This window comes from Syzygium oleosum, unplaced genomic scaffold (genome assembly GCF_021117445.2).
Source record: "Syzygium oleosum isolate NSW1041296 unplaced genomic scaffold, Sole_v2.1 Sole_v2.21, whole genome shotgun sequence".
Lineage (NCBI taxonomy): Eukaryota > Viridiplantae > Streptophyta > Magnoliopsida > Myrtales > Myrtaceae > Syzygium > Syzygium oleosum.
Genome location: NW_026607505.1, coordinates 2,824,784 through 2,896,566, shown reverse-complemented (window position 1 = coordinate 2,896,566; position 71,783 = coordinate 2,824,784). Strand labels below are relative to the sequence as shown.

The following is a 71,783-nucleotide window of genomic DNA, read 5'->3' as shown; positions in this document are numbered from 1 at the left end:
GCTTGATTTCAGCCTCCTATTTAATATCATACTCTCGCAGTGAACAAGAAAAGAAAGGCTTCGGACTCTATTGCCCCAAAGAAAGCACCAGCAAAATGCGGCTTTAGAAAAGTAACTATTCGTTCCTCAGAATCTCCAGAAAATCCTCCAACATCTGATCAATCTTCAGAGCTCACACTTCGAGCTATGATGAAACCGCGCCCACCAAAAGGTACTTCTCTTGCTCTATTTATGGAGACTAGCAATGTGCATATTAGCACTAACCTGTATATCTTTTGATTAATCCAGATACCTCCAAGACTAATCCATCCAGTGTTGCTTCTCCTAGCAAGGCTCTTATCATATCAGCCCCAAATCCTTCACCAGTAATTCCTGCTTCTTTGATAGAAGTCACTGCTGAGTTGATTAAAGATCAAACTCCTGTTTCAAATCCCCAAGAAGGTATACCAACGCAGGATATTCCTACCAATGTCATAGAACCTGAAGAAAATCTTCCTCTAACTTTTACTGGTAAATGTTATTGCCCTGTATTTGACTCGAAATTTCTATTCAGTTATCTGATATACATATGTTACTGCTGCAGCTTCTGACATACCTGTTTCTGCACCTCAAGAAATTCCAACGCCTGAAGAAACGACGTCTCAGGACCCTTTGAGTGTGCAAGTGCCACCAACTTCTCAGATCATCACTGGTTTACCTCCTTCAACATCCTCTGCTGTGCCCAACCCATCTGCTCAGATAGAAATTTTCTCTTTAGCAGAACGGGAGGAGTTGGAAAGAATATTGGCAGGTATCCATCCCAGTTCTTCAATGACTGATGATTCCTCAGGGCCTTCAACTTTGTCAATGCTTGCCGAAGTTCCTAGAGAAGTGGCTAGAGCTAAATGGGAATAGCTCTTAAACCTATTAGAGCCTGGTTATGGAAAGTTGATCATTGACTCTAACAAAGAACGCCAAGCGAGGAATCTTTTCCAGGAAATATGCTCTGGCCATCCATCCTTTATTTTGTCGGATTCTTTCCAAGACAAAATTGATCTCTTCGCTGTTGACTTTGTAGACGCTGTGACTAAAATCAGAGTCAATCTTGATCATCTTCCCCATCTTCTCTTTGGAGAAAGCCGAGGACTGGCAATCCAAGATGAATTAGCCAACAAGCGTGAAGATGCTCGTCTCTTCTATAATCATTTTAAAGTTGAAGCAAGCAAACTTCAAAGCTTGGAGGCCAGAAAAGCAGAACTTGAAGCAGAGCTGAGGATGGTGGATGCTCAAATTATAGACCAGAAATTCACAGTCTCAAACTTTTCTCCCACACTTAGACGCAAGATGCAGAAATGTAGGGAATTGGAGAAAGAGTTTGATAATACTATTGGGTTAGTTAAGGTTCATGAGAAGAAAAGGGCAGAGATTATGGATGAAAACTACGGGCTAGAAATTAGATTAAGAGACTTTGTAACTGAAGCCAAAACCCTATTGGCTAATTGGAGATAAAATGTTGAAACCATTTGCTGGAGTCCATTCTTGGTCTTCTTTGCATTTGCTTAATTGTAAAATACCCCGACAGAGCAAATTCCCGATGCTGTATATTCCAATGTGGAATATCCCGATAAAACAAATTCCCGACGATGTATATTCAAATGTAAGATATCCCGATAAAGCAAATTCCCGACGCTGTATATTTTAGCAATCGGTAACTCAAACGTTCTACCCGAATATCACTCTTTATCTCTGTCTGGTTCTTTTGGATATCTGAATCAACTCAAAGATAACTGTTCCACTGTAACTTGAGTAACTGAAAGATCAAATGCTTATCTTTCCTATCATTCATTCTCTCTGAACTTATTGGTTACCAACTTAATAACTGCTTATCCACATACATGATTCAAATTCCATCTCCATCCCGTCTCTCCGAGAAAATTCTGACACATCATCCTCCACGATCTGCTCCCTTTATAACTGTTTAAGCTTGCCACAGATTCCCTGCAAACTCACAATTCAGTTCATGATGTCTTCACATGGTTCTTCATCTCATGCTTCTTTGGTCTCGCTCACGGAATAGTCGTAATACTTATGAAGGTAAACTTTCTACCCGACCTTTGACGACCATTCTTCATTCCCTTTAACGTGACAACTTGCCTCATTCTCTATAGGTGATCGATCCTTATGGAGACGACTACACGAACTGCTGTCCCAAGGACACCATGCTTTATTATTGAACAACAATCATAAGGTAGAAGTTACCAACCTGACAGACTTTTTCAGATCCAAAGTGTTTCTGTCTGCAGATTCTACCTTTCTGGATCTAGTCTGGGAGCTATGTTCTTTATTCCCTGATAACTTTGATGCATTCAAACATAATGTGAGGGAGATTTGGAATTTGGAACCTGTTGTTGTGGAAGCTGATGCTCTTCAACTTCATATTGAAAAGGAGTTTTCCCGATTGCAAGATTCTAAGGCTGAATATGCTCAAACCCAGGAGTCTTGTACTCAGGCCAAAGATGACGTTGATATGGCACGTCGACTCCTTACTTTCTTTTTGAATCATCGTTGTGTAGAACAAAGAATGGTCAGAGATGAAATCTTTCGAGTTAGATCCATGGTTGAAGTTTCTTCAAACAGGTACAGACAGTTGCTTCGAGAAGCTTGGGAAAAGTTTGAAGTTGTCCGCTTCCATTCTCGTCACATGAAGTATCTTGAAGAACAACTTTCTGAACTTCACCCGAATCTTGCCTTACATTCTAATCTTGTAACCCAAAATCTCAAACTTGTTAAGGATCTGCAAATCTTTGTAACCAAGATCAGAATGTATTTTGACTTCTAGTAGATGAATAAATTTCCTTATGTTTCCCAGATTGATGGATGATATTTCTTTAGGAATTTCCCATTTATAGAACGTGATAGTTCTTTTCCATTGACATCCATCAACCTGTATGCATTCCCACTCAGCACTTCGGTAACTAAATAGGGTCCTTCCCAATTTGATGACCATTTACCGAATTCTCTATTTTGGAGATTAAAAGGCAGTATCGCTTTCCATACTAGATCCCCCACCACAAACTGCTTAACTTTAACTCTTTTGTTAAAAGCTCTAGCTACTCTTCTCTTTTGTGCGATCAATTGATCCAAAGAAGCCGCACGAACCTCATCTAGTTCATCCAGATTTATATGCATCCAATCTTTATAATCTTCAGGCAACATTTCACTCTGTAATTGGACTCTTAAAGATTGCACTGTTATTTCCATTGGTAAAACTGCCTCTTGTCCATATGTAAGCATATAAGGGCTGATACCTGTACTTGATCTTCGTGACGTTCGGTATGCCCACAATACTCTTGACAACAAAGTATCCCATTCCTTTGGATTTTCTTCTAGATGTTTCTTGATAAGACCAATAACAACCTTGTTAGTAGCCTCAGCTTGTCCATTTGCCTGAGGATAGTACGGTGTGGAATAAATCATTTTGATTCCTCTTGATCGTGCAAATTCCTTTACCTCACTTCCAGTGAACACTGTACCTTGATCGGCAGTAATTGATTCAGGCAAGCCGAATCGATGAATTATATTTTCTTCCATAAATTTGATCACGGTCTTTTGTGTTATACTCTTGTATGGAATGGCCTCCACCCATTTCGTAAAATAATCTGTGGCTAACAAAATATAACTGTGCTTATGAGAAGAGGGTGGGTAGATCTTACCAATTATATCCATTGCCCATCCTTTAAATGGCCACGGCTTTATAATAGAATGGAGCTCCATAGCAGGTACATGTTGCAACGGTCCATGTTTTTGACATGAAAGACATGCTTTGGCATAATTAATACAATCCTGCATCATTGCTGGCCAAAAATATCCATACCTTTTTAACAGCCATCTCATCTTGATTCCTGCTTGATGAGCTCCACACACGCCTTCATGTGTTTCTGCCATAACCAATTTTGCATTATCTTCATCAAGACAACGCAAAAGCAATCCATCTGAGGATTTTCGGTATAATTCTTCTCCTAATACGACATATTTCTGGGCTTGTCTTCTCAGCTTTCGATCTCTTGAATCTGGATTCTTCAAATACTCGATGATACTTTGCTTCCAATCCTCTTTTTGGACTACCTCGCTAACTGCTATCGGTATCTTTCTTTGTTCAATAGAAGGTACCGACAGTATTATGGTGGTTGTGATGTCAGCTAACTCTTTTGATATTCGGTATCCAGAAGCTATTTGAGCCAACTCGTTAGCCTCAAAATTTGCATCTCTTTTAACATGGGCTATGTCGTACTCCCTGAATTGCTCTAATTGCTTTTTAGCTAGATAGTAATAACCAATCAAATTCTTATTCAGACACTGGTATTCTCCCCTTAATTGCTTTACCACTAATTGTGAATCACCGAATACTTTGATAAATTGTGCTTTCAACTCAATCAGTATTCCCAATCCGATAATCAATGCTTCATATTCGGCTTGATTATTTGAACATTCAAAATTTAACTTACAGACGCACCTTGTAAGTTTCCCATCGGGAGAAATTATTACCAATCCAGCTCCAGCCATGCTCTTAGCACGCGATCCATCAAAATACATGGTCCATGGTAGCACCTGACTGAGACTTTGCTCATTTTCTTCCATTTGTAAACATGGATATTCGGTAAGAAAATCAACAATGGCCTGGCCTTTTACTGCTTTGATCGGCACATATATCAAATCAAACTCGGACATTATAAAGGCCCACTTTGCTATACGCCCTTTTATAACAGGTCGGGATAGCATATATTTTATTATATCAGTTTTACCGATCACATGTACTGTAGTTGGCAGCAAATAATGCCTTAACTTCATACAAGCAAAGTATAAAGATAGACATAATTTTTCAATTGCGGTATATCTTTTTTCAACATCAGTTAACACCCTGCTCAAATAATATACCGCTTGTTCTTTCCCATTCTCATTTTCTTGAGCCAACATACTCCCGATAGTTATATCGGTAGCTGATAAGTACAATTTCAGTGGTTTGCCTGCTTCTGGCGGCATTAATACAGGCGGATTCATTAGATAAGCTTTGATCGAATCAAACGCCTTCTGTTGTTTTTCTTCCCATATAAATTCATCCTGCTTTTTGAGACGCAGAAGCTGTGTCATCGGCTCCATTTTATCAGACAAATTGGCAATGAATCTTCTTAGAAAATTTATTTTCCCGATCACCATCTGTAGTTGTTTCTTTGATGTAGGGTGAGAAAGCTCCATAATAGCCTTTGTTTTGTTCTTGTCAACTTCGATTCCCCTCTGATTGACCAAAAATCCCAAGAAATTTCCTGCTTGTATTCCAAAGGCACACTTGGTTGGATTCATCTTCAATTTGTATTTCCTTGTCCTAATAAACGCTTGCTCGAGATAATCCAGATGATCTTTTTGAGCTGATTTAACCACCACGTCATCAATATAAACTTCTAAGAATTTGCAAATCATATCATGAAAAATCAAACTCATTGCCCGCTGATACGTAGCTCCTGCATTCTTTAGTCCAAAAGGCATAACCACCCACTGAAAAGTCCCGATTGCACCAGGACATCTAAATGCTATCTTCGGGACATCTTCCTTAGCTATAAATATTTGGTTATAACCCGAATGACCATCCATCAGGGATAACATCTCATTTCCCGATGCTGAGTCTACTAACATATCTGCCATAGGCATTTGGTATTCATCCTTTGGAGTGGCATTATTCAGATCCCGAAAGTCAATACAAACTCTCAGCTTCCCATTCTTCTTTTTCACAGGGACAATATTTGAAAGCCACTCTACATACCTGGTTGTTTCAATAAATCTTGCTTTCAGCAGCCTTTCTATTTCCTCTTTGACTTTATCCACCACATCTGGAGCAAACCTTCTTGCTAGCTGCTTATGCGGACGAAATCCTTTTTTGATTGGAAGACGATATTCTACAATGTCTCTTGATAAACCAGGCATTTCATTATAGTCCCATGCAAAACAATCCTTATATTCTTTGATTAGATTAACCAACTTTTCTTTCATGCCCCCTTGTAAAAAAGCACTCACATATATCGGGCGGAAACGACCAGGCTCCCCTATATCAACTTCTAACAATGGATCTTGAGCCTCCATTGTCCTGTCTTCTTTGACCAGTGGATCTTCCCATTCATCTATACAATCTGAGGCTTCAACCTTTTGATGCGCCATTTCCGCCAAATATACAAAATACTTTTCACAAACTTCTTGCAATACTGACTCGCTTTCCATATAGAGTATGTAATTCTTCCAATGCCAAGCTTGACTTAGGGATCCATTCGGCTTTCGCATCCCCAAAGCGGCAATAAGCAAGGGACTGTGGATCTGTCCCTGGTGTTTCAACAGCATAACCTTCATATGCACAGTCTCGATATTTTTGGCAAATATCAGTCCACCCGATTGAAACATATCCCGAATCTGCCTCAACATACTCCACTTTCTCGCCATTCCAAAATGCCAAGACTTGATGCAAAGTTGAAGGTACGCACTGATTAGAGTGTATCCAATCTCTTCCGAGCAGCAGATTATATGAACCATCAGACTCTATCATAAAGAAAGTCGTTTTGGACGACTTGGACCCTATAATCAAATCCAGCACTATTGCCCCCTTGACTTCGGTAACTTCCCCAAGAAAATCAGCCAGCTGAACATTGGAAGGGATAATGTCATCATCATCCTTCCCTAATTTCTTGAAGTACTTGTAAGATACGAGGTTCAAAGTGGCTCCAGCATCTACGAAAATTTTACCGACAGACCTACCATTGACCTTTCCTGAAATAACCAAGGATCTTAGATGCTTTGCTTTTGCAGAAGGTACCTTATCAAACTTAATGGCTTCCTTGTCGGGAAACTGGAATTCTGCCATGGCTATTTCCTTTTCCGAAATGTGTTCGGTATCTTCTTCCACTACCAAATCAGTTCCATATTCCGCTGGAAGTTTAGCATGGATCATATTTATCCGTAATGGATGATCATATTTCTTTGACATTTTGGGGTAGCCAATTCGGTAACTCGTGTCATTTCCTCGTGACCATTTAGGACCCAAGTCCTTTTGCCCCACCTTTCCTTGATGTCTTGGATTGAGAGCTACAGTGAACTGCCCAAAATTAACTGTCTGAGGAGCTTGTGAAACTTCTTCTTTTTTCATCTCAACTTGAGAACTATTTCCCGAATCCCCTGGCTCTGATTTAATTTGATCTTTTTGATCAGGGTTTCTCTTCCAGACCCAATTACCTTTCTTACTAACAGATGTGAAAGGTAAATCCTGCTTTGCTATACTTTTAACTCGGCTATCTTGGAAATTCCTTTGCCTATTTTTCATCCGCTGAAAACGCCTCTTAATGGTTCTGTAAGACGCTTGTCCTGGCGATTTAACTGTCGACCATTTTCCTTCGGGAGGATTGTGTGGCACTTTAACTGTTTTTCGCTTGTGGATCTCTTGGGAATTTGACGGTGGTGGATCATCAAACTCATCTCCCCAGCCAGTCGGCACAATTGGTAATGACGGAGGTGCATAATCATCCGTATCTCCGTAATAGACCACATAGTCAAACTTCCCACTAGGTTGTCCAAGCAATCCGACTTTAGGATCACCTTCTTTATATCGTTGCCACAAATTCTTTTTCTTTGCGGGCTTGGGTAATGTTTCTTTTTCTTCATGAACCTGAGTGGTTGATTCCCGAAGTGGGAAAGCTGGTTGTGACGAACCATAGTGATATTCCTTCCTCTCACATCTTTGACTAACATCTTTTCTTTCGGGAACATGTGCTGTTTGTCTTGATTGAACTTCCTGATCTTCGGTAGCAACAATCTCAGATTTTACCTGTGGTCTACTTATTCTGCGGACAAACGATTCCGATCGATATCTCCCCCTTGTTCCTCTCATGTATTGGAACTTGGGTATTTCCCGATTCTGGTGAATTAACTCTTGGTGACAACGAGCGCAAAGTTGCTTGTTATTGTCACCTGTCATATCTCGTATGTTAAGCATACTAATCATGTTCGGGAAAGGGTCTGTATCCACTTCCATTGGGGCCTTACCTTTGTCTTCAACAAACTTAATTTTGCCTTGGCGAATTGCTTCTTGAATAGTCTTCCTAAATACAATGCAATTCACCGTATCATGGGTTGTAGAGTGATGCCACTTGCAATACCTCTTATCTGTCATTTCCTCCTTTGGCGGAATTATTTGCCCTTCAGATAACTTGATCACTCCATCCTTCAATAACAGATCAAATATCTCATCCAACTTGTAGATGTCGAAGGAATAGTTATTTGTCTCCTTAGCCTTGAACTTGGATGCATCTCTCATCCTGGCTGGCTTTAGTGCTGGGCACACATACGGTTTTTCAAGCACCATAGTTGCTACGGCTATTTCATTCTCCTCTTCGGCTATATCACCTTGTTCGGTATTTTCAGCAAATGCCACTGTATGCCGATTATCCTTGTTCGGCTTCTTATCTTTCTCCTTCAACAAGTGTTCGTACTTGGAAACCCGTGCGTTCAACTGAAAGAGATCATCAAATGCTTGTCCTTCAAATCTTTCTTTAAGGTTGAACCTCAAGCCATTAAAAGCCAAATCCGTGAACTCCTTTTCGGTAAGTGACGTTAAACATCGGTTTCTGGATTTCTTGAAACGTGCAATATACTGATCTACCGTTTCGGTACCATATTGATACATCCTGGCCAAATCGGCTACCGTTACTTCTGGTACTGTTCGGTAAAATTGAGAATGGAACTGCCTTTCCATCTCCGTCCATGTCTGAATAGAATTCGCATGCAGATTCGTATACCAAGTAAACGCTGTTTTTGACAAAGACAGTGGGAACAATCTTAACCTTAAATACTCATTAGTTCCGGCTTCTCCACATTGTGCTAAGAATCGACCCACATGTTCCACAGTTGACTGATCTTCTTCTCCTGTAAATACAGCAAAATCTGGCATCTTGAAACCCCTCGGATATGGTATATTGTCAACCCAATCGGGATGTGGTTTCCTATACACTGGCCTTGGCATTCCTCTTCCTGCTCCCAATTGTTGCATTACCAATTCTGCAACTCTATCTGGGTTCCATGGCCTTAAATTTTGCTGGCCTACCCAAGGATCTTGACCTCTAGGATCGAACTGTTGCGGTCGATTCACCCCTTGCTGCTCTACGTTGAAATTAACAGGCAGTGGTGGTCTATAAAGAGGATTTTCTATCACATGAGGATATGGTTGAGGCGCAGGTGGTCTGATATGGTCAATATTAGGCATATTCACTGGTAGAGGTACATTCGTCCCTGATGGTGCATTAGTGGTCACAGGATTAATCAAATTAACCTCATTTGAGGCATTTTGAGGGAAATTATAAGCACTCACACCATTCACAAGGTTTATAGGGGTAGGATTCTCTGGCCTTGGTATAATTCTAACAGGAGGTTGAGAATTTGATCCCCCACTACCATTATATCCAACATCAAGAGGTCCCGATGTTGGTGGGAATGATGTTGTCGCCGGAGGATTTACATAAAAGGGTGGAATTTGAGAAGATGAAGTGGGACGCGATATTACCTCATTTATAGTATTGATCACCATGGGCTTTATCACATCAGTTACATGTCGCACCATATGATTGGTAAGATCGTTCTGCTGCTCCTCAAACATCCTTCTTATCGTGGCTACCAAGGTGTTATCTGGTGCCAACACACGGGCTTGTTCTTCAGTTAATTGTCGAGGAATGTCGGCATTCTCCTCTACTTGATTTGCTGCAGAATGTTCAGAACGTGCTTCATCAACTGGATTGTTGATGTTGCCGACCGGTATTCCTTCAGATTGCCTAGTTCTCACCATTTCTCCAAATCTTACCACGCAGGTCCCACCGGGCGTGCCAAAAAGATGTTCGCTCGTTTTGCGACGAGGAATATCCTTCACCGAAACTGTGATTTTCGGTTTTTATTAAAGTAGGTTCTGTGGCTTGATTACTAGGAATATCGTGGCGAAAAAACAGAGTGTAGTGCTGGTTTATGTGGAAGCGGGTAGAAATTGAGTGGATTGAAAATGGATCTGGGATCAACAGAGTTCCAAGCTACGTTACAATACTCCTACGAAAGCGGTAAAGGGCTTGAAGGTTAACTAAAGCTACAGGAAGCTGTAAACGCAGGAAGTAAAAGTGCAAATGAAACTAAAGTGCATATAAACTTGAGTGTTTTTGCATTCTTGTGTCTGTGTTCTCCTCTTCTTCTTTCCTCTGAGTACGTATATCTCCTCCTACCCTGTAACTGCTTGTCGGTTACTTCTTTGTTTTCGAACTTTGAATTTTGGCGCTTTCAATAACTGCCTTATCTACCCACGTTTTCCAATTTCATTGTCCACCAAAACTTGATCTCAACTGCTGGGATAACTTCCAATTTGGATAAATGATCTCCCACGATCTGTTCGTGTTTACTATCTCCACTTCTTGCTCATAACTTCCTGTTGTCACGATTCACGTGGCTGGGTTGTGATCTTGCCGATTTTCGGTAACTTCAACATTTCCCGAAATGTAAACTTTTCATGTTTCGGTAAAATTACCGATTCTCTCCGGTCACAGAGTTCGGGACATGGTGCCACTCACGCTTACTATATTCCCGAATTTTATCCAAACGTACTACGACTGAGCTCCATTGTCCATCGGATTTTGACATTAAACCGACGTGACATCCATGCCGATTTTGGTGTAAACACATATATATATTTGGTTGAGTCTGTCGATTTTGATGTCCATAACTTATGACCCACTAATCAACGACATGGTTCAAGGAAAAATCTGGAACGAAGTGTAATGTGACCTAGAGTTTTAAAGTCCGCAATGTGTTAATGATAACCTGACCTTTTGCTTAGATTGATGCGAACTCATTCGGCATCGTCATGTGGAAGCTGCTGACAGGAGAAAAACCGTATGCAGATTTGGATGTTAACCACATGATAGGTGATGTTACTTCATTTCATACTTTTATCTCAATTAAGTGAATATTGGCTGCTGACTAACGAGATTGCAATCAAATCAGGGGGCATCTTGAACAACACACTGCGGCCGCAAGTACCAGCATCTTGTAATCCAGAATGGAAATCGCTGATGGAGAGGTGCTGGTCATCCGAGCCATCAGAAAGACCAAGCTTCGCCGAAATTGCAAGGGAGTTATGTTCTATTGCTTTGAAGAGCTCTTCAAAGATCTATAATCGCAGATAGGAGTTGTACATGATCCCTCAAGCACAAATATGCCAGACAAGTTGCCGATTGCAGTTGAATCCTGAAGATTGGTGCTCTGTGTGTAAAGTAGATTTTGATATTATCGGTTGTACCACTGTTTTTTTCAGGTTTTCCATTTCATAGACGTGCTTGGCAAGGCTTGCAAAGCTCCAAGATAGCCATCATCTTCCTGCTTGGCAGCTATAGCTTTTTCCCTCTGGTGATTAGTTCGGTAGGTTGCTTAAATTTATCGCCAGATACAGATTTCATCGGTACTCTTTAGGAGCTCGTGTTGTACCGACACGAAGTGTCTTTGTTTTCTGTATCTCAATTCAATGACGATTATAACATGTGCACCTATGGATATAATTTGAGCATATGTATTAGGATTCTCGACTCAAATTTCTCAAGGTTAGAGTATGACTCGCTTTTCGTCACTCTCCACTTGCATCCTTAATCGATCGTTTCTATTGCCCCGTTAAAGATTTAGGAAGGGTCAACCACCACAACATACAAGTAGTACATACATATATGTTTAAACTGTCCCAAATGATTCCACCATGTTGTTGACTGCTAACGCTATTTGCTCCTGGTAACACATCATTTCAAAAGAAGGAAGTCGCAGTGAAGTTTCCCCTGTATGACTATGTGGAGATGCCCATTCGACAACAGGGGCAATGAGCGTGAGCCTCCAGCCACGGAACCAAGCACCTTGAGTGGAATCGGTGCGCACAGGGTAGCTGAACCAGGGTCTCGCCGACCTCGAACCTCTCCAGGCAAATGGCGCACTCATCTTGGTCAGTGGCTCTCCACCTCATCATCTTACCCCAACCGAACCTCTTCGAAATGGTAGAACCGCTGCCTCTGCCGAAACTCTGCACAGCATGAACCATCGTCTGCAATTGCAATTCCCTTGCTCTCGAGCTCTCTCCATCATCGTGCCTAAAAAGATCAAGCAAAGATAACAAGTAAACGGTTTTTCGCTCCAATTCTAATTTAAAGAACTAACAAATCCCACACAACCATAGAGTCTGAAGGTTCTTGCTCCAATTCATACCTTGCAGCTAATTCCAATAAAAATAAACAAAAGAAAAAGAACATGCTGTCATAATGCAAGTTCGTCCGTTGACCTTCTCATGATTTCTGGTTTCCTCTGAATTCTCAGCCTCTCATCCAGTCTATGCTTGGCTTCCCTTGCCACTCCTCCCAGTTCCTCGTCATCTTCATATGCTTGGTTGATTATGTTCCTACCTTGCTGATTTTTCACAATGGAAGAAAATGAGAAAAGTTATGGATACATCAGATCAAGTGATGAATCTAAAATAACCTAACTTCGAATATCAGAAACACAATATGTTGAATAGAAGAGACTCAACAAAACATTACACGATAGATTTGCATACACATATGCATCTAAAACCTCTTTTTACTGAAATCTCGCGACCCTCTAATTACTTCGTCACGCAACAGAGAGAGAGGACAGAACTATGTACAAGAGAAGAGGTCGCAGCATGGTAGGTTGTGTAGAGACAGAACGAGAAACGTCTTGTAGTAGTCGTAGCGGCAGTAGTAGTGACGACCAGCGAGTCAGGCTGTCCTCGGCTATGATAGAACCTTCTTCTCCAGGCAAATTCAACACCAAGAAGCATCCTTACAATCGAGTTTATGATGTATACGTACTAGAATTAAGTCGGGAATGAGCTTTGGATATATTCAGTCGACGAATGAACATATGTATAGAGAGATAGAGGGCAGGTGTTGCAGAAACAAGGAAGATCTTGCAAAAATCTGTTGCTCAGTATATAAAAAGTGCAGGTGAAAAGTATAAATCGAATAAACGGTGTAAAAAAATCTTGTCATTTGTGTAGTTGAGATTTAAACTAAGGAAGTTCATTGCATCTTTGCTTGCGTAACTCTTTTGCCTTCGTTTTTCTTAAAAAGTAACGAAGCTTCATTACCACGAAGTTTTAATGGGCTGTCCAGATAAGTCAAAACCTGCTACATACGTACGTACTTGCATCCTCAATTAATAAATTTAGGCGGCATGAATTGCCTTAGTTTTCACCTCTGAATTCAGCATCTTAAAGGCTTCACTAGCAAGAGACTGAAGTTGGCGTTCGGACTATGACTTTTGCCGGGATAATTACCAAAGAAAAAGTCATAAATTTATTGTACAGATATCAATTTAGTACTAAATATTTCAATTTAACCAATTTAGTTTTGAAGAATTTGACGATTTACCTACCTTTTTTTTTTTTTCTGTTTTTTCCTTCTTCCTTAGCTGGTTGCCAGCCTTGGCGATGGCCATGACCGACCACAAGCGAGGGCCGGCAAGGTCAACTTCACCAGCCTTGGGTGAGGCTCGCCCAGCCCCGACGAGGCTTAACCCTTGCCAGATCCGACGAGGGCAAGGTTGGACCTCGCTGGATACAGCGAGGTTGATCCTCGCAAGTGGCTAGGCAAGGCTTGACCCTGCCCGATCCGACGAGGTTGATTATCGCTAGTGGCTGGGCAACGTTGACCCTCATCTATGGCTGGTCGTCGACCATCGCCAAGGCCCGTTGATTGACTGAGAAAGAAGGAAAAAAGAAGAAAATAAAAATTCAAAAAATTATAAAAAAGCAAAAAAAAATTATTTACTTCAACGTCAGACATGCCACGTAGCAATTTCCAGTCAAAATTGGCGAAAAAGATTACATTGGCAAATTGTCAAAGGATTTAGGACTAAATTAGTGAAATTGAAAGATTAATAACTGAATTAACATCCGTACAATATGTTTAAGAATATTTTGGTAATGTTCCCGATTTTTGTCTGTTGAGAAAAAAAGGTAACTTAATACACACAAGAGAGAGAAAACTCTAAATATATACACCGTGGAATTTCTCTCTTGGTACACCGTATTAGCATAATAAAAGATTAATCGATCGACATCGCATTCTTGTTAGTTAATTCAAGGTGCGTTTTTTGCCTCGGTTTTTGCGTCATATTGCGATCAAAAGTTTTTTTGTTGATTCGAATGTAGGGAGGGAAAGAGTTATTCTAAGTGCTTGACACACGTGAGTTCAATGCATGCGAGTCACTGGATCGCGTAATTCTAATGGGGATACCATCAAATTTAACAGCTCAAGCAACTGCAATTATCAAACACAAGCAAGGACTATTGATCGCTTGTCAATAGATATATAATCTATCGCTATCCTAGGGCGCGAAATGTATATAAAATATGTACGTTTTATTTCCATGCAAAATTGTTAAATAATCCCAATATAATTGTGCCTTTATTTGTATGCTCTATTTTTTTTTATTTTAAACGACCAGGGCCTTCTTTTGGACCAAGTAATTGCTACATAAATTGTGTTAGAAGTTCTCCTCTTTTCTTTAACTTATCTTGGGGCTTTTAGCCTAGCGATTAGACTTATTATTCATTGGTTCCATTTCGTATTCAAGCCCTAAACTCTTCCGCTCACCAAAACTTCATTTAATTAAGAGAAATAAGTGCACTGGAAGTCCTAAAACTTGTCACAAAAGTGCAATTGAGTCCTAAACTTTCAAAAAGTGCAATCAAGTCCTATAACTTGTTGTCAAAGTGCAATCGAGTCATAAAACTTTCAAAACGTGCAATCAAAGGAAAGACTTGATTGGATTAATTTGACAAGTTTTAAGATATGATTGCACTTTTTGAAAGTTTTAGGATTTAATTACACTTTCGTGATAAGTTTTAGAACTTTTAATGCACTTATCCCTAATTAAAACTTTTGGGAGAGAGTTCACATCACAACCTTGCAATAAACTCAAGATAGCTTCGAAAATACATACAACCCATATTTTTGTATTAAAAAGAATAGTCTAAATCAAAAGTAACTGCCAACAGTCTCTTATCAAATTACATCAAGTGACCCCCACCATTCACGGTTTGGGAAAATTACCAAAAAAGTCCAAACATATTGTATTTGTGTCAATTCAATATAAAACCTTTAAATTTGGCCAATTTAGTCATAAACATTTTAATAATTTGCCTACGTAGTTCATCTGATTAATTTTGATAGGAAATCGCTAATGTGAACGCCGACCGACTTACGTGGCACAGCCGGCACTAACGTGGACAAATTTTTAAATATTTTTTTATTAATTTTTTCTTCTCCTCTCTTTTCGTTCTTTTCTTTTTATTTTCACGCCGGCCACTAGGTGAGGCAACCTCACCCGGATTTGGGCGAGGCCATGGTGAGGCTAGCCTTGCCCAAATCTAGGCAAAGCTCGCTCGCTCGTGGCCGACGAGGCAAGCCTTGCCCAGACCATCGCGGCCGGGGCTGAGGCCTCCTTGCCTAGATTTGGGCAAGGCGAGCCTCACCAGCCAAGGGCAAGGCACTATGATGGTTGCCCTCAGCTACCATGGCCTCGCCTAGAGACCAACGAGCTCCGATAATCCTCATTAGCCACAATAAAACAAAAAAGAAAAGAAGGAAAAGAGAAGAAAAGAAAAAGGAAAAAAATTAATAAAAATGAATTAAAAAATTTGTCTGCATCAGTGCCAGCTGTACCACGTAAGATGACTAATATCCACATTAGCGATTTCCGGTCAAAATTGGCCAGATTGACTACATTGACAAATTTGTCAAAGGTTTAGAATTAAATTAGCTAAATTGAAAAGCTTAGAATTGAATTAATACAAGTGCAATAGGTTCAAAACTTTTTTGTAACTATCCTTCCGTGGTTTTGTATCCAGTTCATATGTTATGAGACTCGTTGAAACATTTCTTTTTTCCTGTATTTATTTTTTTTATAAATATATACAAATACACGATAAGATAGGAAGTACGGTTTCTAAGGTCACGTCAATATTTTTCTTTATTATCAGTAAAATATTTTTTATTCGATAAGATTTATTGGAAAAGAAGAATGAAATAGATGTACTTAGGGGTGAGCAGAATATGCAGGTTAGGTTCCAAGTTCAAAAAAATGGGGAACCTGTTTCGACGAGTAGGTTCCAGATTCTACGTAGGTGGAAACTATAACTTAAAATAAGTTTTGTGTTTTTTTTTTTATGACTTCACGTGATCCTACGGTATTCCATGGCGTCTAATAATGAGTGTATAATATGGAGCCACTAGTTTGGGTTTCCATTTTATGACTGAGAATTTTACTTTGTTAATATTTCATATTTTTTGTGTGTATGAATATAAGTTATGGTCAGTGAATTGTAGCAGCAAGTGACAGTCATTAAAGACGATGATTCGTTACAAACGTTCAATTAATAATACAGGTGAAACCTAGGTAGGATCCTGAGACTGATCTTGGAACTTATGACAAGGTAGGTTCTATATTATAGAGTATGCAGAATTGGTTCTAAGTTCCAAAAAATGAGAAGGTTTACGGAACTTGAAACCGCTCATCCCTAAATGTACCTATATAATTATGGGAAAATTCTAAATAAGGATCCAGAGTGAGCTTATTTTTTCAAATAAAAATCCGAAGTGGACATTGTTTCAAATAAATACTTAAAGTGGCTAATTCAATCTCAAATAAGCACCTGAACTAGCCGGCCGGCGAGCTTGAGACATTTTCGGCGACGGAATATGAGTAATTCTGTCCAAAAAAATTTGGGTAAAAACTAACAAACCTAAAAAAAAAACCCAAATAACTTCTTTCTTTTTTTCTTCCCATCTTGTTCTTTCCGTGCACCGTGCAAAGTTCTCACCTTAAGTTTGTCCAGTCCAATCACTATTCTCATAGTCCTCTCTCTCTTTTACAAACTGTAGATACGTGAGCATATCTTTCATATCATAGCCAAAGTAGCTGCACATGAAACTTTAAAACCAGCTTCATTGCCAATGTCTCGGAACCTCTTTACAGCAATTGACGGCTTTGTCAGTCCTCCGATTTTGTGCAATCCTTTAATTTGATGTCTGAAATCTGTCACTTTCCTGTCAGATTGGTGTTCTGGGACTCTCCCAGTTAAAACGTCGGACTCTAATGTCATGTGGTATGCGGGGAACACTTCCTTGGATGTCACCTGAACCACTGAATAACAGTAGTAATCCTGTGTCTGCGCAGGTTGGGAGCTCACCTTTCATTTTGACTTCTGTTCATATCCCAACTTAAACGTGTTTGTGTACTGTTGCCAGTAGGGTACTTTTTAGGACCCCGTCTCTGGGTGAAATTTTCTCCAATTGATGGGTTGCATACATAGATGTTATCTAGTTAAGTTTATATATCTTTGATGTCCATAACTGATGACCCACTAATCAATAATATGGTTCAAGAAAAAATCTGGAACAAAATGTAATATGCCCAGAGTTTTAGATCCGCAATGTGTTAAAGATAACCTGACCTTTTGCTTAGGTTGATGTGTACTCATTTGGCATCGTCATGTGGGAGCTGTTGACTAGAAGAAATCCGTATGCAGATTTGGATGCTAATCACATGATAGGCGATGTTACTTCGTGTTATACTTTTATCTCAATTAAGTGAATATCTAATGAGAATGCAATCAAATCAGGGGGTATCGTGAGAATACACTACAGCCGCAAGTACCAGCATCTTGTGGTCCAGAATGGAAATCGCTAATGGAGAGGTGTGTTGAGGAAAACTCCTATTGATTTTAAAGTTGACAAAACCTTCCAATTTATTGTAAATCTGAAACTTATTCTGAACTAATTTATTCCAGGTATGGAAGCTCAGAAGGAAGTTATTCAGACTTTACAAGTTGTCAAATGATGGAGAGGTGTGTTGAGGAAAACTCCTATTGATTTTAAAGTTGACAAAACCTTCCAATTTATTGTAAATCTGAAACTTATTCTGAACTAATTTATTCCAAGTATGGAAGCTCAGAAGGAAGTTATTCAGACTTTACAAGTTGTCAAATCTTTTATTGAAGACCCACATTATCCTAGTTCTGAGATTCAGACGCAGAATTAGTCAGATGCAGACGAAGAATTTATTCAGACGCAGACGCAGAAATTCTTCAGACGCAGATGCAGAATTCAGAAACAAACATAACAGCTAGTGACCCGGTATGGATTTCACAGAAGGAAAGTTTTGATTGTTTCAATCTAAGACAATAATTAATGGACAATCAAACACTTCGACAAGTATGCATTACAACGGACAAAGCTCTACTTATGGAAATCAAGATTCTAATTGTATGGGCGACCAGAATCAGCGGGATTCAGAATCTGTCATCTAACGGCTACTCAATCCTTATTATACAAATCTGTCCAAGTTGAAGATTAGAAGATGATCCTCTGAAAGCTGTCCAACGGCTAGTATGGAAGTAGAGGAGTATTTAAGGAGATCAACGAGCAGCAGAAGAAAACAGAATCAAGAATCAACAAGTCCAAAGTCTGAGTTTACTCTGATCATTCTTTACTTGTCTTGCTGAGCCAAAACTAAGATCTTGAGGGATACTTTGTAAGGGTGATTGTGTGAGATAGAGAGTCCTATCATACACAAGAGTGCTATCACTCTAAAGTTGTAATTCCTCATTAATTACATAGTGAAATTCAGCCGGTAGGCTGTCAGCGTGGGAGAGTGGACGTAGGCTTACTATAAGCCGAACTACTATAAACTTGTGTACAGATTTTCTATTCCTTATTTCTTATTTTACATTCTGCACATCAAGAGCACCTCTATACAATCTGTTTTGAATCTGAATTTTATTCAGACTCATCTGTGTTTTTCATTTCCGCATAAAAATATAAAAATTATTTAAGATCACCTATTCGCCCCCCTCTAGGTGATCATTGCTAGCTACATCAATTGGTATCAGAGCGGGTTGCTTGTTTATTGAAGTGTTTTACTTCTGAGCTAACGATCTATATGGCTAGCTTTGGTGCTCCAGGTCTCATTGAAGGACAAAGCAACAACAGACCACCATATTTCGATGGCAAGAAATATAGTGTCTGGAAGAATAAGATGAAGGCATTCATTAAGTCAATTGATCATATGCAATGGGATGTCATCATCAGAGGAGTCAACCCAAAATCTTCTGATTCAAAAGAAAAGGCAGATGCAAGCAAAGCAGCAGATCCTCCATTATCTCAAACTGAGATATCCAAAAGAGAAACCTTAGATTCCAAAGCAATTTATTCTTTATATTGTGCTTTATCTCCTATTGAATATAAGAAAATTACTGCTTGTGAATCAGCTAAGGAAATCTAGGATACTCTCCACATTACTTATGAAGGAACAGATCGAGCCAAGGAAACTCAAATCAATCTTTTACTTGGTCAATATGAATCCTTCAAACTGAAGCCTGAAGAATCAATTGCTGATATTATGATAGGTTTACTGACATAGTAAACGGTCTTGCATATCAAGGACAACCAGTCCCAGATGCATTAAAAGTCAACAAACTACTGAGAGAAGTGACAAAGGAATGGGATAATATCAAAACATCTCTTCATGAGACACAAAGGATCAAGCCTCTATCAGTGAATGAGTTAATTGGAACTCTTCAATCGTATGAGACTGAGAAACGGAATGAGGAGAATGAATCCAGAGGTAATAAGTCAATTGCATTAAAGACTAACATTGATTCTGGTGCAGATTCTGAAGATGAAGATGTTGACGATGAAGAACTAGCTCTCTTCATAAAAAAAGTATAAGAAGATGAAAATCAAAGGAAGAAACCTCAAAGGGAAGAAACCTTTTGAGAAAAAGAAGATTATCGATGAATCTGAAAGATCAAAGGAAGTAATATGCTTTCTCTGCAGAAAACGTGGACATATTAAGCCAAATTGTCCACTTCTGAAAAAGAAGACCAAATTTGAGAAAGCAAAGAATGCCTTAAAGGCAGAAACCTAGAGTGATACAGAGTGCGAAGACAGTGATGAAGAAATCTCAAATTTCTGTCTAATGGCTAAGTCAGACTCAGACTCAGATTGAAACTCTGTTCCTAAAGTGGAAATTGAGGTAAAGCACTCTGATATGCCTATTGAAGTATCAAATTATATTGATGAATTATGTTTTGAATTTAAAACTGCTCTTAGAAGAATCTCTTCTTTGAAAAAGGAAAACTCATCACTGAGGCAACAGGATGTTTCTCAAAAAGAAAAAATCGATTTCCTTCCAAAAGAATTTCATCAAATCAAGGAAAGTCGAGATTTTCTTTCCAATGAAAATGCTATTTTGAAAAAGAAAGTTTCAGAAATTACTTCCAAGTTTTCAAAAGGTTCAGAAACCTTGAAGCATATCGTTTCCATCCAAATTCCTTACTATAACAAATCTGGTCTCGGATTTATGAAGGAAAGTGACAGCTTGATTGATTTTCCAAAGGTCAATGAGAGATTAAAACAAAGACCTCCTCGACAAGCTTACAAAAACCATTTCAAAAGGAATTTTGTCAAACCTGTTGGTCGAAGTGCTCTCAGATGCTCAAAATGTGGAGATCCACAACATTTTGAGAATGAATGTCCTAAGGTCTGGAGACCCGTTCGAAGAGACTTTATTAAGACAGCCTATACTAATCCTCAAGGACCCAAACAAATTTGGGTACCAAAGAAAACTTGAGATGTTGTGATTTTTTGCAGGTTACCACGAAGAGAAAAAGGAAGTGGTACTTAGACAGTGGATGCTCTAGACATATGACAGGAGATCCAAGCATATTCGCTGAACTACAAAGTCTGAATGGTGGAAAAGTTTCCTTTGGAGGAAATAACGAAGAAAAAATAGTTGGCAAAGGAACCGTTGAAATCGGAGGACTTACAATCAAGGGTGTTTCACTGGTAAAAGGACTCAACTACAACTTGATAAGCATAAGTCAACTGTGTGATACAGGATTCAGAATCAACTTTTAAGAAGATATATGCTCAGGGACAAGCAAAGATTCTTCTCAAACTTTCACTGGGAGAAGACATGGCAATATTTATCTTCTGGATGTCAATCCAAATTCCACTCATTGCTTGATCTCAATCAAAGAGGATGAAGATCTATGGCACAGAAGATTGGGGCATGTCAGTATGAAACAAATCTCAAAAATCTCAAACAAGAAACTGGTTCGAGGTCTACCAAATTTGAAATACAAGAAAACAGAGTTATGCAATGCCTGCACTCTAGGAAAACAAGTAAGAAACTCTTTTAAATCTATACATCATGTTACTACTGATCGTGCTTTGCAGCTCCTTCATATGGATCTGTTTGGACCAACTAGAACACAAAGTATTGGTGGTAAGAAGTATTGTTTAGTTATCGTTGATGACTTCACAAGATTTACATGGGTGTTCTTTCTTGCTCATAAAAATGAAGCATTTTCATATTTTTCAAAATTTTGAAAAAGAGTTCAGAATGAAAAGGGCTATACCATTTCCTGCATTAAAATTGATCATGGGGGAGAATTTGAAAATCAAAGTTTTTCAGATTTTTGTGAGGAAAATGGCTTTCAACACAATTTTTCTACTCCATATACACCAGAACAGAATGGTGTTGTGGAAAGGAAAAATCGTTCTTTGCAAGAAATGGCAAGAACTCTGTTGATTGAAAGCAAGATTCCTTTTCATTTCTGGGCAGATGCAGTTTTCACAGCATGTTATATCATCAACAGAGCTTTTCTCAGACCCATTCTTGAGAAAACCCCCTATGAGCTTTTTAAAGGTAGAAAGCCCAATATTTCATATTTTCGTGTGTTTGGTTGTAAATGCTTTATTCTAAAAAATCCAAATGATCGCATTGGCAAGTTTGATGAGAAAGCAGATGAAGGACTTTTTCTTGGATAGTCTACCACAAGTAAAGCATACAGAGTCTTCAACAAGAAATCTCAGACTGTGGAAGAAGCAATGAATGTAAAGTTTGAAGAAAATATTCAGACTCACAAAGACGAATCTGAACCTCCTTCCATCATCCAAGAGTCATCAGAAGCTCCAGAGATTGTCGAACTCATAGAAGAAAGAAAAGAAGATACAATCCAAACTCAATCTGAACTTTCAGAGTCTAATGATATTCAGAATGATAAATTTGACAAAAACTGGAAACATAAATCCAGTCATCCGAAGAATCTCATCATTGGACATATAGAAGATGGTATCAAGACTCGATCCAAACACAAGGAGAACATCAACAACTTGGCCTTGATATCAGAAATAGAACCAAAAGAAGTTGGTGAAGCATTATCAGATGAAAGCTGGATCGAAGCTATGTAGGAGGAACTTCAGCAGTTCAAAATCAATAAAGTTTGGGAGCTTGTGCCAAGACCCAAAAATCATCCAGTCATTGGAACAAAATGGGTATTCAGAAACAAACTGGATGACAAAGGGAAAGTTACTAGAAACAAAGCAAGACTGGTAGCAAAAGGCTATTCACAAGAAGAAGGCATAGATTATGATGAAACATATGCACCAGTTGCCAGGTTAGAAGCCATTAGGCTACTATTAGCTTATGCTTATTTCCATAACTTTAAACTGTTTTAGATGGACGTGAAGAGTACTTTCCTAAATGGATTTATCAAAGAAGAAGTATATGTGGAACAACCACCAGGTTTTGAAGAACCAAGAAAGATTGATCATGTATATAAACTCAAAAAGGCTCTCTATGGTCTGAAACAAGCACCCCGTGCTTGGTATGAAAGGTTGAGTACCTTCCTTCTGCAAAATGAATTCACAAAAGGTAAGGTTGATACAACTTTATTCATCAAGAGAAAAGGTAAGGATTTTCTGCTCGTTCAAATTTTTGTTGATGATATTATTTTTGGATCCTCTAACGAACTGCTGTGCAAAGAATTTTCAAAGAATATGCAGAATGAGTTCGAGATGAGTATGATGGGCGAGCTAACATTCTTTCTTGGACTACAAGTGAAACAAACCAAAGATGGTACTTTCATTTGCCAAGAGAAGTATGCAAAGTAGATTGTCAAAAAGTTTGGATTGCAGAATTGTAAGAAAACAGACATACCCATGTCTCATACATCCAAACTGGACAAAGATGAAAATCGTAAAAAGGTTGATCAGAAGGTATAGAGAAGCATGATAGGTTCATTATTATATCTTACTGCATCTAGACTTGACATACTTTTTAGTGTCTGTATATGTGCAAGATTTCAATCAGACCCAAGGGAATCACATTTTTCTGCAGTTAAGAGGATAATCAAATACATTTGAACTTATCCAATGTTAGGTCTTTGGTATTCCAAAGATTCAGATTTTACTCTAACTGGTTATTCTGATGCTGATTTGGCTGGATGTAAAGTGGACAGGAAAAGTACTACAGGTACATGTCAACTACTTGGGAATATGTTGGTATCGTGGTACTCAAAGAAGCAAAATACAGTCGCACTTTCTACGGCAGAAGCAAAATATGTAGCTTTGGGAAGTTGCTGTGCACAGATTATGTGGATGAAACAGCAGTTGCGAGACTTTGCCATCGAAGATTCAAGTGTTGCAATCAAATGTGACAACACAAGTGCCATTAATTTGACCAAAAATCCAATTCTTCATTCTCGTGTAAAGCATATTGAAATCAAGCATCATTTCATTCGAGATCATGTTCAAAACGGTGATGTGAATATTCAATTCATTGATTCTAAGAATCAATTAGCTGATATATTCACAAAACCTCTTGATAAGTCATCATTTGAATATATTAGAAATAAACTATGCATTTCTTATCCATTTTCGTGAAGCATCTGTTAGACAGGAATTTTTCAGACTCAAGTGCTCTCAGTCTGAATATCTTTTTCAGACTCACAAAGCAAGGTACGTTCATATTTCAAATTTTGGCGGGTATATTTTTGACAGTTTTGGCAGGATATATTCATATTTGTCAGTTTTGGAAGCAAATCAAGTACATATCCTCATTTATCTGATAAATTATGCTTAAAATATTATCCTGAGATTGTCGTGTTTATTTATACTTTCAAAGGCGTTTTACCTTCCTATATGTTCGGATTTACCTTTTATACTGTCTAAAAATACTTTTACTTTCCAAAAACCGTCCTTCTCGTTTATAAACCTCTTCGTGTCTTTTCAAAACCCTATTAGTAAGATCTTTTCTCTCAAACACCCTTCCGATATTCAGAAACTCTCCTCCTCTTCCTTCTCCAAAGATCAAATCTTTCTGCTCAAAAAGCAATCAAAATGCCTTTCAAGAGAAGATCGTCACGCATTCTCAACCAGGACTCCGAGTCTACTGCACCAGCGGAGTATATGGAGATTTCAGATACAGAGTCGAACCATCCTGAAGACCCTTCTGAAGCGACACCACCTCAGCGATCGTCTCCACCAAAATCATCCGGTAAAACTGATTTTCGGTACAAAAGCATTAAACGTGTGTGGGAAATTTATCAAAAGTTGAAAAGGAATAATGCCTCTGAGTCGATCCTTCTTGCTTGTCTGAAAGACAACGATCTTCGCTCTGAAACACACCTTGTGCAAACCTATTCTGAATACTGCACTAAATCTGAACAAGTTCCAACCAGCTCTACCCCACAAGAGACTTCCTCCATAAAGGGCAAGGAAAAAGTCGGAGAAGCTTCAACTCCTTCTGAAAAGAAATCGATTCATATAAGCCCTAAGTCCACTAGTGCCTCAAAATTTGTTGTTCCTGATGATGATGCTCGTTTCTTTTATCTTTTTGAGATGAAGGTGGGAATAGCATCTGGTTTGCCTGGTACAGGAAGTTTGTTCAGAAGCACTGAACATAATGTGTATTATGATCCGTTACTTGCTCGAGGGGTCATGAATCACAGGACTGTAGATTTTGACTATCTAGAGAAGGCTGGCATTTCAGTTAAGCATCTGTTTGAGAAGTTGGGAATTTGTGAATTTTGCCTTCAGTCTGTCAATGTTTATGCTGAATTAACTGCCTATTTTTATTCAAATCTCTCCATTCTATCATCCAACTGGATTCAATTTACTGTTGGTGATAAGAGGTTTGATCTAAAGGCGGATGAGTTGGCAAGGATAATTGGAGCAAAACACTCTAAGTTTACTCCTTTGGCAGTAAATCTTGAAGATGCTTCAAAGGTGGCTTCTGAAAATCCAAAATTTGCTCAAGGATCTAAATGTCATCTTTCCTATTCTGACTTATCCAGACGATTGGCAATCTTGCATAAGATCATAATCAACTGTTTGAAGCCCAAAGCAGCCTAAAAAACTGACCTATCAAAATCTGAAATCAAGCTCATCTGGGCTATCTTGACAGGTCAATCCTTTTCTCTTCCTCATATCATCATCTTCCATATGTACAGAACATTGCAGAAGGACAAGGGTCAATTGCCATATGGTGCTCTAATCTCTCGCATCTTCATGTTCTTAAAAATATCTATTCCTGATGATCTGCGCAAGAACCCTATTCCCTGTATGTATGTTGGGGAAAGAATGCTCTCCAAGATGAAACAGTTTGATGATGTAAAAGAAAAAGCAAAGGGAAAAGAGGCTCAATAGTCGGAGGCCAAATATGTTGGAAAGAAATTTGAGAAAAAAAAAAGAGCAAAGAAAAAGAACTAGCTCAGCTAGCAAGAAGACTGTTTCTCCTAACCCAATCAAAGTGTACAAGAAACGAAAAATTCTTCTGCATGATGAAAATGATGAAGCAGAAGCTGAACACTTTGAAACAGGAGGCTCAGAACATGTTCCTGAACCGGATCCCAAGGTTTCAGAACCAATTCATGAAGAATATGTTTTTGAAGATGAAGCACCTGTTCAGGGGGAGATTCCACCGGAATCAGCCAAAGGGAACGATCAGCAAGCTAATGTCCAGGAACAGTCCTCTATCAATTAGAACATTCTCTCTATTCTGCTTGAAATTAAAGAAAAACAAGCTGCTCTACAATAAGACATGAAGACTCTTAAAAGAATTGTTGAGGAAAACAACAAATCTCAACAGCTTCAGGCAGCAGCAGACAAAGCAGATCTAGAGAAAGCCATTGCTGCATGCTCGTCCAACATGGATAAGGCTGTAGGTCAATGCAGTTCGAAGATTGAGGAGACTGTCTCAATATTGGAAAATTTTCAACTGATTCGTACCCCTTCAAAAAAATAGCTTGTTTTTAACATTTCTCTCCAACCAATCTAATTTCATCTGGTCTGTAATATTTCTAACAATTGTTGTTAGACTAATTGATTGCTTAATATCAATTACTTATTCTCTCTATTTTTGCTGTTGACAAAAAGGGGGAGAAATTATATGCAGATTTGCTATAGATTTGCTATACTAATGTTAATACGCAGGAACAAATGCAGGTTATATGCAAAGGAAGAGAAAGACACAGACAACAGAGTTTGCTCTTTCAATATCAATCTGAGCATCAATACGCTCAATATGCTTATTCATTTACAAATCAATTTCAAATTAATTCAATCTGCAGGAAAGTTTTGTCACCATCAAAAAGGGGGAGATTGTTGAGGAAAACTCCTATTGATTTTGAAGTTGACAAAACCTTCCAATTTATTGTAAATTTGAAACTTATTCTGAACTAATTTATTCCAGGTATGGAAGCTCAGAAGGAAGTTATTCAGACTTTACAAGTTGTCAAATATTTTATTGAAGACCCACATTATCCTAGTTCTGAGATTCAGACGCAGAATTAGTCAGATGCAGACGAAGAATTTATTCGGACGCGAGACGCAGAAATTCTTCGAGGCGCGAGATGCGAGAGTCGAAACAAACATAACGACTAGTGACCGGTATGGATTTCACGAAGGAAAGTTTTGATTGTTTAAATCTAAGACAATAATTAATGGACAATCAAATACTTCGACAAGTATGCATTACAACGGACAAAGCTCTACTTGTGGAAATCAAGATTCTGATTGTATGGGCGACCAGAATCAGCGGGATTCAGAATCTGTCATCTAACGGCTACTCAATCCTTATTATACAAATCTGTCCAAGTTGAAGATTGGAAGATGATCCTCTGAAAGCTGTCCAACGGCTAGTGTGGAAGTAGAAGAGTATTTAAGGAAATCAACGAGCAGCAGAAGAAAACAGAATCAAGAATCAACAAGTCCAAAGTCTGAGTTTACTCTGATCATTCTTTACTTGTCTTGCTGAGCCAAAACTAAGATATTGAGGGATACCTTGTAAGGGTGATTGTGTAAGATGGAGAGTCCTATCATACACAAGAGTGCTATCACTCTAAAGTTGTAATTCCTCATTAATTACATAGTGAAATCCAGCCGGTAGGCTGTCAGCGTGGGAGAGTGGACGTAGGCTTACTATAAGCCGAACTACTATAAACTTGTGTGCAGATTTTCTATCCTTTATTTCTTATTTTACATTCTGCACATCAAGAGCACCGTCTATACAATCTGTTTTGAATCTGAATTTTATTCAGACTCATCTGTGTTTTTCATTTCCGCATAAAAATATAAAAATTGTTTAAGATCACCTATTCACCCCCCTCTAGGTGATCCTTGCTAGCTACATCAAGGTGCTGGTCATATTAGCCATCAGAAAGACCAAGCTTCGTCGAAAGTGCGAAGGAGTTGTGTTCTATTGCTTTGAAGAGCCCTTCCAAGATCTATAATCACAGATAGATGTTGTACATGATCCCTCAAGCTCAAATATGCCAGACAAGTTGCTGATTGTAGTTGAATCCTGAAGATTGATGTGTTGTGTGTGAATATATGATAAAAGTAGATTTTGATATTATCGGCTGTACCGCTGTTTTTTTCAGGTTTTTTCTTTCTGAGACGTGCTTGGCAAAGCCAAGCTCCAAGGTAGCCATCATCCTCCTGCTTGGCAGCTACAGCTTTTTTCCTCTGGTGATGAGTTCGGCAGGTTGCTTAAATTTATCGCCAGACACATATTTCATCGGTACTCCTTAGGAGCTCGTGTTGTACCGACACGATGGGTCTTCGTTTGCCGTATCTCAATTGAATAACGATTATAACATGTACACCTGTGGATATAATTTGTGCTTATGTATTAAGATTTCTCAACTCAAATTTCTCAAGTTTAGAGTATGATTCGCTTTTCGTCACTCTCCACATGCATCCTTAACCGATCGTTTCTATAGCCCGCTAAAGATTTATGAAGGGTCAACTACCACAATATGCAAGTAGTACATACATATATGTTTAAACTTGCCCAAATGATTCGACCATGTTGTCGACTGCTAACACTATTTGCTGCTGGTAACACAGCATTTCAAAAGAAGGAAGTCGCAGGGAAGTTTCCCCTGTATGACTATGTGGAGATGCCCATTCGACAACAGGGGCAATGAGCGTGAGCCTCCAGCCACGGAACCAAGCACCTTGAGTGGAATCGGTGCGCACAGGGTAGGTGCACCAGGGTCTCGCCGGCCTCGAACCTCTCCAGGCAAATGGCGCACTCGTCTTGATCTGTGGCTCTCCACCTCGTCATCTTGCCCCAACCAAACATCTTCGAAATGGTAGAACCGCTGCCTTTGCTGACACTCTGCACTCCATGAACCATCGTCTGCAATTGCAATTCCCTTGCTCTCGAGCTCTCTCCATCGTCGTGCCTAAAAAGATCAAGCAAAGATAATAATTAAACGGTTTTTCGCTCCAATTCCAATTTGGAGAACAAATCCCACACAACCATAGAGTCTGAAGGTTCTTGCTCCAATTCATACCTTGCAGCTAATTCCAACAAAAATAAACAAAAGAAAAAGAACAAGTTGTCATAACGCAAGTTCGTCCGTTGACCTTCTCATGGTTTCTGGTTTCCTCTGAGTTCCCAACCTCTCATCCAGTCTATGCTTGGCTTCCCTTGCCACTCCTCCCAGTTCCTCGTCATCTCCATATGCTTGGTTGATTATGTTCCTACCTTGCTGATTTTCACAATAGAAGAAAATGAGAAAAGTTATGGATACATCAGATCAAGCGACAAATCTAACCTAACTTTGAATATCAGAAACAAGATATGTTGAAGAGAAGAGACTCAACGAAACATTTCGCGATAGATTCGCATATATATATGCATCTGAAACCTCTTTTCCCTGAAATCTCGAGGCCCTCTAATTACGACCTCACGCAACAGAGACAGAGACAGAGAGGACAGAACTACGTACTAGAAAAGAGGTGGCGGCGGCATGCTGGGTTGTGTAGAGACAGAACGAGGAACGTCTTGTAGTAGTCGTAGCGGCGGTAGTAGTGATGACCGGCGAGTCGGGCTGTTCTCGGCTCTGATAGAACCTTCTCCTCCGGGCACATTCGACTCCAGGAAGCATCTTGGCAATCGAGTTTACGAAGAATATGTACTAGAATTAAGTTGCAAATGAGCTTTGGATTAATTCAGCGGATGAATGAACATATATTTAGAGAGAGAGAGAGGGTAGGTGTTGAAGAAAAAGGAAGATCTTACAAGAATCTTTTGCTTGCAGGTGAACCCGGAATCGAACTAAGGAAGTTCATAGCATCCTGCTTGCCTTTTTTATTTGGCCCTTCATTTTTCTTAAAAAGCAAGGAAGCTTCATTCCTGCTGCTGACCATCCTACCTCGAAGTTTCAATAGCCTGTCCAGATAATGTCAAAACCTGCTACATATATACCTACTCGCATCCTCAAATAATTATGTGACATGACTTGCCTTAGTTTTCACCTCTGTAATCAGCATCTTAAAGGCTTGACACATCTCTTCTAGCAATAGACTAGACTTGGTGTTTGGAATATGACATTTACAGGGATAATTACTAAAAAAGTCATCATTCTTTTATACGCATGCCACTTCAGTACTAAACATTTTAATTTGATCAATTTTGTTGTAAATCTTTTGAAATTTTGATTTTGGCCAAAATTCACTGACGTGGATGTCGGCCGTTCTACATGGCACAGCCATCACTGACGGGAACCTATTTTTGCTTTTTTTTTTTAATTTGTTATAAATCATAGATTTTTTTCTCTTTTTTACTTTTTTTTTCCTTCTTCCTTGGTTGGGCCTTGGCGATGGCCGTCGACCAACCACAGGCGAAAGCGGACGAGGGTCGACCGCCCCGACCTTTGGCAGATCGACCTCACCAGCCTTGAGCAAGTCTTACCTAGCCTCGACTAGGCTCGATCCTCACTAGATCCAGCGAGGGCGAGGCTGGACCTCGCCAGATCCGGCACGGTCAATCCTCGCTAGAGGCTAGGCGAGGCTTGACCTCGCTCAATCCGAGGAGGTTGACCCTTGCTAGTGGCTGGTCACTGGCTATTGCTGAGGCTCGATGATCGGTGGAGAAAGAAGGAAAAATAAGGGAAAAAAATTCAAAAAGAAAAAAATTGTTTAAGTTAGCACCAGTTGTGCCACATAGCGATTTCTGGCTAAAATTGGTTAAATTGGTAAATTATCAAAATATTTAAGACTAAATTGACATCCACACGATAAGTTTATGATTTTTTTGATAATTTTCCTGACTTTTACCTATCAAGAAAAAAGGTAACTTAATACACACTAGATAGAGAACTCTATATATACACACTGAGGAGTTTCTCTCTTGGTACACCGAATTAGCATATTAACAGATTAATCAATTGACATCGTACTCTTGTTGGTTAACTCATGCAGTGTTTTTTTTTTTTTGCCTCGGTTTTTGCGTCATATTGCAATTAAAGTTTTCTAGTTGATTCGAATATGAGGAGGGAGAGAGTTGTTCTAAGTGCTCGACTTATGCGAGTCTGGTGCATGCGCGTCATTGGATCGTGCAATTTCAATGTGAATCTCACCAAATTTAAGTGCTCACTTGCATTGGGCGGGGTCAAGCAATTGCAATAATCGGACGCAAGAAAAGACAATCAATGAATTGTTAATGGATATATAATCTATCGCTATCATCGGCCGCGCAATGTTTATAACACGTGTACGTTTTATTTCCATGCGAAATTGTTATATAATCCCAATATAATTGCGACTTTATGTGCGTGCTATATTTTTTATTTTAAATGACCAGGGCCTTCTTTTGGACCAAGTAACTGCTACATAAATTGTGTTAGAAGTTCTCCTCTTTTCTTTATCTTATCTTGGGGGTTTTAGCCAAACGATCAGACTTATTATTATTCATTGGTTCTATTTCGTATTCAAGCCCTAGAACTCTTCCGCTCACCAAATCTTCATTTAATTAGAACTTTAGTGGAGGGTTCACCTCATAACCCGCAATAGACTCAAGGTGGCTTCGAAAATTCGTGCAACCCACATTTTTTGGGCTAATTCCTAAAAAAAACACAAACGTTACCTTGAGTGATAATTATGGTCCGAACTTTTTTTTGTCTTAATAAAAGCACAAACTTTTACTCGAGTTCCAAATCGGGCCCCGTGATGTAAAATTTTCAAATTGTTTGGATCAAATTTGGGATTTATTTGTGCATTCTTTACTAATCACCAAAAAAAAAAAAGATAGAGAGAGATTTCTTGATGAAAACGAGCTCGGAGGATTTCTAAGAAAATAAAAATAATGTCATAATAAGAGAAAGTATATTATGTATCAGTTGCATGACCGACATGTCATATGTACCTAATCAAATTTCACCCATGTCTTATAAGTTTGTTACGTCTATAGAAAATACTTTGTTGCGAGACTTAGACGAAAGAATATTAGTTGTTGCGCTTGCACATTTGAATCAATCGTGGCTTTGGGCTTTGTTTTCGTTTTGCCTTCTTTTGACAATGTTTTTGGGCCCTTGGGTGGCAGTGTATAGTATACCATACTTTTTCATTTTACGAAAAACTACTTCTAGAAAAATATTTTCCAGATTTTTCGGCATTCAGTTCAGAAAAAATAAATTAGTCAAGGAAAACATTTTCCCCCAATGAAAAAAATATGTTTCGAAGAAAATGATTTCCTCTAATTTTCCCTTCTCTTTCCTCCCTACACTCATTCACGTTCCTTTTCTTTTTAATTCTTTTTTTTTCTTTTTCATTTTTTGAATTTTTGAATTTTTTCTTTTCTTTCTTCCGGTGCCGGTTGCCACTCACGACAACGCCCGGTGACCCGCCATAGGTGAGGGACAAGCTCTCCCGTGGCTAACAAGCTTGAGCCTCGCCTCGCCAGATCTGGGAAGGCCTCTACTCAAGCAAGGCCGAGCCTTGCTAAATTTGGTGAGGTGAGGTGAGGTGAGGTCAGGCGAGGCTCGACATCGCCTGCGACCAGTGAGGCTTGAGCTCGTCCCTCGTTTGTGGCCAGTCGCCAGCTGTTGCCGTGGCTAACGACTGGCAAAGGAAGAAAGAAAAGAAAAGTTATTTAAAAATTCAAAAATAAAAAAATTATTAAAAAATTATATTTTCCTTTAAAAAATTACAAAAAATTGTCCACTTAGCGCCTACCGAGCCACGTAGGATGGTCAAGTTCATGTTAACAATTTCCAACCAAACGACGACGCTAAAAATCAAATGAGATTTTCCTTAACAAATGACGGAAAATATTTTTCATTTCATTTTCAAGTCTTAGCCGAACATTGGAAAATGTAGTCATTTTCCAAAAAAATGACTTTCTGGAAATATTTTCCAAAAATGTCACTTTTTTCGCGAAATGAATAGAACCTAAATCTCCATATCTTTGAAATATCTTTTTATTTCACAAAATGAAGACTAATAGCTCTTTCATGATAGCAGAAGATGTCAATTCCTGATTTTCTTATGCATACCCATCACCACACTCTACCTCAAGGTTTTCCTCTAATGGCAATTTGAGCATTATAGTAATCTAGACTAAGACGTGCGCACATACGTTTCCCAGCTGCAAGCATCATGATTCAATCTATGTTGAACTACTTCACAATCCTCATTGCTTTTGATGTAAGCAACTACTTAACAAATATTTTGTACTTCTTTTCCTCGGCGGAAGCATCTAATCTATCCTAATTGAAGGGGTGCGGAGGTACTGTTTTTGCACCCCGTGACCATGTACTGTTACCACTTCATGGATAATTGGATTTTCGTAATGTATCTCTCAAACACCCCGCCAAAAAACTCTCTCTCCCTCTCTCCCACCTAACCATACCAAGCCACCAGAACCCGGGCACCGCCGTCGCACGCGTGCACCACCCCTCCTTCAGCCGTCAAAGCTGCAGTGGCCCCTCTCTCTTTTTCTCTCTCGACCTCACTCGTTCCGTTCTTTGTACACTCACGTGCCCTGCTCGCTCATCCGACTGAGCTCTCGTCCTCCATCTCCAAGCACAATGCCGGTTCGTCCCTTGTCTCCATCAACGAGGACAAGAGTTGACGGCTATGAGTCGAGGGCTCAAGGCTCAGCTCGGGGGAGGTCAATTGAGCCCTAGATCCAAATTTAGGGCTCGCTTGGCCTCGGATAGGGAAAGATGGAACGAATGGTTTAGATCTTTTCTTGTGGTGTGTTGGATCGCTACATGACGCAAATCCAAAGGTTGTAGGTAATGATTGGTGACAGTTCCGGATACAATAACCCGCACCCTTGTTGTGCATAGTTGCAGGTGCATTGCAATGACTTAGAAATTCAAGTCGAGATAAGTTAATGCAAAAAAAATATTTAAATTAAGGGGGAACAAACCTAGCACTGAGCTCACATGTGAGGGGGAGATTGTTGAGATACACGCGTGAGTTATGTTAGAGAAGTCCCACATCGGATAATCGATGTGGTAGTGAGTAGTTAATATACCCTAGTTGGCCCATAACTTATTAGCTTAAGCTTTTGAGTGAAAGTGAATCCAACTGGATATGTCGACAGGCTCGGCCTTGGGCTCTCTCTTGACGATCTCTCCAGATGACGGTATCGAGCTTCTGCTGCGCGCTCCCAACAACCCTTATTTTGGAATCTCAGCATTCACTCATAATTATTTGACCAATGTCTGTGTAACACGCGTTCTACGACACATGGGATAAATTATGAATAAAAGAGCTTATTGAGAAGGTATTATTTGCATGTGTTGTTCAGTCTATAATCCCATGTATGATTGTTTAGAAGATGTCGAGATTTTGTCTTTTTGGTGTGTGTGTGTGTGGAGATCAACACTTTGTGATGCGCCCGAAGTTAAGAACATCATCGTATTACATACCTGTATATACTGATGCACGATAAACAAAATAGTCAAAAGTTCTAGAAGGTTAATGTATTTTTCGTAAATTCCTTTCAGCTTTCACGGGGATAAAAATGGTTGCATCAAGATTTAGACAGGAACTTCAAGAATTATCTCAACTTCCCCAAAATTCCGCCTTCAAAAAAGTAAAACCACTCCTTTACAGAAAACGGAATCTAGAATTCTTTCGATACTACGTCAGTATGCTATTTCTGTCTCCAAGGCAACATCCCTTTGTACAACCACATCCCTTCCCTCATCTCCTCCATATAATTTAGAGACCCGCCACCAGCCATGCCTTTGTACCACCGCGTCGCCGCCGCCGTGACCCCACCAGCGTAGCGACCAGCAATACGCGGCCACTGTTATGGACTTAGCGAGCCCCACCTCTCTCAGGCAGATGATTAAGTCCTCCCTCCGCCAGCTTCCGTGTTGCTTCCACATGCGCCAATGCCATGGGGAGGACGAGCCTCTACCCTCCTACGGCGACGCCGCGTCTCCTCGGCTCGGGAGGTTGTCCTGTCCGTGGATGAAACCTGTAAATGCCCAGGAAATGCCTGAATTCAAGGATAAGACAAAGAATCCCAGGTCGCGTCTCGGGAGGCACAAGAGGCGGCACTCGTCCGTGGATCTCCATTATGACGCTCTGAGTTACTCCATGAATTTCGATGAAGGTGGCGCCGATGAGGGCAATGTAGATGACGAGTTACCATCGAGGAACTTCATCTCCAGGTTGCCAGCAACACCAGAGAGAAGGACGCATGCCATTACATAAGAGAGAGGCGTTGTGTGCTTTGAAGATGTGGTTAATGCGTTCGGTCTTCTGTTATTGTCCGTCCATAGAATTGTGTCATCTTTCTTTCTGCTTCGTTTTCTCGGTCTGAACATAATGAGCAGATAGGTATGCGTGTGAAAATACATAAATATATACGAAGCAATAAAAGGGTATATTTCACTTCTGCATATTTTAGTTTTATCTTGGCAGTACCAATTTACTTTGCATACGCGGCCTCTACACGTGAAATTCCATATGTCGTTCATAATCCGACACACGTGAAAATGGAGTACTAAAGTATCTGACATATTTATTTACTGATTTATGTGTTCTTTATATATACATGTGGTATCCCATCACCTATTAGTTTTAAGTTTTTGAGTTGGACTTTCTAATATGTTTTGGAGTTTTTCCTATTTGAGGAATTGCCCATGATCTCTCTCCACGGTGATAGTAGTATCCTTAGCCACGCCCGTGTCCGCTCTCTCACCACACTCGCCGCCCCCCATAGGTTTTGATTCAATACTTGTTGTTTCTATTTTCGAAAAACCAACACTACCACCACATTCCCCGCCCTTAGACAACTCAGTTCCTGAAATCCTGGCGTATTCCGCCACTGCACACGCCTCCATGTGCCGCAAAACTAGGGATCAAATTGCTCTCACGCGCTTCATGTGCCCCACACATGTCCATTGTCAATAGTCTTCCTTGCGGGCGTGCTTGCTGATGTCAATTACATGTCAAACCAACGGCCAAGTGACGTCCACTCATCGCCATGTCATCTGCCACGTCAGACTGGAGAACAGGTCATCCTACATGTCAATGCCATGTCGTCGTTGACTCTACCGTGTGTCGATCTATGGCTTTGCCACATCAGCAGATACTAGTCAACATTGTCTGGCCACGTTAGCGGTTAATTTAGCATTGACCCAACTGGGTTTGTTTGATCGAGCCAATTTTGTTGTTTGTTGGATCGGTTCTTGCGTCTCTCGTACTAGTTCCAAAGGTTTTCAAATGTGTTGATTCTAATTTCAATCTTGATAGGTCGCTGTGAGAATAACAGCTTGTTGTGAGCTATAAATTTTTGAAAGAGTTTACTCACAACTAGACATGGCCATGGGCCGGTTTTGGCCCGGAACCGGCCCGGGTCAAACTCGGGACTGGCCCTTTGACCGGGCCCGCGGTTACCGGCGTACGGGCCCGGTTCCGGTTCCAACAATTTTGGAACCGACCCAGAACCCGGTTCCAAAAAAAAAACTGCAGATAAGTGGAGAAACTCTTTTTTTCCCCAAATTTGATTACAATGTACATTTTGATTATATTTTATATTGAATAATTTATTATTTCATAATTTGATAATTCATTATTTTTTTATTTCATAATTTATTTTTTAAATTTTTATCGGCCGGTTCCGAACCGGGCCGGAACCGGAAGCAGCCCGGAACAGCCGGTTCTGGTTCATACATGGCCACGAACCGGAACCGGCCAGTTCCGAACCGTGGCTATGTCTACTCACAATAATTTATAATTATTTGTTATTTGATTTTTTGTGGTCCAAAACAAATTATTATTCTCACAATAGATTAAAACCTGTCACCAATCATTTCTCTTATCCAAATACATTCTCTAATGAGTCAGTTTCTTTATTCTTTCCATATATTCTGCTGCTAATGCATTATTACGGTGAGAGGAATGGAGAAAACTCAAGTTGCCTTGCCCATTCAAACCATCTTGAATGGATCAATAAGAGTATCAAGTTTTTTGAGAAGATGCAGACTTTGGTACTACGTCGTGGCAATATTCATGAGTTTACTAAGGGCCCGTTTGGTAACGTGCCAAACAGTAAAAATTTCTGTTCTTTTGTTCTCGAAAATAGTTTGGGAGCAAATGCGTTTGGTAAACTTTTTGTTCCTGGCACATTTTTGCAAAAATTTGTGCCCGAAAGCGATTTTGGAAGAGAAACAAGAAGTAAAAAAAAGTTGCTTCTTGTTTCTCGGCACAATTTTGAGAATCAGTTTTTTTCTTCTTTTTCTTTTTTTTGTTTTCTTCTTTTTGTGTTGCTCTTCTTAGGCTGTGGCCGATCGCTGGCCGCCGCCGGCCGGCGACCGGCCACAGCCCAGGGCCGGTGAGGGCGTCACGGCCCTCGCCGGCCACCCGGCGGAGGCGAGAGTCCCCCTTGCCGGCGAGGGCGAGGGCGGACCCTCGCCGCCTAGGCGAGGCGGCTCACCGTCGGTCATGGCGAGGTCGGCCTCACCCGGATCGGGCGAGGCCGAGCCTCGCCGTGGGTCGCGACGGCGAGAGGTCGGCCTCGCCCGGATCTGGCGAGGCCGAGCCTCGCCGTCGCGACCCATGGCGAAGCCGACCTCACCGTGGGTCGCGATGGCGAGGCTCGGCCTCGCCGATTTGGGCGAGGCCGACCTCGCCGTCGCGACCCACGGCGAGGTCGGCCTCGCCCGATCTGGGCGAGCCCGAGCCTCGCCGTCGCGATCCACGGCGAGGCGGCGGCGAGGCGGGCGGCCGGGCGGCGGCGAGGGCCGCGACGCCCTGGCCTGTGGCCGGTCGCCGGCGCCAACGACCGGCCATGGCCAAAGAAGGAAGGATAGAAAGAAAAAAAATATTAATCAATTTAAAATATTATTAATGAAAAGAAATTTTGTGTAGTTACCAAATGTATTTCTGTTCTTTTCTATCCTAGGAATAGAAATTTTGGACAGTTACCAAACGCCTTCAAATCCTTAGAAATTGTTTCCGGGCACAGAATAAAAAAGAACCATTTCTGAGTAGAAATAGTTCCCCGGCATAGAAACATTGTCATGCGCACCCTAAGACTACTGCAAAGATTTTGGGCATATTTGCTAAACGTTTGAACGAATGAGATAGCAAGAACCATAAGATTCGAACATGGTTTCGAAACACTTTGATTTCATCAATCAGACTTTAGCTTGATCTCATCAATACAACAAAGGAAGTCTGGATTTTGCTTATCGCCCAATATTCTACTTTAGACATTACACATTAGTATCAGCTATCACGAAAAGTGCACCGTATGCATTGGGACCTGATGCAGAGGCAGAGCATTGTGCTACTCCACAGTATTTTGTAATAATAGGTGCAGAATTTTCTTGCACTGATGAAAGGTAACACGCTCGAAGCAACGGAATTCCCACAATTGGTATTTGTTTTTCAGTGGAAAGCTCAACCAGCGAGAAAAGAAGTAGTTTTGGCCTAAAGAATGTCCCGTGATTCAGGCAATTGCACATGATACAACTACAATAAAAGAAAGAGGGCTGTCAACAAAGACAAGATCACGGGCTCCGCGAAATGCAAAAGCATCCATCTGGGGACAGTTCATAATCAATCTTTTACAGTTTGAAGCAGCAGAAGATTGCAAACAGTAAAGGTATAATATCCCTTGGGCCAGAATATCATCAATAAGAGACCGTCTAACAGTCAACGAGTCAAAATGTTGTTGGAACATCTAGTTCCTTCCCTTTCAGTTATGTTTAATTAGGTACGTCATTGAGTCATGGTGAATGAAAAAGACTGGTGACAAGACAATAATAGTTAATAATCACAAAAAACTACACTTAATGTACCCAAAGAAAGCAAAAAAAAAAAAGGGAAAAGAAAGAGCATAATTAATTTTTCAAACAAGCTAGTAAGGAAAGAACATACTCAAATCGTGTTATTAAGTGAATTAATACGATCATGAGAACAAAAATAGGTCCGACAAATATTCTCAGCTTCCGTTCGTTTGGCGAAAAATAAATGATATGGAAAATATTTTGCCGAAACTGATCTCTTGTATCGCATACAAAAATAGATAAATGACGAAAAATATTTTCATTGGTCACGAAAATAATTATATATAAATTGTTGTTGATAACGAAAAGAGTTTTCATTAACTGATAATTTTAAACAACACAAGCGATCATCTTTACAAATTTTTTATTCAAATCATTTATTTTTTGTGAAATTAACGAAGTCTTAATTTACAGAGGCGGCCGATTAAATAAAAAAACAATACAGAAATAAAATGAAACAAAGCTGGTGTGATGAGTCGCAATCTGGGATTTGCTGTTGACCATGTTCGGACCATTCGTGGGGACAAACGTTGTTTTGTGTATTTCTTGGCAAAGTAAGGTGGCTTTCGATGAAGTTGGTGGGGAAAGTTCAATACAGAGACACATCACACATGCACCAGCACAGCAATGAATAAGATGTGTGCATATGAACGTGTATCGTTATATCACGTCAGTTATCTTGATTCCCGTGACAAGAAAAAGACCCCACAAGTCAAAAAACCTTGGGCCACGTATGTAATAATTCATGCAAAGGTGCTAGGGTTAGGGACATGCTATATTAGGGAATTTCACAGGTTAGGGACCATTAATGTCTAATTGCATAACACTGTAGCAAAGAGAGGTTGGAATTTGAAATCCCGCATTCTCCGTTAATAATTCTGATCTCGTGCTTTTTCATGTTAAGCCCGACTTACAACGAACTCAAGAAGTGCTTTTTCATATAAGATGCATGGTTGATGAGTATTTGATTGAAGATTTGTTGCCTCGCATGTAAAGGATAATTCATTGCTGTGATCTTGCAAGGAAGAGACACGAGAAGATCAATCTTGCCATTTCTAATTCCTAATATTTCCACCAAATGATAATGTTGAAAGGTAGTAAAATTCATGGCTTGTCCCATGTCTCCATTAATTTGGCGATATGGAGCATGGCAACAGACTATATAACGTGCATTTCCAGTCAAGCTGATCAAATGGTTATGGAAGGCATTTTCCACAGCATATCATCATATACAATACAAAATAAGAATAGTGATTCAATCGTATTGCTCCGTACCAATTACTAAGACCAAATGCGTGAACTTAACCGGTTCATGAGACTTGCATGGTGTTCCATAAACTTCTAGGTAGTAAATTTTCATGCTTGTACTTATAGATTAATAACAAAAGAAAATGTAGCGATAAAAGCATGAGTTGAACAAGTCAATCTGTCTCCATCATTATGTAGAGCAGTTTTAATCCCGTTGTTTACACTTAAATATTATACCACCGTGAAATAAATCTTTTGTATTTGATATCAAATGAGATCCAACTTTGTTTTAACTAGACGACACATCATATATGTTTACGAATAACAATTGAGCCATTGCATGATACTTTATACAATGGGAGTGATATCACATTGGAAGGGCAACAAGCAATGAACAAAGTGTGGGTGACAAATGGCTTTCTTCGAGCACACCCAACTTTGACGATTTCATTTACATTTTTAAAATGATGAAATTGGTCTTGAACTGTTTATTTATTGATCAATAGAGAAGATCCTTTTTCCAAATATAAGCTGAATTAGCCTTTGTTTAGAGCATATGTGATGTCTTTCACACGTATATACTTTAGACAAAAAGGCACCAACTTTATTTTTATTTTTTTCTATTCATTCAAAGACCTTATTCCATGGCGGTCACCCTACAAATTTTTTTTTTGGTCACTTTCTCCACTTTTTGACCCGCCTTATCCATTCAACCATAATTAAAGCAAAATATAGGAAAAAGTCTAGAAACCTATGCAAAGCATTAATTCCCTTTAGTTTTAAACCACCCAAATCAAGACAATAAGATAAAATCATATAGAAAAAAAATCCACTTTTCAAAACTTTTTCTTTTTAATTTCTTAGAGGAGAAAGTAGTTGCTAAACTATAGGTTGCATGGTTTTGGATTTTATTAATTAAACAATGACCAGAAATAATATAGTCAACGGAGCTTGACAACATGGTTGTGTGTTTGTTTCTATGCAATTCGGACGAACCTGAGGTAGCTTTTGCCTCGTGAAAAGGGTTTTTGTTGGGCAACCAATGTTTTACTCTTTTGTTTTTTTTCTGGTCATAACCAACGTTTTACTTTGAAGATGTTGTTTTATTCTGAAATTATTTAATGGGTCATGAGATTTCTTCTTTTTTTTTTCTCTCAAATAACAATTGTTTTTCCGTCTCAACTAACCAAACTCTGATCAAGTTTAAAGAAAGCCGATCGTGTCTCTGTTTTTCCTATAGAGATAAGCGACCTGCGTGTTTAGAATTAGTTCCTTAATTGAATCCTGTTGCATATCAACCATCCAACGGCGAACGTGAAATTTTCAGAATCAGCAATTCAATTTTGAACCGATCTCAATCTAGTACTTCTGTTTCGTTTCCTTCAAAAACCTCAAATTTGCATGCACCCCTACACGTGCCCCTGTCTCTCTGTCTCTCTCTCTCTCTCTCTCTCTCTCTCTCTCTCTCTCTCTCTCTTTCTCATGTCCTTCGTTCCTAAGAAATGAATAAATTAAAATTGAGTAATTTAACTATATCTTGCTAGATTACACCTCCATTTTATAAGGAAAAGGAGGAAAAAAAGGCTAAAAAGGTTCCAGAAAACAGAGCGAATTGTGGAGAAGACGACTGCAGATGCACCTGCAAGTTCCCACAGAGAGAGAGAGAGAGAGGAGAAGCAAAGCCCTAAATTGAGCTCTTATCTGCTGTAGTGATCGCTCGAGCACTGTTCTCTGCCGACCCAGCTCGCCTCTCTCCTTCTTTCTCTCCCTGTGGAAGGTGCTTGTCCAATTTCTTGGTTGATTAGTTTGCTCTTTTGTCGGCCTTTTTTTTTTTTTTATTGTGTGTTTTCTTTTGTCCGGGCTTGTCGAAAGATCGTTTCTTTGGAGGTAAATCAGCTCAATCTCAATTGGGTTTGGTGCAGTATCGCGAGAAGTGTCCAGAATCTGAATGTAAATAGGAGGACTCGAATAAGGGTAGTCGTAGTTTGTGTGGAAGAAAGAACCTCGCTTTTGGGCTGTTCCTCGCATTGCCTGATTCGGGTTGTGTTGCGGCGAATATTCGTTTGAAGAATGGCATTCGATCAAAGCTCCGTCCCCATGGATCTAAGACCCCTCAACGTGGCTCGGACCACGGCCGAGGAGCCACGCATTGCGCAGCCCGCAACTGCCGCCCGGACTGGGGAAGGGTATTTCATGAACCCTGCGCACGAGGCCGGTAGCCCTCAGTCGATGCCGGTCTTCTATCCGGCAACGGTTCCGGACGTTGGATACGGAGGTTTGGGATACTCGAATGGTGCGCCTGGTGTTGCCGCTTGGTATCCTCATGCGCCGGTTCCTTATGGACACATGAGTGTAAATCCAGCTATGGGGTTCGGTTATAACCCTAGTTTGGTGAGTACAGTAGGAGGTAATGCCGTTGATCAGAATGGTAATGAGGCAGTTCCAGGGTTTGGTCAAGGCCCTTATGTAGGGAATAGGATCGTCAGCAATGCAGTGGATCAGGTCGGAGGTCAAATTGTGAATCGGAGTGGTTCTGGTGGGAATTTGGTTGGTAGGGAGAGCGGGAATGTGGAAGAGCAGGTTAGTAATGATTCGGGAATTGGTCGGAGGCCCCATTCGAGCAACCAAGGTAGTGGAAGTGGGGTTGGTCAGCCAAGCGAAGAAGGGGGTGAAGATTCAGTGTCAGGAAAGAAAGTTAAGTTCTTGTGTAGTTTTGGGGGTAAAATCTTACCTAGACCAAGTGATGGTATGTTGAGATATGTTGGAGGCCAAACAAGAATCATCAGCGTCAAGAGAGATGTGAGCTTTAATGAGTTAGTGCAGAAGTTGGAGGATACTTATGGGCAGCCAGTTGTTATAAAGTACCAGCTCCCTGATGAGGATCTTGATGCTCTAGTTTCAGTTTCATGTCCTGATGATCTTGATAATATGATGGAAGAGTATGAGAAGTTGGTCGAGAGGTCTTCAGATGGTTCAGCTAAGATACGAGTGTTTCTTTTCTCTGCTTCTGAGCTTGATTCTTCAGGAATTCAGTTTGGGGACTTGCACAGTAGTGGGCAGAGATATGTTGAAGCAGTCAATGGTATAATGGATGGTATGGGGGGTGGCATTACTAGGAAAGAGAGTATAGCAAGTGCAACATCCACGCAAAATTCTGATTTTAGTGGTACTGAAGCTGTTGATAGTGCAGTTCCTATCCAATCAGATTTAAGTGGGCCACCATCGACCAGCACGTTATCTCCTGGAGGAAATTTAGCGGCCTCTAGTGATAATTCAAAATTGTTTTTTGTTGATCAAAACCCTATGACCTATGCTGATGATTCTTCTGCAACTGTTGGCATTCCAGTAGTCAAGTCTGGCCCTCTCGAAGCATCATCTTTACAACCTGAGATTGAGCTAGAAAAATCCGTGCCCCAGAGACCATTGGCTTATGATATGCAGCAAGCCGCAGGAGGAATTCCATCAGCTTCACCTTACACGCAGGGTTATGCGGATCAGCGCAACCACACCGATTATGTTCCCGTGTCTCCTTTGATGGGCTTTTCAAATCCTCATCTGTTGGGAACATCTGGGCCTGTGTATACCCAACAACAGTTCTCTGAGAGTGCTGTCGGTGGTAATTCTCATCAGTTCATATCTCCCGTACATATGACAATGGTTCCTGCTTCTTCGCAAGTGGGTTTGAGGCCAACTGTAGTTCAGCAGTTATTTCATCCTCAACAAACTCAGTTGGGCCATGATGGAACATCTGGGCAGAGGTTGGTTCTGCTTCCTGTTGAGCAAAATCACAATGCATATCAAGTCCAGGCACCTCCTGCAATGGTTGGTGGTGCTTATGGTTGGCATCAAGTTTATCCCCCAGGACAGGTAGTTTACTCTGATGGATCAACAACTCATCAGCAGGCTGATAATGTTCAGAGGTTTGATGAATGCGTTATGTGTCAAAAGGCATTGCCTCATGTACATTCTGATACCTTGGTGCAGGACCAAAGAGACAGTAGTACTGGTCATGTACCGGTTTCAAGCTCAATTTACCATAGTCTCCGCCTGGAAGACAATGTACAATCTCGGCCCATGAACAGGGTTATGGTAACTGGAACCCCAGGGGATGGTCTTATTGATCCGGGAAATGGCACTCAACCTAAAGTTTCTGCTCACAAGGAAAAGCTTCCTGAGGATTTGCAGGCAAGACATGAAAATCAGAGCGCTGCTTTTCCAAGAGTGGACTATCCTGATTTTAGGAAGCAGGGCTTTGTTGGCAATGACCAGTCCCCATTTGGTGCATTCATGGGTGTTTTTCCAGAGTCTTCTCCTGAAATAGGTGTCCAGCAGCATTTTATGCCAGCTCAAGCCCATCTTAAACCGGAGGCCATGGCTAGCAAGCCAGTTACTGCCGATTCTTGTCCTGTAGGAGGCAAACCTGCTCAGTCATCTGAACACCAGGTTCATGAATCTTCAAAAGAATATTCTCGATTTCCGGGCATTGAATCTGGACTAGAAAATCTGGACTATTCCATTTCCATGGGTCCTGTAAAACCCATTGATAAGAGAATGGAAACTCTACTGATAAGCCCCCCTGAGATGCCTGCCATTGTTGAGCACAGTAAGTTGCCAGGTGAAGAACAAAGAACGGCAGAGATATTGAAGCAAAAGGTACAGCAAAATCTGAAAGGGGACATCTTCTCTGATGCTTCCTATATGTTTCCTCAGACTACTCAAGCCCCAATTTCCGAGACGTCTGCTCTTTCGGCACCTGAAGTTCCTTATTTGCGTGATTTTCGACCGGTGGAATTCCAAAACACATCTCAACCACCTAATGTTGGTATTCCAAGATCAAATTCTCAATCTAGGATAGTTATCCAAATGGAACCTGAAGGTGTCTATCATGGCAACTCTGTGTTCTCTGGGGTTGGCTTAGCCTCTGTGACTGAGGGAATCTCTTCTAGTGCTCCATGGAACAACGATGCTTCTATATTCCAGCCAATTAATGTTCCTGGTGATATTGGAACTATAAACTCGAATGGTAGGACTGATAATATCCAGGATCCTTCAAAGTCACTTTTCATAAACCAGGATCCCTGGAATTTTAATCATGATAATCATTTTCCTCCTCCAAAACCTACCAAAATTGCACTGAGAAAAGAAGGCCTTGGAGCTAAGGATCAGTTCTTGGATAACCGTTGTGGAAAGGTCGGGGACTTGAATGCAGAGGTACAGTTGGAGGATGGAGTCCAGCAACCATTCAATAATTTCACAAACTACATCAGTTCAGAACAATATGGATCTTCCAAAGGTTGTTCTTTATAGGATTTTCTATGTTTATAAAGGTAGTTTTCTGTTTGTTTTTTTTTTATAGTTGTTTAATTTTATCTTCTGTAGGTTCAGCAGAGGATCTCATCAAGCAAGAGCTTCAGAATGTTGCTGAGGGTGTAGCTGCTTCTGTTCTTCAGTCAGCTCTTCCTTCTAATCCTGACTTAACAGTTTATGAAGGAAATGAGCCCGCTCATGAAGCATACCAGGAAAAAGATGTGCAGCAAGATGCTGACACTGAGGTGCTTAAGCTCTTTTGTGTTCTTCAAAGTGTTGGTTATCAGGTTGCTTCATCCTTCAATTGTATCAATATAATGATCATGTATCTCTGACATTTATCATGTAGGATGCTAATTCTACAGTGGCAGCAAGGGTGAATTTCGGGTTTCCTGTATCAGATGGCATTGGTCGCTTGCAAGTGAGAGATTTTCTATACTCTGATATATGTTCAGTATTTCTGGGACTCAGATCTTGATTTGCTTGGATTTCCATTCTGCAGATAATTAAGAACAGTGACCTTGAAGAGTTGCGAGAATTAGGTTCTGGCACCTATGGGACTGTTTATCATGGAAAATGGAGGGGTACTGATGTAGCCATCAAACGGATAAATGATAGGTGCTTTTCTGGGAAGCCCTCAGAGCAAGAGAGAATGGTGTGGATCTTCTTGCTTTTTGTTGTTTTTGATATTTAATAGTATCCTTTCTGAATCCCTGGTACTGTTGCCATGCTGAGACAGAGATATGATTTCTGGAATGAGGCAATCAAGCTTGCTGACTTGCATCATCCAAATGTGGTGGCCTTTTATGGTGTTGTGCTTGATGGCCCTGGAGGTTCTGTGGCAACAGTAACGGAGTACATGGTTAATGGTTCTTTGCGAAATGCGTTGCAGAAAAGTGAAAGGTATGACTCTCTCTCTCTCTCTCTCTCTCTCTCTCTGTGGGCGTGTGTGTGCATGAACATGTGTGTGTGTGGGCACGCCTGTGTGTGGACGTGCATATGTGTGTGCACATGTCTAAGTTGGGTGTTTGAAGATGTCCGCAACAATTAGGTCACTTTTTCATCAGTTCTTTTGAATGTTTAGTTTGTATTTGATTTGTTGTAAAAGACAAATCACTAAACTAAGTTCTTATCAGGAACCTTGACAAGCGGAAGCGTCTGCTGATTGCAATGGATGTGGCCTTTGGTATGGAATACCTGCATGGGAAGAACATAGTGCATTTTGATTTGAAAAGTGACAACCTTCTCGTCAATCTTCGAGATCCCCATCGACCAATCTGTAAGGTCAGTGGACGGATGGTTGATTGGAGTTCAAAATGCTGAACTTTTATTACATTGATTCCCTGGTCTCTTCTCTTCTTTCAATGCTTGAGTGATAAGGAAGTTCATATGATGTCTCTAATGCAGCTGTGAGTTATGTTGTGCATGCTTATTGACTCGTTATTATGAACTTATGGATATTTGTCCTTACCATGGTACTATTCTACTCTGCAAGAGGACACAGACTTTGCTCCTGGAGCTGTCGAGTGATTCAGTGGAAAAAAAATGGTTGTCTGCATTAGGTGGATGGCAGGGACATCAAGAATGACTGATTAACTTTCTTTAATCGAGCATGTGCCAATCCCAATTTCTCTGTTTGTAGATATGTTGGGGGTGATGTCTTAGTACTCAAAAGACAGTGGTGTATATGTGTTAGATGGCAGTTTCTGAAAGGACATTATTAGATCTCCTTCATGACAAAGTGATCTTGCTGACCCGGGATAACTTATTGTTCTGCTGTGTCAAACTGTGGAAAGAACACCATAAACCAAAATCGGGGGCCTGTGGTAAAATTAAAGCACTTCCTGTTAATTTGACTCAATTAGTTTGAACTAACTTTGTCTGTTTCAATATAAGAGTTTCCACTCATCTGCCAAAAAACAAGCAAGATTGATTTATTGGCAAATATCTGTCTGGAAGTTGCAAAGCTTGGACTTTGAGGATAATGCACACCTTTAACATATATTCTTGTGTCCGTCTGTTAACTCATTCACTGAGTTATACTCGTGTTTGCACAATCAGTGCAATAGGCCTGAAGCACGATTGCTGCAACACTCAGGCCATCCACAAAGTTTGCTTTTGATCGGCTTATTGGTACAGCTGTAGGCTGTCTAATTGTCGATGCAGTGTAGTTGTGCAGCTGCTGCATGATCTGTGGCTGCATTTAAAGTGTTTCTCTTGCAAGATGTGGGAATGATCATTGAACATTAAATTTCTGGTATTTTCCTCTCTTTGGAAGTTATCTTGTTGGAAGTTCTTCTGCTAAAGGACATTCTCAAATTAATATTTTTGTATTCCACATAGATGCTGGGCCCAACTAGCATCTTAGTGAAGTTCTGACATTTGGGTTTTGCTAACCAAAGAATAGCTCATCATTGATTAGATTAGATTCGTGACATCTGTTGTCCAACAGATAAGAGGTGATGGAATCTGTTTTGTTCGTGTTGTTTGACTTCAATATGCCTCAGGTTGATCATGATACTTGCTATTTCCTTGCCACAGATCTAATAATCTTTCCTGTTCTTTATAGGATAGCAAAATCTGGTTTTCCCCAGAACTTCTGAACGGTCCTCCAATTTGATCTTTTACTTGTCTCTCAGGTTGGTGATCTGGGTCTGTCCAAGGTAAAATGTCAAACGCTGATATCAGGTGGAGTGCGAGGAACGCTTCCTTGGATGGCACCTGAGCTTTTAAATGGCAGCAGTAGTCTCGTGTCCGAGAAGGTTGGCGTCTCACTTTCATTTTCACTCCCCTGATTATCCCAAGTATACATTTGTTTGAATCTATATGGTTGTTTTTATCGGTATGTATTTACTTTTAACTGCAATCTGTTTAATGACAACCTACTGCTTAGGTTGACGTGTTCTCATTTGGCATTGTGATGTGGGAAATACTGACTGGAGAAGAACCATACGCGGATTTGCATTATGGGGCCATCATAGGTCAAAGTTCATACTACTTTTTACTTCAATTGGTTGAATATTTGCTGCTGATTTCTGAGATTCTGATTAATTCAGGTGGTATCGTGAGCAATACGCTGCGACCGCCAGTACCGGAATCCTGTGATCTGGAATGGAGATCCCTGATGGAGAGATGCTGGTCAGCAGAGCCATCAGAGAGACCAAGCTTCACCGAAATTGCAAACGAACTGCGATCCATGTGCTCGAGGATCTCTCAAAAGATGCAAAATCACACATAGGTATTCTATATAGTCAGTGAAACACAGAGTATACCAGACAAGCTGAAGTTCATAGTTGGCTCTTCCTCGTCTTTGTATGTTGAATCATAGAAATGGCTGATGTGCTTCTGTGTGAATGCTATAAGAAAAGTAGATTTGATTATTATGTGTTAACGTTGTCGGTCTCGTGTTTTTTCATTTTTTTTTCCGAGATACATGCTTGATGAGGCCAAGCTCCATTCTTTGATTCTCGATAGGCTTTTTTGCCGGCTTTGTGTCTTGTTCCAATATAATGATATGGTCTACTGGCATTAAAGGGTGGTTCAATCGCCATACCACGTTCACTTTCACTCGGGTCAAGTTGGGCAGCCAATGTCCGGCTTCGGCGGCTTTACTATGAACCCACTTGTGCCTAGAGCTTTCAATGTTGTTTTCCTTAAAGTCAAGAAAATTTGCCCCTTTATGGGGTGGGTTACGGGTATCTTGCAGGTCAGGTCATAAGACTAGTTAATAGTCAACAAAATGAAGCCAAGACTCGTATGATGTCTGAACTTTTGTGCAGATTTTTGCTGGTGAAATTGGAAACTTTCAGGACCAAACTAATTTAACGCCTAGTTGGGATCTTAATATGGATCTCTTTTTCTATCTACAAGTTTTGCCGCGGAAATTAATCGCGTTTACTCGGGGAAACAATGGAGATGCCATCGTGAAAACCATGCTTTCCACGAAGGTGCTTGAATCAGTGTGAGAGAGAGATAATGAGAGAAGCCAATTGATCAAGAAACTCTGCACGTCTTGGTGCTGGTCAACTCTTTCTTTCTGTTCTGATTTGCTGTTTGATTCCATTGTATAATGGTCAAACTAGACGACTCTTAAAAATATCGAATCCCCCACGAAATTTCCGGCGGACTTGTTTTTCGTTCGCAATCCACTTTGATGTTTTGTTTCTGTTTTCTTGTTGTTGAATTGTACAAGCAACCACGGTGTCAGTTGTTTCTTGGCTGGTTCTCTTCCCTCTCCTAATCAACACGGTCACGCTCCTGATCTGGCGCGCTTCTTTCTTCGATATTTCCTCCTCTCTCATACCGTATATATCGACTTTTTCCCTCATCAAAGGACCTTCATAGACTCTCTCTCTCTCTCTCTCTCTCTCTCTCTCTCTCTCTCTCATGGCTGCTAAAGAATACCCTTCACCAATTCAAGAACATGGACATGAAGGAGAAGACGGCTTCGACTACTATGCAGACGACGTTTCTCCGAGCGGGTGCGGCTGTTTCTGCCTCAAGTGGTGGCGGGGCGGCAGCAGGGCGCACCCTTACGTGCGGCGCGGCGGCGACGGCGATGAGTCTTGGGCGATGAGCAAGCTCAAGAAAGCGAGGGAGTTCACAGAAGTCGTGGCGGGGCCGAAGTGGAAGAACTTCATCAGAAAGGTTGGTGGGTATTGGAGATCGGATAAGAAGAGGAATAACAACACCAGCAAGTTTGGATATGATGCGGAGAGCTACGCACTCAATTTCGATGGAGGTGGTGATAGAGGAGAGGAAGATGGCTTGTTGATGAAGGGTTTCCCTGCTAGGTTTGTGGGCAGTTTCAGGAATGATCAGGAGAGACAAGCCGGAATTGGACCGTCATGAGAATGATAGAGATTTTCTTTGAATTTTTTTGCCAATTATTTTTTTTAATGATATTTTATTTTTGATTTGTTCCTGTGTACACCTCTCATTGGTTTCATTATTTTAGAGGATAAATTATGCTTTTGCATCCTTATGCTTTCGCCCTTTTCAATAACCAGATATCTCTACTTTTATTTGTCTAATCGAGTTCTTTTACTTTCTCAAACTTTATAATCAACCCTCCGGCACCAAATCCAACAGACGGTGTTTTTGGCTTGTGAAGTTGAATAGAGTTTTTCTTTCATGGACGTCCATGTGAGAATCCAAATGGCTAAATTTTTATCCACGTTATACTGTGGCGCTGCTCATATTAGCTAATTATTTCAACCATGGCATCCCTATAGGCTCTATGTTAGCTAAAATTTATTCACATCGTACTTTGGCATTGTATTTGACGTCATCTGAATTTGATCGGATTTGGTGTCAGATTGACTTGGTAAGGAAGTAGGATGAATTGATTAAACAAATTAAAAGTATAAAGACCCGATTAGAAAAAAAGTAAAAAAGACAAACAATAAGTAGAATTCTTTTGCATTATCACGGCGAATTCTTGTTCGATGGGGGTCACTTCATTGCTCTAGCCTAGAATAATTATCGAAATACGTTGTGCAAGCTATGGATACTATAGCGATCCACGAGAAAGATCGAAAATCACTGAGCATGGATTGGAAAATTAGTTTATGCTATTTCCTTCTTTTTTTGGTGATTCAATGAAGAATTCGGTGCTCGAAAAATCTTGAGTTTTCAGATGTTGGATATACAGTCGAAGAGAGGTTGATGCTTCCTGTTGATCTTTACGAAAGCTATGATGATTTGCTCATGTCATTTCAAAGTGTGGACGGTCTAAATATTTCTTGGGTTTTGAGGTCAAATATGTTAGGCAGTCCATGTTGGAGTGTGACATTCAAACTCATCCAAGTTGAACTAGTGTTCTCTTCAATGAGCTTGCTTTTATTGCAAACCAGCTGATAGAGATTCTTACAAGATACCTCAAGCCATTGACCAGTTACAGTGCAGGAACCTTCCTTCCTTTGCTTTTGACCCGATGCTAATAGCAAACATTATGCCCTGTTCCATATGCAAGACTAGTGCAGTTCTTATCAGCCACCAGCGAGCTACTTCTGCTAAAATGAGGTTTATGTAAGCTCCTTTCCATAATTTGATAGAAGTGCTTCAGATGAGAACTTATGAATAAAAACTCCACTATGAAGAGACACGATCATTAGATTAGCATCAGATAAGCACTAATGTTGTTGCGAGATAAATTAATAGCAATCGTGCCAACACGTTTCTGGCAAGTTAAACACAGTATCACAGCAATACACATTCTCCTTTTGAAAGAGCTGGGCAATAAGCCGAGGGGGGTTTTCGACTTTTTTCTTCATAAGCATGGTTTTTAAGTATATTGAAGTGCATAGTTGATCCACCATTAGCTCTTCTATACCATCTTTAAAGTGCTGTCTTCTCGCTGCCCATGTAACTATTGGCCGAGACCTTTCCTGTCGAAAGGACTCACATGTGGCGGCTGTTGCAAACCAATAGATGGAAAGTGGTTTTTGACGCTGCATTACATAGGTCTCTCTTTATCCGGATCACCTGCATGGCTTCTTTCAGAATCACAGTGAGATATCATTCTCAAAGAAGTCCAAAATTTTGACTCTGTATGTTCATCAGCCTACCTCTTGCGCTTGCTCTTGGGAACTGTGGAAGACGATGGGTTACTGTGCCAATTTCTTTTCCGTTGGTTTATAAACCAATTATTAATCTGTTTCAATTGCAAGCCCGTCTCTTGTACTAGCCTTGCTTTGTCTTCCTCCTGAGATGATTTTTTAAGCAGGCGAAGTAATAAGAAATCCACAGCAAATTGTTTGGAATGAACTGGTACCGAACAATGAGATTAGAGTCATAATATCCATACTGTTGGGTAGGGCCACTTGGAGTGTGATTGCCACCATGCTTTTAACAGAGAGGTGGTGTCACCTGGCAGCTTTCCGGCTCTCCTCTTGCGCAGAATCTCCTCTCGGATATCCACAATCTTTTCCTTATAGTCCTGAGAAGTGGAAAGCAGATCAATCGTATAAGAATTGTAATATACCAAAACAAATAGTGCTAGGCAATAACTGGATACCTGCTTGAGTTCATGCTTCAGCTCTTGCCTCACCCGTTCCATTAAGGATCTCTCGCTTTCAGTCGGAACTAGAGGCCCGAATCCCATACTGTCGTGCCCATCAAAGCTTCCATCGAACAATTTGGTATCGCTATCATCTTGATCCTCATCATCATCAGACATTGTAGCCCCTGTCCCTTCACCAGGAGATACTCCTGTTTTGGCAATGTGAGGAAAATCATAATTAGCCAATATCTGGTGTCATGCTAATAATTTTTCTTTGATGGACCATAGTTTCTGGATAAAATAAGAGTGCGTTCAGGACATATCTTCTTTCCCTCCAAAATGCTGCTTTCCCATCAAAACATAAAAAATTTAAATGATTAGAAATCTAAAGGTTTTGATGTTTGTAGTTCAAAATCAAAAAAAGAATGAAATTTCAAACTCTACCAAACAAGTTGTAAACAAAAAGTAAAAAGAGCAAATGTCACCCCAAAATACCCTTGAATTGAATCCGCTAGAGAGTGAGGAGAGAGTGCACAATACTTAGCAACGTCCAAGGTCCTTTACCAGAAATAATGACTCCATTAAAACATCAATATTAAATACTATTTACTCTTCATATCAGGAAAGTTTCAATATTCATTTGCACCATCACATCCACAAAAAGAGACTCCAAAAGACCTGGGGATATGTACAATTGGTTACGTGAACTCAAACAGAAGGAGACAATGAAACATAGGATTAGGAAAAGGGAACAACCTGTTAAGCTCTGAAGTGCTTGCTCCAGCTCCCAACAAGCCATCACTGCTTCCATAGCATGAACACGAACATGTTGTTGTAATTGCTCTTTAAAGGAACAGAGCAGTAGAACATAATGTGTCTGCATCAGAAGTGGGGGAAAGACAAGAAAATTCAGATGAGAAACTACAGGGCAGACCTCGAAGCTCAAATAGTGCAAAAACTATATCAAAATAACAGAGAAGATTGGAGTAAAAATAACTAATGATGAGTGTGTACAATGTCTCAAGCAATTAATGGAATCTTAGGGCCTTCATTTATTCGAGGAGACAACACTTTTTTTCTTAAATGTATATAGCAAAATTTATCGGCTATACAATGTAAAACCGCTTAGCAGTCACGACAGCAGAAATTTCTTCATGCCCTCTAATGCATGTTAGTTTATTTTATCAACTTCCGCACTTTGGTGCTGATCACCAAATCACAGAAGATCTCAGTCCACAGAAGCGCGTACACGGCATATTTTCTGTCATCTCAAAAGATGAATTAAGTTCTGCAGACTTAACAGTAATTCTTCTAGTTTGTTAAACCTAAGTGATATGAGATTCAAGGAAGCCAACTATCAGATACTACTGCACCGAAGGTTTTCATGATGATCATCTGTGTTATACATTTGCAGGAAATTTTTTTAATGAGCAACATCAGTTGCAGTTGACCCAGGAAGCAATTGTGGAAGCTCCATATTTTCATTCGTGTTATTTTGGACTGTGAAGCACAAAAAGACATCTCTCTTCGACTTAATGAATACACACGCTGTCAGTTTTTCAGGAAATTTTAATTACGGCAAGATCCTTATCCTTGTTTTGGAGAACAATCAAAGATTAGGTGACAGAAGGATCTTGAAGCTGGTTTTTGTGCTAGGAAAATCTAGGGAGATACTGTGTACTAGAACAGACAAGTGGAGTCATGTGGCAACAGATTCTCCGAAGCACTCTCAAAAGTTGAATTATTAGTGTTACTCAAACAGCACGATTCCCACATTGATGCGACAAGAGGACATTATAAATAGAATCCTGAGCCAAAAAGTCGTTCTATCCACTAAACTTGACATCTTTTCGTACCTCACATTCTTTCCGAAGCCCAAACGAAGACAATGCCGACAATGCCCAGCAGATCATGAAATAGAAGCAAAAAACAAAAGGAAGCAGGACTCTAGCTACAAGACAAATCTCTCTCTCTCTCTCTCTCTCTCTCTCTCTCTCAATTGGAACTAGAAGTCAGAACGTGAAACCAAACCCTAAGGAACCGGAGATGCAGAATTGAGGAAGCATTAGCAAAATAAGAACACCCAGGCTTTGAAGATATAACACTCAACAGAGTGAAGACAAGTATAACTCAATTCAAGTTCTCAATCTCTTATCTGAGGCAGATACTTACTTCTGAAGATGACAACTCGAATTAACTAGAGTTACCGAGATTTCAACTGCCACATCTAGAACAAATCTATCAAAAAGAAAGAAAATATCCACCATGTTCCGATCAATGGACTCTCAGCTAAATTATATGAAAGCAGCATCGAAGTCAAGTTCGGATCTTTCTCGCAAACAAGCCGAACCCACAAAAACGTTTCTACAAGAAATTCCTCCCGTTCAAACACAAGTCTAAATACTGCAAAAGAAAACGAAAAACAGAGGAAAGTTTCGAAATTTAAGAGACGCTACATGCCCTGAAAACCCACACAATTCCCAGCAAAACTGAAGCTCCAGGTTTGAGTGCTGAATCGCATTGACCAACCACGACAAACTTATCAGAAACTAAGATAGACCCACTTCCAGAATTCCACAAGAGATGCCATGAAATCAAGAATCAGTCAACCAAACACTTTGTGAGAAATCAACCAAAAGAAGAAGAACCCCCAAAAGACACGAAACTATTACCATGAACTGATCGAGCTCCTTCCCGTCCACGACCCCACCATTCCCCAGCACGGAATACTTCGCCACCACCCTCTGCGACTGCGTCAACTGCGCGTCGATCCTGGGCAACTGATCGACAGGCGTGGCGATCTTGAGGCACGACACGTGCGCGTTCAGCAGCTGCTCGTACAGCGGGTGGCTCAAAATCTCGGCTTTGTGCCTCGCGCTCTCGTAGTCGCCGCCGCCGCCGTCGTCGTCCTCGGCCATCTCTTCCTCTCCTCCTCCCCCTCCTCCCCCTCCGTCGTCGTCGTCGAAGGCGGCGGCGGCGGCGTCGTCGTCGTCGTTGTGCGCGCCGTTGGGCTCGGAGTCGAGGCGGAGGAAGTTCTGGGGGCGGAGGATCGAGGCGGAGAAGAACTTGTGCACGCCGTCCCTGCCCTGGTGGTGCCCCTGGTCCGTGTAGTGGCGGAAGGGGACCTGTTCCTGCGGCATTTGGTCGTGGTTGTACGCCATGGATGACCAAGATCTTCTTCTTGTCACTGCAACGACGACAAGAACGCCGTGGATGTTGTGGTGGTGGTGGTGGTGATGTTTTTTCTTCTCGCGGGAGGAGCGGTGAGTTCTTGGAAAATGACTCGAGATTTGAGAATGGAAAGTGTCTCCTGTTTATAACGAGGAAGGAGAGAAAAGTCTCTTCTTTTCTGGTTTATTTTTATGGGACGGTGGGTTTGGAGAACAGCTGTTGGACTTTTGTGGAGTGATCTAATTGGCAATTTTGAGCATGAGTCAAAAGATAATTGTGGGTGATCAAGATGAAAAGAAAAAAAGTTTGAATTTTTATTTCTTGTATGAAATTATGCGACCGCAATAGTCATAATCACGATAAAAAGTTTGGAAATTTAGATACAAAGCGCGGTAATTTAATAACGAAACCGAGTATTTTTGCATTAAGGTCCTTATCTAAGCTGAATCGAGAAAGTTCCGGCCAGCATAGAAAGTTTCGACCAAATTAACGATCTCCTAAACGATAAATGAAGAGGGGATGGTAAGATACGAAACTTATCCTCAACGACGCGATAAACTCCTAAAACGATAAATGAAGAGGGAATTGGAAGATACAAAACAACAAGTGTAATCATGTATCCGGGTAAAGAAAAAAAGGTGCAAACTTTGGGCACTATGGAGAATGTACTAATTCAGTCATTTTCACATACGTGTGGTTTTTGTCTTCACCTGTTATTTTTCTTAATCTAATTTCACTTCTGCTTTTCAAAAATTTCTTTTTATTTTTTTGGGGTTACCATTTAGAATGCACGCTGACATGAGGATCTTCTTTTTGGCATCTACCAGAACGAACGCTTCGTTTTCCCCCCTAATCTAAACGCCAAAAGGGTCGCTGCTCCCTTTACTTATTTTTTTTTCCTTTATCCAATAGAAATTTTCCTTTATTTTTTATTTTTAAAATTTTCGGGGTCGAAGAAAAAATTTTCTTTTATTTAACTTATGGATAAGCGAGTACGTGTCTTGAAATTCAATTCAACGTTTTGCAAAATGTCCCAGGCGCTGCGGCGGATGATGTGATTTGAATTTTGTACTTTTCCATCAGGCGTATACACCAAAAGTCGTATATTAAAAGTGCTAGTTTTTTTACCCAAAAAAAAAAAAAAAACCAAAAAAGTCCTAGTTTATTATTTTAAATATAATTTTTTTCCAATTCCTATTCCTTTTTTATTTTTTTGCATTTTTTTTAATTTCTCGATCCTGTCATAAATGTCTTCGGTCCCCCTGCTCTGACCACCGCTGCGCCTGCCGAACCGGGTTCGATCTCCTCTGGACCACCGCGAGCGCGCGCCAGCGCCAGCCGACAGCTCTGCCCCCACCGGTACGGACACGACACGTGGCTCATCCCAGCTTCATGGGACCACACCGAGGGAGGGAGGGAGGGAGGTAAAGGGGGGGGTGGGTGGGGCCCACGGGACAGCGGCATCCGGCGGCTGACCGACGTCCCCAGTTCACGCGCCTGCCCACTGATCTTGGTCCCCCCCCCCCCCCCAAACCATGCACGGGTGCATGCATGCATGCTGGGACGCATGCATGCATGCATGGTAGGTGTATGCATTGCATGCGTTGGGTTCCCATTTCTCTAATGTCAATTTGTGCAGCAAGACAAAAAGTGGTATGCAGTAATATCTCAGGCAGATGCCGTGATTAGTGCCTTAACTTTGGCTCAATATATAATGCCATTTTTTTTAAAATTTAATTCGTTTAATGAGATCCTTAAACTATTTCCTAATTCTTTAATCTGATCCCAAAATTTTCAATTAAGTCCCCCGACTTTTCATAGCGAAGTGAAACCAGTCCTTCGATGCTATTCACAACTTTCCATAATCACGCTATTATCAAGGTTTTAGAATTTTTTTTCGTCGCACTCAATTTTCTAAATCAGCGAAAAAATATGGCGACCTTTCTATTACTTTATTATTTTTTTAGGTTTTATAAATGTTACGATAATACCGTTTACGTGTATTTCAACGTATGATCTATATAATGGTACATGTAAAATCTCATTTAGAGTTGTATCGGGTCGATATTTTTACTATTTTAATTTCTTAAATTACATATAATTAAGAGAACACCAAACACGAAAACTTTGAAAGGAGGAGTTCAAATGACCTCATGCGTGAGGCATTGAGGATAGTGCCGTGAAAATAAAAAAAAATTAAGTACGAGATTTAGATTAATACAAGTACGAGGTTTCTATAGATAAATTAATAACCTTATCGTATATTTTTATGAAAACACTTACTTTTAAAACATAAGGAATATGAATTCGATTGACTCTAATCTAAGTTATATCTACTTCAATGGAACTATAGCAATATTATAAAGTCCAAAAAGGTAGAAAGGTAGTAAAAAGATAACATTTTTTTTTGTTGATTTAGGAAATGGATTGAAATGAAAAGATATTCTAAAATCCGGGCCATAAAGTAATTATGAATTTTTTTTTATTTCTTTATGAAAAATTGAGAGGCTAGATTGAATAAATTGAAAGTTTAGGGACTAGATTGAACAATTGAGAATAGTTCAAGGACCAAATTAAACGAATTAAAAGTTTAAGGATAACATTGCACGTTAGGCCAAAATTTAGGGATTATTTTTGTCAATTTATCTGATAAATTCAATCCTTGTATTTGAGGAGGATTTCATTTATCACTATCGAACTAAGTTCTCTCTCATGATTATTAATTTGCATTCGGTCCTCTTAAGAAAGAACAGTCGGCATCTACATGAGTTTTGATCTGCGATAACTTACAGGGATTTGGAAGTGGAGTAACGCCTCTTCGATATCCTCTTCTATTAAACTTTTCAACTCGATCGAACACCGATCCCTCTTGAGCTACAAGGAAATAACATGGATTCCGAGTTCTGCCCTAACTTTCCTTACCAGCCCACCCTACATTAGCATCGGCTGCGATCGCGTGCCAATGATGCTAACATCGAGTATGATCACGCCCGGCGATGCTAACCGATGATACGGTGGACAACAATCGCCGGAGCATCTTCTCGCGCGGGGGCGGGGGCGACGGGTGCGATCGGGATCGCGATCGATCGAGAGTGGTCCCTCCACATTGGGTTTTCATCATCTTACTTTTCTTGCATGATGAACACGAATCGAAAACCATTGTCTAGGGCGATGCTGCTTTCGGATGGTCCCCCCACTCCTCTCCAATCCCGACGAGCCCTTTGCTCATATGCGTGCTCAAGTCGCCTTCACCAACCCCACCCTCCCTCCCTCCCCCTCATCACTCGTTTTCATAGAGCCCATCATCTCATTCACATGGACCTCTTTTCTCTCTACTTCCCTCCTCTCAAAATCTTCCACACAGCAACTTGTGTAACTCTGTCTAGGAAGTGAACTAATCATCTAGCTGTTGGGGGGGCTAAAAAATCAAGCAATCGGGAAGAAGAATTGAATCGGACTTTGAAGCACGATAACGCTCATTTTAAGGAATTATTTGCCCCACGGTATTGTTAATGGGTACCGGTAAAAATCCTCCAGGATATAATAAAGTCTTGATGAAGAATACCATATGGCAATTCCAGTATTTCTCCAATAACTCTCAAAAGGAAATGACTTAGAAACCACGGATGAATTTTTTTTTTTTTGAGAAAGAAAGATCGACAAGACCTTTTATGAAACAGAAAATCGACGAATTTATATCACTCTTCAGAACATAAGCTACCATTTGGGAAAGGTTGCAAAGTGAACAGACACGTTGAAAATTCGGATTATTTTTATTAATTCGGAATTTTATAACTTCTGAAAATAACAACCGAACAAATACCAACCTTTCAAATGTTAAGAAGTTATAGCCTATCAAACACAACCTTTCAAAGGTTATAAGAACACCTAATAACTATTAGGCAAAGTAATAGAATTCGAAATTAATTAATAAAAAAAAATAACCGTAACTCTTATGTAAACATTTATACTGTTTCAATAGGACACAACAATTATAATGATAAATTCAATTTTAATAAATAAAAAACAGTAATCGTTGAATAGTGCCAATTATGGATTGCGAGCACGCAAAAGTGTATCCAATAATCGCGCACCTGCATGCAGTTATTGTAGTGTCGAGTCCACTAAACCCATTGTCTTCATTTATAAGAATAGAAGACATCCACACTTTTATATTCATGCACACATACCCATCCATTTTATATGGGCAAGGCGCTTCCATGTCAAAGGTCTACCGTCCACGGAATTTCGGTTCTGAAATTTCGCCGTAGATTTACATCAAGGGGCTCTTGTGTAGGGAACCCCTGTTCAATTTGCATGCGGCTGCTTCCTTCCAAACGCGCATGCTCATGCATCGCCCCTGAATATCGACATGACGACTAGATTGGTTACATTGACTTTCTAGTGACGAACCGGGTTTCTCGGATTCTCTTTGAGATTGTTTTTCCAATCCGATTGTCCTCGACTTCGTCTCCAAAGTGGACCCTTTCGAGCTTGAGAGTCGAAGTTCACACCCCCACACGAAAATGAAGTTGTACTGAACCCGCTAGTCTTTGACCTTCTGAAGGTGTGCCACTCTAAATGAACTTTACTCAAAAACACATTGTTGGCTTTTGGTTGACAAGGACTCCTTTCTCTCATTCACTGGTTCACCAGATACTGTTTTCATTTGCTTTGAATAAACCAAACAATTATGCCAAATCGTGTGAGCAATGACTGAAATTTTCTTGATGGGACAATTCTACTGTTTCATTCCCGAAAAGACAGGATTTTTATCTTTTAATGGTGCCAGATTTCTGAAAGATCTGGCTACTGTTTGAAAAATTGTTTGTAAGGAAGGATACCGATAACCTGATTCTTTCGATGTTGTGTTGGTAACCTACTGAAACTCATATGAAATTTCAAACTTTTTTTTGGACAGTTTAGAAATTAACACCTTAGATATTATCGATGTTTGTCTTTTCTTGGAAAATGTTGGAGATCATAGGTTGATGTTTTGTTGGAATCGGAAGTGAAAACTTTTAGAGGGTAATCAAAACTTCGATGGATTTTTTTTTCTTTGTCTTTCCATAAATCCGAATTCCAAATTACAAACTCTCTCATTGTTGTAATCTAACATGCGAGGGAATTCAAAAATAGAATCGAGGGCATAGTTATAGCTGAATGGTTGCGAATTATCCATCTTCTTAACATCAGGGCATGCAAAAAAATAAATAGTTCATGTAATCCTATGAAATGTATTTACCATCTTTGATATAGAAATCTAGGGATTTTGCTCAGCTCCAAATCATGGCTTAGCATCTTCAGAGCAAGAAAATAGTAAGATTTTCTTTTTGCTGTGTCTTGTTGATATGGAATCAATAAGCTTCATTGGCACAATAATACCAGCGGAATAGTGCATGCCACATGCACCTTGCAATTTTGAAAACGACATGACTGATATGGGAATTCAATTCGATCTATCTGCTTCATTTGGTGGACCAACTTTTGACATTCAACATTGAGATCAAGGGTTTTTATCTTGTAACAGGAAGAAACACTTTATAGGTTTTCAAGCAAAAGGAAATCTCTTACGATTTACGCAAGGTCTTGAAATATCCTTTTTTTTGATTCGGTACATGCACGAGAATAATGTTAGAGACACAAGAGATTGATTTATGTGATTACGTGCGAAGTTGGACTATAAATCAATCATGTTTAAGCATTGCGAAAAGAGCATGTCATGTCTTTCTGTATATCATTTTGGCAAATAATTTTCTTGTATCATCATCAGTGTGTGGAACGATGGATGCTAGATGGGATGGGAATGGGATTGGTCTCCATTGAATGACATGAAAGCAAAAGTTGAAATCTATCAATCTTGAAAAGAACTGAGGAGTGGAATCTTCAGGCCTCTTATCATTGTATCTTTGTTCCTATCTCTGCTGAGGTTTAATTTCCTGTAAAGGGCAGATGGTGATTTCAATTAAATCTCCTGCCAAACATTTGCAGACCCACACACCTTCTCATCTTTGGCTTTCCTATTCTCTTTTTCTGTAAAAAAGATAGTTGCCCTTTTGTTTTCCTACTGATGTTGACCCTGCAATGCAGCAATTTCTTTCTTTCAAATCTTGAGAAAAGCTTCTTCTTTTTTCTGCAGTAACTTGGTGCTTGAAGAGAGTGGTCCCATGTTGCCATTTTCTTCCTGCTGATTTCTTCATCAGGGGCAAGTTTTTTTTTTTGATCAAATCAAGGGCAAGTTCAGAATTCAGAAAAAATGCATTAGATTAGGGCAATTGCTTTTTTTTTTTAATAACAAACAAAATCAAGAGGAATTCAAATTCAATCAACTAGGCACCCCATTTTCCCTACAAAATCTTAGGATGCTTGGTCTTGTTGACCTAACAAAAATCCCTTTTTTCTCAATGTGTGATGTGACTTTTGGGTATGGGGGGTAGGTGATCCACATCAGTCGACATGAAAATGGATCTTACACAGATTTGCCAACTTGTCTCGACCAGAAGAGATGTCCATTTTCTTCCATACTCGAGATGTGTGTGATTTAATTTGTCTTTGATGGTTAGATTTCAGAATTTATTTTGACAATAGCTGCTCGAGATACCCAAGATACTCAAAATCTTACCAAACTCCTCAACGTTGTTTTCAACTTTTTGATATTTGTTGGTCTATCAAATCTCCAACAAATAGCAAGACCATGTTTTATCGTATAAAAAATTCCTTGTTTCACAAATTCGATTTGAAAGTATCGGTGCGATCTTTCATGACAAATACTAATAATACTTTTTGGCTCTTGGGGATTCCCGATCTTCTCGTGAAACTCGAATGATATAGGATGCATTTTGGGTAACTTTTGCCTAAAGACTTTGTAATTATGCAGATAACAATGACTAAAAAGATTATTATGAAAAGCAAATAGTGTTTGATAAACAATTTGTAAAATACTTACGACAAAGAAATTATTAAAGTGAAAAAATAAAAAAAGGAGAATGTATGTGGTGCCGAGGTTGCATGACTTTAGGCGAGGCGACACCAGTGTAGGGGGACCCCAGAGACGAACCGCTGGTGTCGTGCAACCCCATGTGAAGGCCGCCGAGGTCGCGTGACCCCAAATGAGGTAAAGCCGATGTCGTGTGACCTGGGTGATGGGCCACCGAGGTCACATGACACCGATTAGATCTAAGCTCTCCCGAGCTCTCACATCAATGCCCTCGTGTTTGTTTGCTTGTGAGAATGAGGGTAAAACTGAAATTTAAATAGTTCAGTGAGGGCAAAGTTGGAAAAAAAATTTATCATCTCCTTAAAATTGCATTCCAATATGCTAATACCCAAAGAAGTGGGGACTTGTCTTGAGTTGCATGTATATGCAAAGCAAAACTTTGCACCGAAGGCCTTTGAGATTGTATTACCAAACATCAAAATTTCGGTTCAAGACCTTTGGAGGTCCAAAGTTGCTTGGAAATGCTGAACTAGACGGCAATTGATTTTTCCTTTTTACTGTATATATATAAGTAAGGTCCTCATGAGAGGAGAGAAATATGTGGGGGAAAAAAAGAAGCTTGGATTGATAATTTGACCCCTCCAATACAAGGCTTCATTGAGCGGGCCTTCATTACAAGATCCAAATCCATCCACCATCCATATAGATGGAGCCTTTGGCTCATGAATAGCATCTTCGTGAGCATAACAATCCTTTTCTTTTTAGTTTCCCATTTGCATATATAGTTGATGGGCTCGGACATGAATTAGTAGTGAAAACGTCGTTCTGTCCAGCCCCGAGATGGGCTCAGACCAGCCCTTGCTTGGCTAAACCGACCCATGATCAGTCTATGGAGAACTCAAGGAGGGCATGCACTCGATGTGCTAAGTCCCAATTATTACTATAGTTAGGTTTGAGATCACTCCAATTAACATAGCTGATTCCAGGTACGATTTTGGCATGCCTATGACTTCATTGCCAGCAAAGTGGCCCTACTCTTGTACTAGTCTAAATTCACAATTACTTACTAAGGCACATCAAACACGTTACCATGATTTTTTTTTGGTAAGGAGGAGGTCTCGACCTAATTTATCGAATCATAACTTTCCAATGTACAAAAAAAAAATAAAATCTGACTCTATCACCTGAAAGTGGTACTGGTTGTTTTGGTGGCGTAAACCAAACTCCTGACCCTCTCTAAGATCTAAAGCAAAATTAGCCAAAACATCAGCAAATTACATGAAATCAACCTTTTTTTGAAGTTGATTAGAGAAACTGCATTACATACTTTTACTTTTAGGACACTTTGCCATAGTTTGCACTTACATGAAATCAACTCTTTCTTAGTAAGTCTCAGCAAATCTACTGCATACTTTATTTTTATAATTTTTTTTTATGTTATTTGTCTAGTAATGTACTAATCTAATCTATATTTAAGACATATGAAAGCTTTTCTTTTCTTTTTAACCTAACAAGATTAAGGTTAAAAATCTTGTCAGGTTAGAAATATGATTTTTTTGGCATAAATATGAGCAGACGGGTTTCTCTAAATGAAAAAAATAATGGACGTGTAAATGAATGAGATGCCAAAATACATATTCGAGCTTCTAACCGCTAAATGCAGACACGACTTGATGGCGGGCTTCCTCGTAGATGATGATGGACGACGGACAAGGAGATCAAGAACGGCAGGGCCACACGCACGTGGAATCACAACACAGAGCTTGGCTCTGTGAAAGTCTCTGCTTTTTGTACAATAATGGGCCTTGTCTGCGTGTGAAGAGGCCTTTGGTCTTCCTTCATTGCTTAAGACACAAGAAAAGACTCTGTCAGGTCTGTGTCGCGTCGCTTCGAGGTTGACCAATGCAGGCAGCTAGCTGCAATTTTCAAGTGGGCAAATGCATGAAAAACTGGGGTAGAGTTTCCTTTTAACGTCCTTGAAAGTTTTCCTCACCTCCCTTTTCTCAGGGAAAAAATATATGGGTGTATCTTTTTCTAGGTTGTTGCTGTGCCAGGTTCGTGTCTCGTTCTTACCTCAAAAACAAGTTGCGAGCTTTGTTGTCGTTACTAGCTATGAGAGGGTACTTCATGCTTGCCGCGCATAATCTGAAGTTGCATGTTGGATGAGAATGATTCTCCTTTCACTTAATGTCTGCCTTTGCCAGGAGAATTATGTAAGTCGGTGGTGAAATTTCCGATTTTGATGCCACATTTGAGCTTCTTGATGCCAGATTGTCAAAATGACATTTTTAAGGTGATACCGGATCGTTGCGGCGGAACAAAATTAGGGGAGGGTATGTTTTAGCAGTCTGAAATGAAGAAAGAATTACATACTTTTTCTGCTGATGGTACCAGATGCTGTGCAATTCTTTTCATGGACTATGAATCGATGAAAAGTAGAGCTTAAGTGGGAGCACAAATTTTGGCTGATGATTCCCTATGAAAGATGAAGTCTTTCCACGTTATAATTTCTTGATGCGTTCTTTGTTTTTCTTCCTTAATAAAGTATTGGCACTTCCAATGGGCTGTATACATCGGAGAGTTGAGATTTGTGTTATTATGGTATGCTGGGAAGCAAGAGTTTGTTTTGGTGAACTCGTGACGAAGCAACATTCTGTGGAGAATGTGGAGGTTGAGTCCATGTAAGTTTTACAGAGCATTTGGTCTGTTACATCACCTACCGGAAGTAACATACACCGGGCAAATACAACCTGAATTGCAATTTGTGCATTTTCCTGATCTAATCAATTATACATTTATCTATATATATATATATATATGTCAATTATGTTGTAGCTGTGGAGACATTCTGGTGCTCTGTGATCAAAGCATTGAAACAATCAACTGCAAGTCTTCTGAATGTAGACGTTTTCATGCTCCGAAGCGTTAGCTAGCACTAGATTGAAGAATACTGACCTTAAAGTTGTTTTGTTCATTCAATTATCAAATGACCGGAGAAGATTTCCTGCATAATTGCTGAAGGATGGGTAGTATTAGTATGCTACAATAGCTGAACTGGTGCTATTGATCCTATAGTTTTATTCGTTCATGAGGAGCTGTTAGTGGTTATAAAAGGAGACAAATCTCTACTTGGTTCCTAGCTTATACTTTTCTAGATTTGTACTCCACATATTCTGCTCCAGAATTTAGATTTGATTGCTGCGAAATGGCTACTTCATTGGGCTGTCTACCATTGATTGATAAACTGCTAACTAAGTGCAAAGACAGAAGAAACTTTGGAGGCTCTCATCAACAAACAATGATCTCCTGTTGGTTCTTTCCTAGGGAACGAAACATTGCCACGCATATTGCAAGCACTTGGGTGAGTGCCCTTTATCTTGTGCAGTGCACATCCACAATTGCGATGGTATGGTCTCCGTTCGATCTCCAAGTCGTTCAACGACAAAGTTGAATCAAGGACATATCGAAGCATCATCTCGGCTGCTATGGTGGCCATTCTCTTCTCTATCTCCCTTTTCTTATGAGCTTGGTATGTGCTTGTGTTTACTGGATGATGTAATTCTCGATCTCTTCTAGTAGTTGAAGCTTTCGCTGCTTTCAAGATTGCTTATATAGAGCTCGAGATGAGTGTATGTTAGGAGGCTTTGGTGTTCTTTAGAGAGAAAACTTTGTGTTGGTGAATTCTCCATCGTGTCTTGTCAAACTAGTTAACTATCACGGACTTGCCAAGGGATGTTTTGATTCCTCAGAATGTTCACAGAGAGAGAGAGAGAGAGAGAGAGAGAGAGAGAGAGAGAGAGAGAGAGAGAGAGAGGCTTGGCTCTGATTGCTGAAAACTTAAAATTGTTCTTTGGAAGTTGGCTTTGGCAGCATGGATTCCTAAGAAAAAGTTCTCTTTGACTAATTCATTTAAAATTGGATACCTGGAAATCATTTTGTTCATTTTGTGGGCTTTTTCCATAAAAAAATAGTAAAAAAAACGGATCTCCTTGGATCTAAACGTTGGAGTGTCAATTTCTTTTGGATATACTTTCGAATAAGACATGTTCTATGGTCCATTGTGGCTTTGGAGGTGAGAGTTGCGTGCAAATCATATAGCAGTCAATCATGTTGTCTTCTTTTTGATTTCTTTTATATGCCCCAAGTAAGAGTCCAGGATACTGATCAACTCTGCAGAGGGAATTTCCTCGGTCAATCCTTAAAGAGTCTAAGCTGGTGGGACGTATGAGGATATGAATTTCGAACATTTACTTTAAAAATTTATGTTGTCGAAACTTTGGAAATCTTTGGTTAGCCTGAATAAGGATTGGAGTTCCTTTTAGTTATAGTTTTAATTTTCTGATGGAGGGTTACTTGCTCTTGGTAGAGTGAGTATCTGCGAACCTGTCTCCCTCGGAAATTTTAATTTTTTAGTGGAGCATATGGTGGAGAGTTGAGAGTCCTAGGAATTATGGGAGCCTTGGCTAGCTGGCTTTAGGCTTTGAGAATGTTGTTTTCTTGGGACTAGTTTCCTCAGCATTGACTGGTCCAAATAGAAGTTTTTCTTGACTAATTTGTCAAAGTCTGATCGTTGACAACTATCTTTTTTTGTTTTTTTGGTGATGGTAGCGGAATTTTATATGCTTGTCAATTAGGAATAACAAATGAGCATTTTCCTAGTAAGTGGCGTTGTCAATGTAGAACTGTTTTGTTATTGTGCACTATGTTGCCCTCTGTAATATCCATAGATTTACGCTTTTCCTCTAGAATTACAGACCGTTCTTTTACCTCCTTTTAACCTATGCCCCCTTGTGCCAAGGAAAATACTTGCTCTTGTTAGCTCTCGAAAAATGTATGCCGTTTCTTTCAGTGACAGGGCTATAGAAGAACACCAACATATTGCACGGAAAATATAGTTTGTGCTCCTTAAGTAGTGTAAATACTCCGGGATCTTCGAGAGAGGGAGAGAGAAAATAGTCAAGTTCTACATCTTTACTCAATGGCTTAATGAAATAATAAGATGGATTTATCTATGGAGTATTGAGAGACACCCAAAAACCTAATTACCTTATTTAAGACTCATCTGCTAACTACTTCCTAATACAATATATTTTCAACATATAGAAAAATACATTTGGTCTTTAGATCGATGTTGTGTGATAGCATCTTAATTATGATTCTCGATATCCATGATATGTGTAGGCACTCAAGAATGAGTGCATCCATAACAAAACTGGAGTTGTCTATGCAAACACTGTCCATCACTCACGTCAACGTACGTGACTAGTTGTCTAACATTTGATGCCAACACAACTTAGAGGATAAAACCGTGCAATTTGTTTTTCCACAGGACCATGAGTGAAAATTGATTCTCCCACACTAAAAAGTGGTCGAATTTATAGTGGAAGAACTACATAAAAAGCTCATTATAATTTTAGAGATCAAAAGTGCTGTTTATGGATAATATTTGGACTTTTGACTGCAAATCTAACTAGACCCAGATGATTTAATTTCTTCAATAAGGCTGTCATTGGTTTTTATGTACTTGAAGAGCTGTCTGCCTGAAGTTTATTTAGGTAACGAACTTACACCATTAAAGAGAGAGGAGAAAGCTACTTCACTGATGAAGTGAAGATGGGTTTTTGCTGAATCTGTTGTCGATTTGGCCCACTAGCTAAAATTTTCTTGCATTGAATTTTCCTAGGTCCCAAATTTTGCAAACCACCGGATCTAGACAGCATTAGTGGTGCTACGAGTAGACCTCAGGTTCCCATCGTCCGGTAATCACTGGATGATCCACAGGCACTAGCCTGCCACCGGTGCCTTTCTCAGGGCTCCGCAGGTTGTTTCCTTTTCCTCCCGCACCTTTTCATTGAAATGAGAAAGAAGATGGTACCCTTAAATTGTTTTATTTAAATGCTTAAGCACCGATTGCTTTCTTTGATCTGGACTTCCTAATAGAGCTGGTTCTTGAATCTCATCAAATAAAATTTAGTGGATAGAATGATCTTAAAAGCGATTAAGAGTTGGTAATTGCCTATTAGCCACGGACAGCGTCTTGTTATTTGTAGATGTGGATAACCAGCCTTATGTGAAATTTACGTTATGGTCATTTAAGCTCGTTACTGTTGCATTGTATGGTCAACATCGTATCCTGTGCTACTGTTTTTGCTGTAAAAGGTATTCATATTTACTGTAACAGAGAACCAGATCTGTATTCTTGATTGATTCCCCAGAAGGGCAATGCACGTGCCTCTCGATAGCTGTTGCAAATCGGACAGTTTGAATGCCGTGTCCATACTAGCCTTTTCACCCTAATTGACATTTTCATTTAGTTGAGAGTTCACTTGATTCATGCCATTGCTTGTGTTCTGGCGATTTTCTTTTTCAACGGAGTGACAAAGTGCTGTCTTTTCCATTTATTGTAAATGTGGTGTCTCCGAAATTTACATTATCGGAAACCTTGCACTCATGATTCTTCTAATTAGTTGGTCGTGATTGGTGCTGGTTCTAAGCTTATGGGCACTATTCCTGTCACTGCTAGACATAGAGAAAAGAGGATCGACATGCAGTCAATGTCCAAATCTGCATAAAAATCTAAAGAGAGAGTAATTCGCGAGGAAATGGTCTGACAAAGGAGATTATTTGTTGCGACTCAATTATGGCAGTGCGTGCTCTTAAATAGTCTTAGCTTGTGATAAGAGCAATCAATCAATAAAGGAATTTTCCGAAATACAAATTGTTAATTTTAAATTGTATTTAAAAGTCCATTGTAAAGCAACTTTGGGTAAAATAGTGTTTGGAAAAATTATTCTTGAAAATGACTTTCTTTCTATTTCTTTACGAAAGAAAAAACCCAAACCCTTAGGCTCCGGCCTGCCTGCGGCCGTCGTCTAAGGTCGCACAACCTCAGGCGGCTGCCTGGGGTCGTGCGACCTGTGGCGAGGGTTGTGCAACCCAGGGGAGGGCCACCTGTGGTCATGCGACATGCAACCGTCGCCTGGGTCACGCGATGACATCGACCCCTCGCAGCTAGATCTGGCCTCGCTGGCCACCCTCATGCAGAGAAGATGGATAGTTATAATGAGGGCAAAACCAGAAAACCAAAAAATTGGTGAGGATAGTTTTTGTCACGCCCCGAACCCCATCGAGCTCGCGACATCCCCTGCTCCGGTCGAAATGATGCGACGTCCCAGGAACGTCGCCGACCCAACCCAAACATCAGAGCCACATGCGGAAGCGAATAATAAAACCCCGGACAAATAATGACGACAACGGGGTAGAACAACGAACAATCCAAAGCAACCACATATTCATACAACACCAAATATACATACATCATATTACAGGCATAATTAACAAACTAGCATCCGAAATCACCGTCAACAAAATATCAGGGTCTGGTTAACTTAACTTCCCTATGGGTCAACCCGATTTACACAACCCCCAAAAATCTTAAGGAAAAACCTAAGGATCGCCCTCCTCCAGTCTGCTTCTGAATCTCTGGCTCGAATATCTGGAACTCACCTGTAGCTCCACTGGGCACCAATAGCAGCTCCCCGGACTTCCAAAAAGAAAAGGCGCACTTCCCGGGTTTAGGGCCGGGGGTTTGAAAGTGGCGGTTATACAACCGTGAGACGAATCTCAATAAGTGTATAACCCCAAACCCCACGTAGGCACTCACGTACCGCCAGACGAAAACACCCATAACACACAACGATCGGCCAAACTAACAATCACATGCGACCCTACCTGGAATCTATCACGTACGTTCCTGCACGTTAGACAATAATACAGCCAACACATCACAGCAAGGAATCACAGACGCGCGCGTGCCTCAATTATAAGATAGAAACCACTTGGGCACGTCCCATACCGTGCCTAGCAGTTTCTACCCCATAATTAAGCATCACATCGCGCGATACAAACACACTCGCACGCTACTCACACCATGCGTCACTTTCCACAATCCTCTCGCTTGTCTTGCCAAATCCCACTCATTCTCAACCTTTCCACCACTCACCGCGCCCGCGTAAACGCATCGTGCCAACGGTCTTCGACCTCGTCGGGCATCGTCACCCCGTCGGGCCGGGCATCGTCACCTCGTCGTGGGACGGCATCGTCCCGCGTAAACGTACACGCCTCAGGACGGAATCTTACACACACTTTCCTTCTACCGCGCCCGCGTAAAATGCATCAGGCCAACGGTCTTCTGACCACGTCAGGCATCGACACCTCGTCAGGCCGGGCATCGTCACCTCGTCAGGGACGGCATCGTCCCGCGTAACGTACACGCCTCAGGACGGACCTTTCCAACCAAACCACATTTCCATATCCTCGTTCCACTCAAACCACACTTACGCACGACCAGTACTCGCACGGCCAAACACAATTCCACCTTGCATGCACATTTCACAATTCACATACCCTTTGCAAATATACATTCTCACCACGCCAGCACACCACACAATCATACACATATAACACGCGATCCCGAAGTACTATCACACATTCTTGGCACGCTAACATATTGTGCAATCGCACTGCCACACCATCACACCTCACGGCCACACACGTGACATACACGACCACACGTACACAACCCGAAACACAATCCCAAATCAGCCAACTACCACAAATCGCACAATCACGCACAAATTTCCATTCAAGGCACAATCCCAATAATTAATCGCACAATTTAATTCCGATCAAACCTCAACATCACAGCCCTAATCCAAGCTCCCTAAACCTCAAAATTCTTCGCCTAATCAGTCCGCAACCACCAAATAATCAGTCACTAAAATCAGTCCCGAACAGCCCCTAAAACAGTCACAAATCGCCTAAATCAGGTCCTAAACGAGTCTAGAAATACCCGAGCTCCTAGGTAGTTTTTGGGGGAGACACTTACCCAAAAAGGCGAGATAGAACGGGGCTGAAACGGGCCGGGACAGCGGCAGCAGCGGAGCGGCGTCGCTGGCGATGTACGGACGCGTGAATGTGTGACCCGTGACGGGGGGAATGAACAAGATTTCCTGCACGGACACCGTACGGACGTGGCTTGGACGGTGGCCGGCGAGGTGCCGGTGGATGGGCCGCGCGGCCCGACGGTCCGGCGTGGGAATGTGATCCGTACGGACGGGAATGCACCCGTACGGACACCGTACGGGATCGTGGCTGGACTCGCGACGTACGGCGAGGCCGGGACGGGCCGGGTGTCGACGAACGGGCGATCGGAGCTCTGGCTGAAGCTCCGCGTGCATCTGCTTGCGCAGACCGGAAAGAGAAAAGAGAGAAACAAGGCCGTTTTTGGACAAAACCGGGCCGTGGTGGGCGAACAGTGAGAGGGAGGTCCAAGGGTGTCCGTGGCGACGGGCGGTGGGCGGCCCGCCGTCGGCCGGTACTGCTTCCGGCGTGAACAGGCACTCGCAAAATGCAAGAACCGATCCGTTGCAACAAGAAACGAAGAAGAAGAAGAATTTTCACGGGGGAAATGACCGAATAGGCTGAGAGGAGAGAGAGAGGGTCTGGTCAAATGGGTCAAAGGTGGTGTGAGTGGATTCCATGTGTCTCAATCTAAGCCCATTGGACAATTTTGCCCTTGATCCAAGGGCCCACATTTGATCTAATCCAATAATTTA

The 71,783-nt window shown here is 40.5% G+C and overlaps 3 protein-coding genes, 1 long non-coding RNA gene and 2 pseudogenes across 7 annotated transcripts; 3 read left to right on the top strand and 3 right to left on the bottom strand.

Annotated features, from left to right (window-relative positions):
• Window positions 1-10,803: 10,803 nt before the first annotated feature.
• Window positions 10,804-11,598, top strand: LOC130140715 (uncharacterized). The gene is made up of 2 exons (XR_008818695.1): window positions 10,804-10,964; window positions 11,044-11,598. It is a non-coding gene; the product is annotated as an uncharacterized LOC130140715 (long non-coding RNA).
• A 72-nt stretch (window positions 11,599-11,670) lies between these two features.
• LOC115690745 (uncharacterized) lies at window positions 11,671-13,006 on the bottom strand (annotated as a pseudogene).
• A 15,176-nt stretch (window positions 13,007-28,182) lies between these two features.
• On the bottom strand, window positions 28,183-29,681 carry LOC115690739 (uncharacterized; annotated as a pseudogene).
• An 11,642-nt stretch (window positions 29,682-41,323) lies between these two features.
• Window positions 41,324-48,446, top strand: LOC115690753 (uncharacterized). 2 transcript variants are annotated; one of them, XM_056320878.1, is made up of 10 exons: window positions 41,324-41,525; window positions 41,645-45,041; window positions 45,128-45,300; window positions 45,405-45,476; window positions 45,558-45,710; window positions 45,795-45,958; window positions 46,192-46,339; window positions 47,695-47,817; window positions 47,949-48,036; window positions 48,112-48,446. In XM_056320878.1, exons 2-10 carry the CDS (start codon window positions 41,819-41,821, stop codon window positions 48,291-48,293), a joined length of 4,326 nt encoding a protein of 1,441 aa, XP_056176853.1. In that variant the 5' UTR covers window positions 41,324-41,525; window positions 41,645-41,818; the 3' UTR covers window positions 48,294-48,446. The 2 variants fall into 2 exon arrangements, with proteins under 2 accessions (XP_056176853.1, XP_030473078.1); XM_030617218.2 differs by having other exon boundaries at window positions 41,324-45,041.
• A 561-nt stretch (window positions 48,447-49,007) lies between these two features.
• LOC115690749 (uncharacterized) lies at window positions 49,008-50,088 on the top strand. The gene has a single exon (XM_030617214.2). It carries the CDS (start codon window positions 49,442-49,444, stop codon window positions 49,904-49,906), a length of 465 nt encoding a protein of 154 aa, XP_030473074.1. The 5' UTR covers window positions 49,008-49,441; the 3' UTR covers window positions 49,907-50,088.
• A 1,042-nt stretch (window positions 50,089-51,130) lies between these two features.
• LOC115690772 (homeobox protein knotted-1-like 3) lies at window positions 51,131-55,378 on the bottom strand. 3 transcript variants are annotated; one of them, XM_030617236.2, is made up of 6 exons: window positions 54,731-55,378; window positions 52,815-52,935; window positions 52,074-52,267; window positions 51,864-51,995; window positions 51,625-51,761; window positions 51,131-51,552 (listed from the first exon to the last, which is right to left on the bottom strand). In XM_030617236.2, exons 1-6 carry the CDS (start codon window positions 55,217-55,219, stop codon window positions 51,513-51,515), a joined length of 1,113 nt encoding a protein of 370 aa, XP_030473096.1. In that variant the 5' UTR covers window positions 55,220-55,378; the 3' UTR covers window positions 51,131-51,512. The 3 variants fall into 3 exon arrangements, with proteins under 3 accessions (XP_030473096.1, XP_030473097.1, XP_030473098.1); XM_030617237.2 differs by having other exon boundaries at window positions 51,131-51,549; window positions 54,731-55,377; XM_030617238.2 differs by having other exon boundaries at window positions 51,131-51,541; window positions 54,731-55,377.
• Window positions 55,379-71,783: the final 16,405 nt, after the last annotated feature.

What these genes read in the sequence shown, in the direction of transcription:
- LOC115690753 (XM_056320878.1), top strand. Translation starts at nt 41,819, where the DNA reads ATGGCATTCGATCAAAGCTCCGTCCCCATGGATCTAAGACCCCTCAAC. An exon ending in ACAATATGGATCTTCCAAAG is followed by an intron (nt 45,042 to 45,127) that starts GTTGTTCTTTAT and finishes TATCTTCTGTAG; the next exon opens with GTTCAGCAGAGGATCTCATC. An exon ending in GCGTTGCAGAAAAGTGAAAG is followed by an intron (nt 45,959 to 46,191) that starts GTATGACTCTCT and finishes AGTTCTTATCAG; the next exon opens with GAACCTTGACAAGCGGAAGC.
- LOC115690749 (XM_030617214.2), top strand. Translation starts at nt 49,442, where the DNA reads ATGGCTGCTAAAGAATACCCTTCACCAATTCAAGAACATGGACATGAA.
- LOC115690772 (XM_030617236.2), bottom strand. Translation starts at nt 55,219, where the DNA reads ATGGCGTACAACCACGACCAAATGCCGCAGGAACAGGTCCCCTTCCGC. An exon ending in AGGAGCTCGATCAGTTCATG is followed by an intron (nt 52,936 to 54,730) that starts GTAATAGTTTCG and finishes CTTCTGATGCAG; the next exon opens with ACACATTATGTTCTACTGCT. An exon ending in CCCAAGAGCAAGCGCAAGAG is followed by an intron (nt 51,553 to 51,624) that starts GTAGGCTGATGA and finishes TGATTCTGAAAG; the next exon opens with AAGCCATGCAGGTGATCCGG.